The sequence below is a fragment of the Choloepus didactylus genome, chromosome 7, assembly GCF_015220235.1.
Source record: "Choloepus didactylus isolate mChoDid1 chromosome 7, mChoDid1.pri, whole genome shotgun sequence".
In the NCBI taxonomy this organism is placed as follows: Eukaryota; Metazoa; Chordata; class Mammalia; order Pilosa; family Megalonychidae; genus Choloepus; species Choloepus didactylus.
The window spans coordinates 56,058,154-56,130,242 of NC_051313.1; positions in this window are offsets into that span (position 1 = coordinate 56,058,154).

Sequence of the window (72,089 nt, forward strand, 5' to 3'; positions counted from 1 at the left end):
AATTGTTGCTATATTTACCTCTCTGTGTTCTATTTCTCTATTTCTGAGCATCTCAACTGAAATATGTCATTTGTCTGACTATGTATTTATAGCAAGTCAACAGAAGTAGTTTTCAAAGAAATCAACAAAAAATCTTAAGATTCAAAGAACTGATAGACTTCTGTTTCCATTCAGAGTTAGAGAGCTGGAAAGAGTGATACTCCCACACTTGCAATGTAAAAAAAGCCAGACACACAGTAAACTCATAATCTTTCCTGAGTCTATTAGAATTCTGAGACTGCACTGTAATGAACTGACCTGAAATCTAAGGAGAGATCGGGAGAGAAAAGGTCAGGAGCACCAGCTGTCTGGGCAAGGTGTGGCCGGACCCTAGCAGGAGGAGTGTGGGTGCTAGGCCGTTGTTGGAAGCCAGTTGAGTGTGCACGTGAGCCAGGTGAAGCCTCTGGGGCCACAAATATACCAGGAGTCTGCATCCTATTTCAGGCTTTCTCTTCACAAACTCTGCTGGATACTCATAAAAAGACAGGGAGGATTTCAAGAGAGTTTCCCTCTTGGTACAGAACAGGGGGAAGGTAACGGCAGCAGCCTTTAGGGCCTATGGGGTGGGGTGGGAATGGAAACAGGGTATTCCCTCACCCCTGTCTACCAAACAAAACTTTAATCTGTAGGGAGAAGGACAGCAAGTACTGTTGTCATTAGGGCACTGGTGAAAACCCATTGCAGGTGAAGTAAAAGAGCAGGGAAAAACTATATTTGGGGAAGGTCAGTAATAGGTGCTGGGCTCCAAACTATAAAGAGAGGCAAGAGCCCTGAGAAGACAACACCCAGAGATTGGTGTCTACCCAAGATTGAGGTAGAACAACAAAGAACACATCTTCCACCACCAGGCTGACAAGCATAGAGGACCTCACAAGAGAGCAAGAGACAGACCCTCTCTGAGACACAATGCAAAGGAAAGACCTAAAGCTGAGGATGGAGCAAACATCAGGGGGAGAAAAATGCCCTCTGGAAAACTAGCCTCTACCCTAAACTAGCCTCTACCCCATTTATTTAAAGGAGTTTGAAGACTGTGGTGCAATAAGGGTAATCACAGCAACACAATATTCTCAGCCCAGCCCACCAGGGTTGAATTAGAATAACCCAAATCCTTACACTAAAGACCTCGCCGAAAAGCATGCCCATTTCCAGGTATTAAACTACATACCTCAGTCTTTACTATTCCAGACAAGATATCCAGCTTTCAACAAAAAATTATGAGGCACAAAAGAAGACAGGATAACCACAGCATACTCCCAAGAGACAAAACAATCATGATGGTGATGTTGGAACTGTATGCAAGGAATTTAAAATAATCATGGTTAATATGTCAAGAACTCTAAAGAAACAGTGGAGAGCATGCAAGATCAAATGGGCAGTTTTGGCACAGAAATGGAAACTATATGAAAGAATCAAATGGAAATGCTAGAAATGAAAAACATGGTAACAGAGATAAAGAATGCCCTCGGTGCGCTCATGTGTTGATGCGACACAGCTAAAGGAAGAATTGATGAACTTCAAGATAGGCCATAGGAATTACCCAAACTGAAATACAAGAGTGAGTTGACATCCGCTTTAGAAGGAAGTCCCACCCCCTGCTGTCCCCCCCACCCCGCCTCTGGAGAATCCATCACTGATTAGTTGACTTTCAAACATGAGGCTACCACTGATTTGTTGGCTTTCAGGGATACATTCACTCAAATGAATAGTCATTGATTGATTAAACAGATTCAACAACAGTTCTTACGTTTATTTATCACTGTGACTACTAAAATGTATGGAGTTTTTTTAATAAATCTCAATTCTGTGTATGATTCTAATTACTGACTTGGTGTATGTTTAAATAAAAACTGAACACACAAACCTGTTAAAAAGGATTTTTTTCCAAGTTTGTCATAGTTAGTGTTCATGTTAAGCTATACTTGTGATTCCTGAAAATGTCAATGTTTTTGAGACATTAAGATAAACTTAAGTGACTTCTATTATAAGATCAGATTTTTATATTTTGTAACTATGGGACAAATATGCTGGGGTTATTCAGCCTCAGCCTCAGAATATCAAAGCCTCTTTAATATCAATATATCAATAAAATACTGTTTAGGACTACCCCCACCCCCACACCACTCTATATCACAGACAGGCAAAAACACCAATTTCTGCAGTATTATTCCAAATTTACAGAATAATTTCTATTATAAATGTTAAAAATTAAATCAACATGAGAAGAAACAGTCAATGACATCTGATGCATTACTGCAATGCAGCTTAGTGTGTGGGTTTTTAATTTTGAAAATATTGTAGGAGTGAGTTGTGGGAACAGTAAAACCATCTATTGCAGCTAACTCATCTCCAGATAGTGTCTGCTTATGCTATTACTTTTGTCAGAAACTGTGTAATTGACAATAATTTGCTGGCTAATCTAATTAAGCTATAAACAAATGGTGCAAGAAATTGTGAAGAATTCTGGATACAACCCTGGGTCTTTCTTGATGAATATAACTAATGGTATGAGGCCCATTGTTCTGAGTCATTATTTTAACCATTGGATGGTGAAGAGAGAACTGAAAAATCATTTTTGCAGTAGTTACATGTTTAAATTCTCAAACAGCCTATTAGGGATTTGAAATAAGAACACATTTAAGATGCGATGACAAACAGGAGTGTGTTAGGTAGCTGGCAAACTACCAATGAACCTAGAACAGTGTCCTCAGGCAGTATGTGCCCTGCCTTTGGACTTTCATGACTCCCAGGTGTTCCTACCTTTCTCTACTTGCGGGCTCACACCAGTCTTCTCTCTGAGACCAAATAGGTCCCAGGCTGGGTGGAAATAAGAGAGGTCTGCCTTAGAAACCAGTTTTCTTGGCAGTAAGCCTCATTTTTCTGCTTCATGCTTTAAATGACCATATTTTTAAAATTCAATTTTATTGAGCTATATTAGCATACCACACAATCATCCAAAGTGTACAATCAATTGTTCACAGTACCATCATATAGTTGTGCATTCATCACCCCAATCTATTTTTGAACATTTTCCTTGTACCAGAAAAAGTGATAACAAGAATAAAAAATAAAAGGAAAGATGAACACCTGTGCTGGTTTGAATGTATTATGTACCCCGGAAAAAGCCATATTCTTTGATGCAAACTTGTGGGGCAGACATATTAGTGGGGATTAAGTTGGAACAATTGGATTAGGTTGTTTGCATGCAAATGTGCCCCAGCCAACTTTAGGTGATAACTCTGATGAGATAATTCCATGGAGGCGTGGCCCCCACCCATTCAGGGTGGGCCTTGATCAGTGGAGCCATATAAATGAGCTGACAAACAGAAGGAACTCAGTGCAGCTGATAGTGAAATTTTGAAGAGGAGCTACAGCCAAGTGGGACACTTTGAAGAAAGCACAGGAGCTGCAGATGAGAGACAGTTTGAAGACAGCTGTTGAAAGCAGACTCTTGCTCCGGAGAAGCTGAGAGAGGACATTATCCCAAGTGCAACTAAGAGTGACATTTTTGAGGAACTGCAGCCTAGAGAGGAGCATCCTGGGAGAAAGCCATTTTGAAACCAGAACTTGGGAGCAGACACCAGCCACATGCCTTCCCAGCTAACAGAGGTTTTCCAGACAGCATTGGCCATCCTCCAGTGAAGGTACCCAATTGCTGATGTGTTACCTTGGACACTTTATGGCCTTATGACTGTAACTGTGCAACCAAATAAACCCCTTTTTATAAAAGCCAATCCATCTCTGGTGTTTTGCATTCTGGCAGCATTAACAAACTAGAACAACAAGCAAATCACCCCCCCCCCTTCCACCCTATTTTTCATTTAGTTTCTCTTCCCCATTTTTCTACTCATCCACCCATACACTGGATAAAGGGAGTGTGATCCACAAGGCTTTCACAATCACACTGTCACTCCTTGTAAGCTACATTGTTATACAGTCATCTTCAAGAGTCAAGGCTACTGGGTTGCAGTTTGATAGTTTCAGGTATTTACTTCTAGCTATTCCAATGCATTAAAACCTAAAAAGGGTTATCTCTATAGTGCATAAGAATGCCTACCAGAGTGACCTCTCGACTCCATTTGAAATCTCTCAGCCACTGAAATTTTATTTTGTTTCATTTCACATCCCCTTTTTGGTCAAGAAGATGTTCTCAATCCCATGATGTCAGGTCCAGATTCATCCCCAGGAGTCATATCCTGCATTGCCAGGGAGATTTACACCCCTGCGAGTCAGATCCCATATAGGGGGGAGGGCAGTGATTTCACCTTTCAAGTTGGCTTAGCTAGAGAGAGAGGGCCACATCTGAGCAACAAAGAGGCACTCAGGGGGAGACTCTTAGGCACAATTACAAGCAGGTTTAGCCTCTCCTTTGCAGTAACAAATTTCATAAGGGCAAGTCCTGTGATAGAGGGCCCAGCACATCAACTCGCCAGTCCTCAATGTTTGTGAGACCATCAACAACAATCCGTGTGAGGAAGTCCAACAGTTCTGCATTTTCCCCCAGCTCCTCAGGGGGCCCTGCATATATACTGCATATATGTTTTTATTCTCTGTCTAAATTACTTTGGGATGTGTAAATGATCATATTTTAAAGCAAATTTATGTCTAACAATAACAAGTATATTTGAGGGAACTACAAATATTTTAAATGTTTTTTATGTATTTTAAATACTTCAGAAAGCCTTGGATTCTTGATCATTGTATCCGCGATTTTTACTCCAATATCTGTAGATATCTCTTTCTAGCCCCTTCCAACCTCACCCCCTCCCCACTTTGGTTCCGCCACTCATTCATAATCTATTTATTTAATCAATCATTCAACAAGTATTTGTTATAGATATACTCTATCTGCCAAAGTTCTAGGCACCTTGGGGTTTGCAATATACTTGACAAACTCCTCTATTTTGTTTTTTCCAGGACTGCTAAACATTTCTCCTTCTCAAGCCAATTTGCATATGCTTTTGTTAACAGTTTAATTATTTGTTTGCAATTATCTGTATGTAAACTCCACCAGAGCAAATATTCTATCATGTTAATCTAGTTGGTGCCCAGCACAGCCTCTAGCATAAATCAGAGGTTTCCAATAAATATTTGTAGAATAAAATCTTCAATGGCAAGACATATTTCATATCCACCTTCATTTCTCTAAGATCTGCTATATGGCATTCTTAGTAAATGTTGAATGGATAAAAGAATTAATGCCTACAAACTTCTTATTTTTCAATCCAAAAATTTTTTTATTTTTTTTTAACCTTTGCTCTGACCATCTGTCTGAGTTTCTGCCTCCTAGTTCTTTAGTATCATACTTCTTTCTGATACACTTGCCTGACTTTATAAACTTAACATTTGGATTTAGCCTACCAGATCGGCCTATATAATCCTACCTCAATTTTGTGTCTCCAACCATCAGCCCCTCCTTTAGTAACCTTGCAATTCCTCTCCTAACTATTCCCATATCAAGCCCTTTCTGTTCTGACTTAACTTACTGCTGTCCAAGTACTGGCCTATTAGCTTCTGTTAATCCTGTGCTTAGTCCTCTGGGCTCAGGAGGTATGTCCTGCCGTGAATCCTGCTACTGGTGACCGAGTTTAAATAAGGACACATCATTAAAAAACTATGATATGAAATTTTGAGTCTCGTTAGTTCTACAACCTGATTGTACTCAATATTTTCCTCTAAATCCTTTTATTCCATTTGCCTCAATTGGAATGTCTATCTTTCCTATTAAAATTCTGTGGATAAAAGGGACCATACCATAAACATCTTTTTCTTTTCTATTTTTTCACTACCATCTTAGCATCTAGCTCAATTTATTATCCAAATAGTTGCACGATATATAGGTAAAATCAAAACCAAGTGATAAAATCAAGAAATGAAACAATAAAATAAAATAAGGATACTGTGAGCCATTTATTGTATACTTTGGATGGATTGTATGGTGTGTGACTGTATCTCAATAAAATTGCGTTTAAAAAATAAAGTAAAAAATGAACTAGGGAAAATTTTGGAAATGGTTAAATATTTATTATGTAACTTAACCACTATCAAGGACATGAATTATTTAGAAATCTGTGTTTTTAGTAGGCTCTAGTATATTAAGTCAAGCTCGGGATATGAAATCAGGCCCATGTGAACCTTCCAAAACATCTATGTCTTTCAAATTGATGAAACTATCAATTTTAAATTTTGAAACACAACTTCAGCCAGGATGAAATTATCTAAAGACCCTTAGCTATTATTGATATCCAGAGACATATAAAACTGACATTTCAATGTAGTAAAAGCATATTATTTTATATTTGTAAACGTATTGATAATTCCATAACCACCGTCACATTCATTTTCTCATTTAATTCTCACCATAGTACTGTGAGGCAAGTACATTTTCTCCGTTTTTAGGTATGAAGCTTTAAGATGTTGAAGTGACTTGCCCAAAAGAAGAACTCAGGTCTTCTGATATTAGGTTTTTTACTTTTTCAAAATAAATACTTCATCCCCTATTTTGAATTACTGTTATATTTGATTGGCTAACCTTTGGGGTTGTTCAATTTAGTAGAACTTTATTTTTCACTGGTAGGTGAAAGTCTTATACTTATTTACATTTTAATTTGAATCTACTTGGTTCTTGGGTTATTAAATAATTAAAACTTACTTTCTACAGTAAGTTTCTGAATTATTTTAAACTCACAATGAAAATTCTATGGAGAGAATAGCCTATCAAAATAGAGTGTTAGAGCTGGGAATGCCTTAGAGTCCTACTAGGCCATAGCATGGGAAAGTGACTTGCTCAGGACATTCCATTAATCAAGGGCCAAGATTTGGAACTGCAAGTTACTTACCATCAGACACACTTTCTACATGGTGCTAGAAGTCATGGAAACATAAATAAGTCCTAACAAGTCTTAAATACATCTTAAAAGTTTACTGTCTCCCCAAGTCACACAGTGCCCCAGATTATCTCTGCCAGCAGATGTCAGCACCACATGCACTTACTGAAATTTTTTTATCAACCTAAGAGACTAAATAGAAGTATGAGTAAAATTTATGAGGTGCATCTGTTTCATTTACAATGCATACAGTCAACTTTGATGTGGATTTTCTAATTATGAATTTCCATCATATATTTATGTTCAAAATGTTAAGTATTTCATGACTTGTCTAATGTGTATACTCTACCATTGTACCTTAACTCTTATTACGTAAAGGCATATGCTTATAAAGAAGAAAATGAATGAAAAGAAATAAAATGATCAATATTGCATGTGTTCAGTAAGCTTGTGGGGTAATTGGTATGTTATATCTCTAGTTAAGAAAAGAAACATCACAAAAAAATCTGCCAAAATCTTTCAACTTCATACTGCAATTGACCTTTAAAATAGTGCTTAATCTACAAATATTTTTCTTATTCATAAAAAGAAAATTACAAGTCACAATTTCACTGATTCATGTATGTTAAGGATTGGGCTAAATGAAAGAATATGCATGAAGTAAGTAATTTTAACATAAGAAAGGCTTCATAAGGAAAGAAAATCCCCAAATTACATTTCTTCATGTGCCAAACTGATACATAATTTTACACCTGAAAGTAAATTTAGAAAATATTCTAGTTCATCCTCATTGTAGATCAGGAAATAAAGGCTCATAAAGATTAAAGGACTTTGTTTCCAAAGTCCCATATCATGGTAGTTGCAGAAGGTAAAGTTTAGCATTTTTATCTCCTAAGTGTCTACCTGACACCTTCCCGGTGCACTAAAAAGACATAAAGCCCATATACTACATGTGAAATGAGTCACCCTATGTTAGAGTAAAAGTTGTCACCCATTTACTTATGTTAAGTCAAGTACTCTTAAAATCGAATACTAATTGTGCCTTATTAAAAGTTATTTAATTGTAAGCTATAATGCCTATAATTTTAATAATTATACTATAGATTCTTTATGATATTTAAATAAATAAAATTGTATAGAGATAAGTGAAAGCGATGGTTTCATTAGGCAATCCAGTCAGCCAATCAATGATTCTTTAAGTGTCTTTTGAATATTGCAGTAGATGTGTAAAAAGACACAAAGCCATAAATCTTTACAGAAATTTATGATTTAGATGGGAAGATAGGAAAGATTTATGGAAAGTTCACTAGCTATACAGAGCTTATAAATGCCCAATGAATATAATTTATTTTAAAGTACAAGACACAGTGATAAAGATTTGCCAGATCAAATTTGGGAAGGAAGGTGTAGTAAGTTGAACAGTACTTCCCTCCCCCCAACCCCAAATTCATGTCCATCTGGAATATCAGAATATGGCTTGATTTGGAAACAGGATCTTTTCAGATGTAATTAAGGTAAGGATTAAGATGAGATCATACTAGATTAGAGTGGTCCCTAAATCCAATGAGAATGTCTTTATAAGAGATAGAAAAGGACACACACAAACACACAGGGAAGAAGGCCATGTAAATACGGAGGCAGAGATTGGAGTTATGATATTACAAGCCAGGGAAGACCTGGAGCCACCAGCAGTAAGATGAGGCAAGGAAGAAGAATATCCTGGAGTCTTCAGGGTGACGATGGCCCTGCTAATAACTTGATTTCAGATTTCTGGCTTCTCGAAGTTTCAAGCCATTCAGTTTAGTAATTCGTTACAGCAGCTCTAGGCAACTCATACAGAAGAGGGAACTTTGGTTAAGATTAAAGGGAGGCAAAGCACCTCAGGGAGTGAGGACAATTGAAGAGGGTAGACACATGGATCGGGAAGCAATGGAGAAAACCAACCTGAATGTTTAAGTCTGAGATGTGCATTTTGGGGTAAATAAAAATCAACATATGTGCATACCTTAAATTTTTTTGTTGTGTTTCTTACATTATTCAAAGGCTAGTGGGCTCTTTTTGGGGTAGGTTTCAATGGCAATCATGGGCATATTAAATTAATTGCCTGATGTCATAAACCATTAAAATTTTTATACCCTACAAACTTCCTGCATGCTGGAAGACAGTTTAGTCCAAAAAAATAAATACAAAATTTCAAAAGTCCCATACATGTAGGAAACACACAAATGCAAGCAAGAGAGGTATTGATCACTAACCTTTGTGAAGAAGACCTGTGAGATAATAGATAATGTACTTGTGGCTGCCAACAGAGTTAATTCTGTGTAAATACCATATGTGAGGAAATTAAAAACCTTTCACATCCTGTAGAAGAAACTTATACTATGTGATACCTACCTTTTGGTACAATCTTAAAAGTTTAGAATTCTATGTTTCAAAGAGATGATATTTGCTTTGTTGATTTTAAGGATAAATTTGGATTTTTAACTGACTTCATTTTTTTCCTTAGCATTGCTATACTCTTTATAAGAAGAATCTTTTGAAGATTTGATAAACAAGTTGATGTAAATTTTTAATGAAACTTTTGAAAAATTCCATGGAAGAGCAACAAGACATTCTGAGAGACATAAAGAAATATTTCTTTTCCTAAAAACATCACTAGATTCAGAAATAAATTAAATTGAATTCCTTAAACTTAGGTATTTACCTAAACTTTCAAAGGGAAATCATTGAAACTAAATAGACTAGTATGTGTGTGGGTGTCTTTCTATATGTGGGTGTAACTGGAAAGCATTTTAAAAAACACTTTGCATACATGATTCCAAAAAATGTAACACTTTCCATAATTACTAAGAACTAAGTACATGAAAGAAAGAAATTCTTCAGGAGTTAAGAAAGTAAGTGAATATCTGATGGTCAATTTTCTGACATAAAAAGAAATAAGTGCAAATTTCATATGGAAATCTAATTGCATTTAAATCATTCTTCTCATTTGTAAATCAACCTTTCATAAATTAAAGACAAATAATGGAATAGAATACATACTCTTATAGCAATACAAATTCTTGGTATGAAATATATAAGTTCCCAACAGTTTTGAATGCATGACAAATGTTTTCTAGTGTACATAGCTACAGGAAGTTTCTGATGATTTCGTTACTTGAAAGAAAAATTTGTGATTTTTTTTAAGAAATAGACTATATTCAAAAGAAGCCTTGAAAAATAAATGATCATCAGGTGACAAATGAAAAGCGATTGAAACAATGTTAAGGGACAGGAAATTCAGAAGAAATATAATTTATAACCAACTGTGGCTCACAATTCTACCACATAAATTAATAACTGAATTGTAAGTAAATAGTAAGGAGGTAGAACTGAAAGAGGGTGCAGGGTAAAAAAAGAAAGGGGTACTCTTAACTGAGAGGACAAAACTATTCCATGAGAAGGACAGCTATCAGGGAATCAAAATGCATGCCTATTCTGTTTAATGCAGGATGTCATGCCATTCTAGTTATCTCAACTAATCAGTAAGTTTATTCAAGTGACCAGTGCATCAATTAATTTACTATTCAACTGTATTGCATGGGGATTTGGTTTTGTAGACACAGTATTATTCAAGCTATTATAAAGGCATGTGCAGTTTTACTTGGTAATAAAAATAGAGGTGCATTGTAAAAATGTACCAATTTATAAGATAAAAATCCAATAAGTTGTTTGTTCTGTGGAATACAGGGAGTAATTGTTGGACTTAGTCATTTTTAGAGAGAAATTATCAGGAAAAAAAGAGGAGAAAATGAGGAGTTTTGTATTTCTCCCCTTTTCCTCAATATTCCTCTGTTTTAGCTATGTGTTTTCCTTCTTTTTATTATTCTATCCTTTTTGCTATTTTCCCATTGATTCTACACCACACACCTGACAACACATTCTATGGACTCCACATTTTATATAGAAAGAAAATTTTGTGTGTTTGCAGAAATTTTTCAAGATTAACAAATGTTTTTCTTAAAGCATACAGTCAATCTTCATAAACCACAAAATGGACATTCATTATCCCAAAAATTTAATTCTAATTTTTTCCCTGGAATCTAGAAAGTCTAAGTATTGTTTTCCTTCAATTAAATGTTGCTACTTTTCACACTGGTGTATCCATTAGCCTGCAGTTCTGATTACCATGGTGAAAGACCTTAACCTTCATTACACTAAAACCTATGCTATGTAAAAGAATACAGAATACCACAGAATTTCTGATTCTGAGAGAAGATGGTATAGATGAACTTTACATTGATCCTCCACACTAAATATAAGTAATTATACAGACAGTAAATAAGCAGACAATGATTAAGGGCCTCTGAAATTTAGAAAGCAGGGGAACTGAACTAGCAGAGATCTCAGGACTTGAGAAACAGCTGTCTGTAGCCGAGTTTCCTGGGTTTTCTTTTCATTTCCATTATATCCTGAGCTGGGCACCAGAGAGGCCTGCAACCCAGCAAGCAACATAGACATAAAAAGAAAAAAAGAAAAGCCAGCTTCTTTTGACCAAAGGTTGGGGAAGTGATGCCCCAAAGAGACTTAGGAGCAGCTACAGGCTCTGTCCCAGGATTGGGGCACAGACTCACAGTCTGATCCACCCACAGCAGGGAGGGAGCTGGCCCAATCCTTGCTCTACACTCAGGACACCATTTGGCAGATCCACCTGAAGTGACAATAGCAAAATTTTCATAGGCTGTCCCAGTCCCTGCTCTACAACTGGGGCACCAGTTTTAATTTATTCACAAGGGCAGCATCAGTGGGTCCAGAGTCTCCTCGCCCTCTACCCTATGGTGTAAGAAGACCCAGGCCCAGTGTGGCTTCTGTCATGGCAAGAGGCAGCTCAGCTATAAAAGGCACACCAGAGAAACACCTTCCACCCCTGGAAGCAGCAACATCAGGGATTGAGTGGGAGCCCCAGTAGCACCAGAAGAACAAAACAAATCAGAATAGCATTACAAGGGCTCACAAAAGTAAGTTTTCACTGGCATAGCTCAGGAAACTAGACTAGAAACTACATGCTAAACCCAATCAAGGTGATTGCCTGCTAAAATAGAAGATTTAAATATGATCATGTGTCACCTAACCCTATAACAAAAGGTCCAGTATACAAATGAAAATCACTCATTATACCAGGAAAATCACAATTAGAATGAGTAAAGATAGTCAACTGATGCCCATACTGAGATGAATCAGATGTTGGAATTGCCTTACAGGGATTTTAAAGCAGCTCTTATAAAAATGCTTCAACAAAAAATAATGAATTCTCTTGAAACACAGGAAAAATATTTTGAAACACAGAAAACAGAGAAGTTATAAGAACAAAACAAAATGGAATTTATATAACTTAAAAATAAGATTGCTGCAATAAAATCTCACTAGGAAGATTCAATAGTGGAGTGGAAATTACAAAGGATATCATTAGAAAACTTGAAGATAAATAGCATTTCCTCAGTCTTAACAACAGAGAGAAAATAAACTGAAAAGAAAAAGAACAGAGCCTCAAGAAGTTTTGAGACAAAAAAAAATTTCTAATATGTTTATCATTGGAGTCCCAGAAGACAGGAGATAAAATGTGGGGCTGTAAAAAGCATTAGAAGAAATAATGGCTGAATATTTGGCAAATTTGTTGAAAGCCTAAACCTACAGGTTCAAGAAGTTGAATAAATCACAAAGAGGATAAACCCAAAGAAATCCACACCAAGTCACCATAATTAAACTTTTGAAAACTTTTTCTTTGAAAGAAAGACAAAATCAGCCAGAGAAAAATGAATGAGGAAGAGAGGGAGCAGATGGAAAACAAATACTAAAATGGCAAACTTAAGCCCTAACATATCAATAATTATTTTAAATATAAATGGTCTCACTATACCAATTTAATGTATATTAGTAAAGCAGATAAAAAGCATGAACAAACTGTATGCTATCTACAAATAGCTAACTTCAAGCAAAAAAAAATAGGTTAAACATAAAAGAATGTAAAGAGATACAACAGGTAAGCATCAATAAACAAACAAACAAAACAAAACCCAGAAGGGGCTGCAATAATATCAAATAAAGTAAAGAAAAGTAAATTACTAGGGACAATGAAAGACATTACATAATCATAAAGGGTTAGTCCATCAAGAAGATATAGCAGTCCTAAATCTACATGCACCAAACAATGTTGCTCCAAAATATAGAAAGCACAAACTGATAGAACTGAAAGGAAAAACAGACAAATCTACAATTACAGTGGAGGTCTTTAACACCCTGCTTTCAGCAATTGATTGGGTTACTAGTTAAAAATCAGCAATGGTATAGAATAACTGAACAATACTATCAACTAACAAGTCTAACTGACATTTATAGAATACTCCAACCAACAACACAGAATACAGATCTTTTCAAGCACCCATGGAACATTTACTGGAATATACCCTATTCTGGGTCATAAAATGAACCTTAATAAATTTAAAAGAATTTAAATCATACAGCATATGTTGTTTGACTATAAGGGAATTAAACCAGAACTAATCAGAGAGACAGCAGGAAAATCTCCAGATACTTAAAATTGAAAAAACAGCCAGAGAAAAGTGATACATTACCAATTCAAATGACAGCAGATTTCCTATCTAAAACAATGGAGGCTATGGGTAGTGGCACACTTCTAAATAAACCCTGAGTCAAAGTGGAAGTCTTAAAGGAAATTAAAGAATATGACCATGGAAGAGTAAAGAATAATCATCTTAACTGTGAAGAATTTTTAAAATAATCTATAATATACTTGACTAAGGGAGTCTTCTCTGTATACAAGAATTGATTTTATTCTAAGATTACAGTAAACACTTACTTTCAAGATCCCCTTTTATTCATATAATTAATTATCCTTTCTCTCATTCAGATATGTATGTTTTAAAGATTTAAATGTATTTATAAACTTAATACATTTAATGGGGCACTATAGATTTGAGAAGAAAGAAAATATTTCCTTCTTTTAATGGCAACCAATTCCTATAATAATTTATAGCTTCCATTGATTAAAGGCCTATTATATCCTATATATGTATCATCTTTAATTGCCATAAAATATCTCACTGGCCAAAACTATTATCCATTGCTTTATTAATATCAATATTACTATCATTGATCTGTGATAGGTGGTGTGTCCAGCATTACATAGCTTCAAAATCACACAACTTAGACTAGAACTCAGGTTTTTTGTTTTTCTTTTTACTCAAAATTCCAAAAGTGTTCCATATAGTCCATTAGGTCCTGTGCCTGTGACTTAGTTACTAGCAAATTCCAGAGCAATCATCAATTGAACCCTCAACCCCTCATTGTTCTGTCTTTCCTAATCTGATACAATTTCCCAAACCCTGTGATCTTGCAAATCTACATGGTTATACCTTTCTCCTTGTTCAGTGATTACAAAGCTTCTCTGTGTCCTCAAATAATTTTCTGAATGTTTCTTTGATGCCTTGTAGTTATGAAAAAAAATGTTTTGATCCATTCCTGTGGGTATGATCCTATTGTAAATAGGATCTACTGACCTATAAATAGGACCTTTTGATGAGGTAACTTCAGTTAAGGTGTGGCCCAACAGAATCAGGGTGAGTTTTAATTCTATCACTGGACGCCTTATACGGAAGGTCACAGGGAGAGAAGACATGAGGAGTAGACAGAAGCTGTAAGTTAATGGAACCCAGAAGAGAAAGGAGAAGATGACACCATGTGCATTGCCATGTGACAGAAAAGCCAAGGACCATAGATTGCTGGCAGCCAGCCCTAGAATGTTATGGTCTTTGGGGAGGATGCATCACCTTACTGATACCTCCATTTTGGACTTCTAGCCTCAAAACACGATGAGTCAATAAATTCCTGTTGTTAAGTCAATCCACTGTATGGCTTTTTTTTTTTTTTTAAGCAGCTAAGGAACTAAAAGTTTCCTTCACAGCTTTGACATACAAATTTGTCTATCTCAGAGGACACCACATCTCTTGAAGACACTTTAAACAGTTCTATTTTCCTCTAATATTCCATATATCTCAACACCAGGAAGTTGGGGTGATCATACTTTCTTCCTCAGCATTGCAGTTGCCAGATGCTGGATGTTTTTCTCTTTTACCCATAGCTCCTTTGACACTTACAGCATCCAGTTATAGCACCCTCTCCTCATCCTTGTTGCTTTCATCTGGGGACCTCCTAGTATTTCATTCATTAAAGAGTTTAACTACAGGTCTCTTACCCATTTTCTATATTCATTCTCAATGACCTAAATGTCTATATTATTGAAAAATCCAACAAAAGTACCTTTATTCTTTTGCCTGCCTCATCCCCAATAGCTTTTTTTTTTTACCCTACATCAGCTAATCATTCCTACTGTCAGGTCCCTGGTCCTTGTCATTATTATATTTTAATCAACTTTGAAATCCCAATTTCAAATGCCCGATTATTTCACCAATCCTTCTAGTTCACTTGCTTATGTGGCACAACTGACAGAACTCTTTCACTAATCAAACCTCCAATCCATCATCCACACTATTCTTACATTGTTCATTGACTTCCTTGTTTCACTTCCTACTTGTCGAATATAATTCCCATGGTGCATAATAAAACACCCTCAACTTTCTTGCTCCTTTTCTCTCCCCGATACTGACCTAAAAACACCTCAACTCTAGATGAACCTTACCATCCACGTCTTCATAACTGCACCTGAGCAATCAAACATGGCTGAGAAGATCACCTAAAAAGGCTCACTCAGTTTCCCTTTGAGTATATGATGACAGATCTGAAAAGATCTAAATACTGGCCAAAAAGCTCTTTCATATTTTTCAATTGGAGATGATTATTTCATAATTTTCCTTACTCCAGAGCCTCCTTCACTGTTTATTTATCCTCACTTTCAGCTAATGGTTTTGCCTTATAGTTTAGTGAGAAAGTGGAAGTCAGATGCAAATTCTCTAACCTTTCTACTGCCAAAGAACAAATCTAATACACTTGCACCCTCTGTCTCATTATTCCTTCTAACACAATGGAGGATGTGTCTGTCAGAAGTGAAATTCTTCATCCGAGCTCTAGAGCCAGTCCTTTCTCCCTTTCTCAAGGACTTCACTCCAAATTATAACCTTCCTCTCTCCCAGCATCAATTTTCCTTCCTTGTTGAACCAGTTCCATCAGTATACAGTATTTAGCATCTCCTGCCAAGAAAACGAAAACCTCTTGCCTCTATAGCCCCATCCACATCTCCATTCATGGACTTTCTACAATTTTATTTTTCCATTCATCTTTACAGTTAAATTCTTTAAAAATTATACATCTGTTGTCTCTACTTCATTATTCACTCACTTTGTGTTTGTTTTTCTGTATTTCCATTTGTTTCTCACTGCTGGCTTGAAATTTATGCACTCTTTTGTTCTTTCAATTAGACACAAGATCTTAAAATCATACCTGGACAATAGGCTCCAGAACACTTTAACTTTCATCACCCTTCTCTTAACCTACATGCTGTCATTGTCTCATATTTTACTTCTATCATTTTTTATACTCACAAACTATTGCTGTTTTTATTATTATAATGGAAAGTGCTACACTCTATTGATGAACATTTGCAATTGATTTCCTCACCATTTCTTCTCATATTCCAGACCATTTGGGTGACTAATTTTTCTTACTACTTAAATATAGCTTTTAGAAGTTCCTTTAATTAGTTGCATCCCTAACATTTTTGTGGCCTGTGGCAAGAGTACAAACTAAGGCCCATATACTAAATGTCTAAATATTAAAAAGTTATTCATTAAGTTAGAAACTTTCTACTAAAACTTTTAAACAAATATAACTGTTAAAAAAATCTACATTTTATTTATTACGAGGATTTACTTATCCTAAATTGATTAAAAAACACCTTCAAAATGCCCAGATAAGATTCAAACAGAATTTCCAGATGCCTTGAGATTCGACACTAAAGCACAATGGCACAAAAAGAGCTGGCCTCTGGCTACAACCCTTCACTTCCTGCTCCAGCTGAATACTACAACATGAGACACTGTATGCACACAAATGGACATGGTAGATGGCATGTCCAAGTGCCATCCACATCACCTGCTACACAAACCTAGTGTGTGCTTACCAGCAGATCAGTTCATTAAGAGGACAGATCCAGGGAAGATGCTCACACAGGCCCTGGAAATGGGGTAAGGATTTTTTTCACTGGAGATTGTGGAGCCCAGGAATCCAGTGTGTGACCTAGAATATGTACTACTTGTTCCTCTGACCACATGGAATCCTCATGTCTTGTTTCTGTGACAACCCTGTGGTGCCATACATACTCCAGAACTTCCCATGGAGTCAGCCTGATGTTAGACCTCAGCTGAAACCACATCTTTAATTGGCTTTTCCCCTTTCCCTGTGCTGCTATGATAATTTTCTTACAGGTTTCTCCTCAAAGCACTATCTCAATAATTTACTTGCACAATTCCATCTCTGACTCTGCTTCTAGGCAAACCAACCTAAGACATCTTCCAAGTTCAGCTTTAATATAACTTTTCAAGAATGCTTTTCAAAACTCCCATATTAAATTAGGCCCTATTTTTCTATGTTCTGAAAGGTTTTTATGCTTTTCCTCTATAGTATTTATCATAATTATACTAAAATAATTCTGCCTGCTAAAGTTAGTTTAATGTCATTCTTCCCTGCTGGACTTTAAGTTCCAAAACGGCAGATCCATAGCTGTTTGTTCCTTATATCTGTCACATCTGGCACAGATCTTGATAGTATACTTTTTATGTGAAATTTGATGGAATAAACACATTTGAATAAAAAATCCCTAGTTCTACTAATCTTTGTCTTGCAAACAGCGATTTGCTCTCATAGCATGATGATTCTGGTCAACCAGTCTGAAAATTCCCCAAATCTAGTGTGGGTCAAGAAATAGAGTGGTTGGGAAGAAGAGGATAGAAGAGGGGAGAAAAAAGGTCATCAGAGGTATGTGGGGTGAGGGCATCAAGTTATGGAAAGGAGGAAACTGTAAGTTCACTGAAGTCTAGGAACAAATCTATTTTGTTTTGTTTTTGCCTTTGAAATTCCCAGTTCCTTAGTGCTGTGCCTTGCCAAAATCAAGTGTTTAATTTGTATTTTTTCAACGATTAAAGGAATGAAGAAGCAGATATTCTACTGTACATAGCAGAGTTTTAAATTCATTAATTATAGCAAAAGTACCACACAAATGCAAATTGTTAATAACAGGAAAAAGTTTGTGTGTGTAAGGGGATATATGGGAACTCTGTATAACATTCTTCATGATTTTTCTGTAAATCTACAACTTCTCTAATGAGAAAAAATTAAATTTAGGTGAATTCAGAGCAAACTAAGATATATCAAAGCTTTTCCCCCTGTATCTGATTCATGATTAGTCAATTTAGGATTTCCCCTATCACATTTCTAGGGTTGTCTCTCAGCTCTGAGGGATACTTAGCAGGAGTTGGCTCATCTTTGGTTCTCAGTTGTCTATGCCATATCTGCTAAGATGTCTCCTAACCTGTATGTCTTTGTGCACTGACATCTATTTACCCCGTCTGCCTCTGGGTGGATGCCTGTTTCCAATCAGGTGTACGCTCAGAAGACTAAATACTTAGTAATCATCCTGCCTAGAATATGAGTCTTTCTCAGATTTTCTAACCTTCTCTGTGACCCTCTGGAGATTGCAGAATGCTTGAAAATATGTTCCTGCATTATGCTGATGTAGTGATTTGGGAAAGCTATTTCAGGCCCACTCTGAAATAGCCATCATGTTTTCTCTGTTGCATTCCTAGTGTGCCATTATGCAAAGGGATTCTAGGAAACCCAGATTCTCCATAAGAAGCAAAGTGCAAGTCCCCTCTGCTCTCTTACATCAAAACATGCCTGAAGGAAGCTGGAGGATAAAACCTGGGACTGTATAACATAGTGAAGCCTAGAGTGAATGATGACAGTGGTTATTGTAGAAATATAAGAAAGTTCTTACATGAGCTAGAATAAATATGCGTCACTATTACAAGGTGTTAATAATAGGGTGGTATATGGGAAAAAATACAATTAATGCAAACTAACATTACAGTAAATTGTAATATTCTTTCCTTAAATGTCAATAATAAAGGAATATAAAGAGTATGGGATTTTTTTTTCCAGAAGAAATGAGAATGTCCTTATGTTGATTGTGATGGTAAATGCATAACTATATGATTATACCAAGAGCCATTGATTGCACACTTAGGATGTACTGTTTGGTGTAGGAACAAAACTGTTTTAAAAAGTAATTAAAAACAACAACTACAAAACATGTCTCATGGTTCTACAGTCCCTTCCTGGAGCTCAGCTTCGAGGAGTCAGGGATTAGGACCCCTTCTAAGAGGTCACAACCACATCCTACTTATTGAGCTGTGCTCTTACTTTCCCTTGATCCCATCTTCCCTTCCATATGGAGCCTTTGCCTGGTTTGATGCAGGAATATACTGACTCTTCATCTGTTCTCCCCAGATTTATTAATTTGCAGCATGTAAGTGATCCTTCATCACTTAGGATTAAGAAACAAATGAGCAGAGGCAAAGACAAAGAACGCCTTCTCTATTTCTGCGGTTTAAATAACCCCTAAGTATTGTCTCTGCCTTGAGTTCACAAGTCTTATTTGTAAACTTAAAAATTAACTATGGCCTCACTTCTTTTCCCCAATATCTCTGATGACTTATTTTCTCTGAGGCCATGAGGTTAAACTGACAAAGCCTCGTGGGCTAGAGCAAAAGCCCAAAGGTAAAAGAAAGTTCAGAAAGGGCAAGGTTCCATTTAATCACTCTGACGTCCACTATACTTATCATTAAAGAACTAGGTATACAACTGAAGTAGGGAATTTCTTGTAGATAATACTATTCTGTTTCAATTCTATGAGAAATTATATATTTTTTGTTAAGGATGGCTTACATATTTTGAACTTTCATTAATATGTAACAGAAATTACCAACATTTTAATTATTTGTTGGTTTTGAAAAATTAAACATCAGGCCTCTAACAAAGCTAGATAAATAAAATATTAATGCATAACAAATGAGAAGGTAAGCACATTTATAAAACTTAAATTTTCCATTTTTAGGACATATGAACTAGGTACCTTTTATTACCATTTTATAAATGAAGAAGTTGGGGGTCACAGAGGTTGTGTGACTTGCTCAAGTTCACAAAACAACCTTAGGCTTGCAACTCCAAGATTAGTTTACTTCACAAAATACTAAACCTCTTCTTAATGGCTTTATAGCAGACTCCAGTGTTTTAGTCAAAGCAAATATATTGTCAGAGTGATGAAGTAATAAATAAGCTACCTGTGAAAGAATTATCATACCTCCATGCATGAAGTCAAGTTCAAACTTTTTTGTTCTGATTTTGCAGGACCAGCCCAGAGTCAGAAGACCCAGAAATTACTGATCCAGACTCTCAAAGGGAGTCTTGTATCTATTCTTAAAATAAATTTAATAATTTGTATTGAATCTTTTGGCTATGTCCCAACTTAGACAACTAAATGGGATTGAGTTTTAGGCCACTAGGGACGATTTGCGGTGATAAAGTAGTACCTTATAGGTGGTTGCTCTGTGGCCATAAAGAACTGTTAACATTTTCTAAAATACATAAGACATATTTTAGTCAGATAGGCAAAACTTGTTACGTGAGGTCAGTAAACAAAGGCATGCTTTTTAAGAAAAGATTTAACTTTCTGGGAGTATATAATCAATTATTCAAAGGAAAAAAAAACCACAATAAAAACCATGCTGCTTGCCACCTGTTTAAATGTTCATGACCATACAAGTGTCCTTCTGGAATTTTCTGCATTCACTGTCAGCTTACCTAAATCCTCAAGGATATGTGACAATTTCATCTGTCCTTTAAACAGTGGTTCTCAACTGGGGGTGATTTTGAGCCGGGGACATTTGCCTAGAGACTGCTAAATGCCTTCCAAAGGAACAAAACCACTTCAGGTTGAGAACTCTAGGGCCAAAAGGACCTCCCTAAAAGCATTTGGTCAGTGTTACTATTTCCAGTCCTATCTACAGCCTGGAAAGGAAAACTATTAATTGCCTTGACAGTTAAATACAAATGACTACCATTTAAGTTAGATGTCCAAATGTGTAGCCCTTTTTAATTGCCATTTAAAATTAGCAGAATATTCCCTGGCTAGGTTATAGGGAGGGAAACAAGGTAGATTGTTTTTCTTTGAGTCTGTGATACTTTCACTGTCTAAACTATACTACAAAAGAAAGCAGAAAATTTTTGAAGACATTAACTCTTTTACCACCTCTGCTGAGTGTCCATAATGTTGCATGGGTGCCTTGTCTCAGCATTAATAAAAATGACAAGTGGAAAGAGAAAACAGAATTGGAATGTCTAGCTCTCTAATAGAAAGAATATTTTTTCACTAAAGACATAAAAGATAAAATTGATTTTCAACATCTATAAATGGTGTTTTTCTCCAGTTCATAAAGTACTGATTTTTCACAATTTACCACATGTTCAAAAGATTATGATTTTAGGAAACTTTGCAGTCTCCTTTGGGAAAGGGTGATTTGATTTGTGCAAGGCTTTTTAAAATTATTACTATTTCCTGAGTGTAAGTGCTACAAATCAAATTGTTTGGAAGCCTCTCTCCATCTCTGTCTTTTGAATTAACAGTGTTATGATTTATTAAATATAAACAGGTAAGTCTGACTCTATCTTTTAAAATATCCTGCCTCCTTGCTTTTACTCTTAAACCAAAAGACCAGATATTTACAAGTCTGTGTTTTATAAATATTTTATATAAGGTGATTGGGAAAAAAAAAGTCTTACTTGACTGTTTTATAAATGTAGAAAGATAATAAATATAATCTTTACCACCACTCACCAATGTAATTCAGAGACCTTACAAATATGCAAACCTCATTTATTTTTTCCTTTTCTGTGCTCTGTGTGAAATACCCTCCAGGCACAAATACAATCAAACAACATTAGTTCAAAATGTACAGTTTGCTTAAAAGAAACACCGGCAACAAAAATTAAACCCTAACAAGTGGAATAATATAGCAGAACATAACAATTATAACTTCGCCAGCCCAGGAAGTATACTGTTAAAACAACAGCAATAGAAATGTATTTAGTTGGGTAAATAGCACTTTGAGACCATGCAACATACGGACAGCAAGAAGCCGAAATGCTTGGAAAACAGACCCACTTATTATCCTTAATACTTTCTCCTGAGGTCATCCTTGACCAGTACAAATCACCTCCTTTTATGATATTTAATTTCAAGTGTTCTAAATCCTCCAAGAAATTCAGATCTGTTTGTCTGTGTCTGAAAGAATGTCAAACTCTGAAAACTCCAGGCACTGTGTGTATTTGGATCTCTGGTTTACCCTGAGTCACCATCTCTTCCCTTCACCCTGCAGGATATATTCAGGAATAGCCACTTGTGTAAATCAGTATAAAATTCTCTACCCACCCACAACCACCAAATTTAATTTCTTTTTATAATCAAGACTATACATATAACTCAGAGACCAATTGGTAGGACCCAGTCTCTATGATTCTTTGGACTCACATCATTTTACAGACACTAGATAGGACCTTGCTTTCCACTTACTGCTATGTAACACACATTTGTAAAGACGTAGAGCTCCTAGTTTCATGTCTGCAGTTTTAAAACATACTTCACTGACATCTCCAACATTTTTACTCTTGCCAACCTGTATTAGAAGTGCAGAGAAGTGATGCTGGTCAGAGAAAGTGGGAAACGCAACAAGACTAGACTGTGGAAAGGACAGGAAGGAGGGATGCAGTGTCCAAGCGGTGCTATGGGGAAGCTCAGCTGTGCTGCGAGGTGACCATGGCAACAAGGGAACGAGATGATGAGAGAACAAATGTGGGCTCCTTCGCCTTTTATCAGAGCACTTGATTGCTTTCAGAGTTGAGACAGCCAAACCCTGTATTATTTTTTCTCCCCCTAGGAAGGTGAAATGACGGTTTTGGCAGGAACACAAAGAATACTCAGAAAGCAGGTAATAAAGTGCAGTGCTCTGTATGATAACCTACTAGATTTCTTCTTGTCTTGGATATTTTATTCAACCTAATAAATAAATAATAATATAAAATAATATAATATAATAATATAAAATAATAAAACAATATTTCATTTACCATCAGTATGAACATTGAAGGCATTTAAGCAGTACAAAGTTCATCTGAAGCAACACCAGGTGTTTGCATCTGAGTTAGCACATTTGCTGGCATGATTTGAAGCAATCCTGCTCAGCTGTTTCAGGAAATGGCAGGTCCATTCCTTATTAATTTCTTCATCATCCTAACTGCCTCACTGGTTACCCCATTCTTTGGAGTACTTGGGAAAGGCAGATAAAAGATCTGACATACGTTCCACTGAGAGAAAATGCATCTCGGGCAACACTGATTTGGTTAAGAACAATCTCTTTTTTTAACAAGGCAAGTGCTTAGTATAGAAGCAAAATTTTGAGATGTTTTAGTGTTAATAATTGTTGATAAGTGATTATATATATGTATATATATATTCTCCAATACATTTCTTCTTGTCAACCTCTATCAGAAGTGCAGAAAACTGACGCTAGTCAGAGAAAGTAGGAAACACAACAAACTAGACTGTGGAAAGTACAGGAAGGAGAGATGCAGGGTCCAAGTGGTGCTATGGGAAAGCTCAGCTGTGCTGTGAGGTGACCATGGCAACAAGGGAACCGAGATGATGAGAGAACAAATATTATATATATATCTATATATATATATATGTGTATATATATATATATCTGGATATATATATCTGTATATATATCCTTAAGAATATTGCAGAGAGTACATGGTCAAATAAATACACATTTAAAGACAATAGGTTCTGAGCTCTCATCACTATTTTCATTTATTTTTGGTAAGAGGAGATAATTTTTCTTCTGTGGTGATTGATACAATGATACTACCACTGTTGTGATTATTTTTAAAATGTCAGATATTGTCACAGGCTTACTGACATGACAAGGAGAACTTGCAAAAAAATGTTGCAATGGCAACTAAGTTATTAAATATGTTATTTTGTTAGCTTGCAAATGACCTTAGGTCTTCTGTATCTTAGAACTGATACTTGTTAATAAGTTACCGTCTAACTTTTGTAAACTGTTTATGAAATGATACTCATAACTGACTTTAAGATTTCAGAAATGGTGCTAAATATTATTGAGTTATATTCTGATTTTTTAATCATCTCCTATCTCCTCTGTCCACATCATATTTTGCCTTGATTCTTCCATATCATATTTTCCATTAATTTCCAAGATACCTCTGGAGGTATTGTTTGTGACAGAAATTAAAGGAGATGCTGGGTAAAAAATGAACTCAAAGAAATTTTGTTGTATGCAGAAGTTTCTGCCTCTGAAGATGGATATCTGATGTCAGTTATATATCCCTAATCTCCTTTTAAAGAAGAGTTTTCATTCCTCCTAAAATGTAAGTGTCACATGTGGGTGCTAGCCAAGATTTCCAACCTGACTTCTATTCTGTTCTGGTTTCAAACATGATTATATAGTACTAGGTGATTATGTAGCATCTTTCTTCTAAGTAATTCAAGTATTCTCACTTCTTTTACTGCCTTTGAAGTTAAAAACTGCTATATACTATTTCCGTGTCACAGATGGAGAAACTCAGACAAAATGATAAAGTGCTTTCTCTTCATCATTGTGATGGTCTAGGATCAAGACTTGTTTTAAATTGCACTCTTTTCCTTCGATTAATCAACTCATCTGTTAAGAGAGCAAATAGAGATGGGCATGGGCAGTAAGGCCAGAAGAGTGGATACAATAGATTGGATGTTGTTTCTGTTTCCCAGACTGCTTAAAGCAAATACCATTGAAATGGTTAGGCTTAAACAATGGAAATGTGTTCACTTACAGTTCGAGTCTTGGAAAATATCGAAATCAAAGTGCTACTTTCTTCCCAAAGACTGGCTGCCAGCAATCCTGTACACCTCTGTCACATGGAAAGGCACATGGTAGTGTCCGCTGGTCTCTTCCTTTACTTCCAGATTTCATTGATTTCAGCTTCTTGCCTCGATGGCTTTCTCTATTTGTCTTGCTTCCCTTTAGAAATGACTCCAATAATAGGATTAAGACCCATCCTGAATTAGGTGGGTCACTCTTTAACTGAAGTAACCTCATAAAAAGGTCTTACTTACAATGGGCTCACAACCCCTGGAATGGATTAACTTTAAGGACATGTTTTTCTGGGGTACATACAGCTCTAAACCACCACAGATGCTATTCTAATAGGCCTTTCTGGACTGGAGGTTTACATAGAACCCGTCCCTGATTTAATGAATGTTCCTACTCCAAAGTGATAATTTAGCTCTACGTTTTAGGAAATCAATGCACCACTGCCACTGTGTACCTACATTCTAGGCCTTCAAAAATCTTGACTGTATTTCCACCTTTAAAAGTTCTGTGTGGAAACTGGTAATATTGGTTTCCTCCATGGAGGGGAACTAGATGAGAGGGAGAATTTCTACTTCATATCATACCTTTTGAATCTTGAACCTGTGAATGTATTACCCATTTAAATAAATCAATAGGAGTAAAATTTAAAAAAAAGCAACCATATTTTGGCTAGGAACTTTTTATAGCTTTCCATAAAATGAAGTTCTGTTCTGAATCACTAAAAAGAAACTCAAAATTTGGGATCTTGGCTCCCTAAGTTAATTTTCCTTTTAGATCCTATTTTCTAGTCTTGAATTTCACTGAGAGAGATACATGTAGAGAAAAGTTCTATGGAAATGGCAACTGAGAGCTTTGGGGACAGGTTGGAGGTTTCTGTAAAACTCCATCCTCATCAGTGGCACTCCGCATGTTCTCTACCTCCTTCATTTCCTCTAGTCCCCTGAATTGTTGCCCCCACCATCTTTTAAAAATGCTATGAGGGAGGCTCACTACTGGTAGTAGAGACTTAGCTTGTGAGAACCCAGCTCAGGTCAATGAGAACATTCAGGCAAAAAAGACTTTCCCACATAGATTAAAAGACAGAGGCCTCATAGAAACAGGGCCAAAAAAAATGACAGAGGAAAGGAGGGAACCAAAGGAGAAAGAGAGTTTTGGATACCCATACAAGGCAAACTCCGCAGTACCTGAAAAATTACTTGTGGGCATGAGTTAATGTACTGTGCCCCACTGTCTACATTCAGACTACTTTTTCATCACTAAGAATTGCACTGGCTCATGCCAAGTCCTACTGCTCTTGTGGGGTGGAATGGTGGGATTTTGCTTCTTTTTCATTAACAGTCTTGTTTTTTTTTTTTTTTAAATAAGGTGTTGCTATAAAGAATAGGATTTCATGTCTCTAGTCTAATAAGTAAAATATGTGTCAGAAACCTATGTGCAGGGTTTTTATTTACATGTGTTAAATCTTTAAACTTAGATTAGACTTTCAATTTGAAATAAATTTCAAGTCCCAATTCTAACCAGAACTCTTCTTGATTTTGATTGGCAAGAGCCACAACTTCATTAGGAGACAACAAAAAATTCTGCTCCTGATATGTTTTTGTTTTGTTTTGTTTTGTTTTGCAAATTTCTTTATAAAGGGAAGTGTTTTCCCCACTTTTACTGCCTGGGGAACCATCTGCCAAGGTGTAAACAGATTCACATTGTACATTGACTGCTGCTTAGTATGTGAGCAGAAAGTTAATATCTATTTTGTTTTTATTGCAAATACAATTGATCTTATAAAATTGCTTAATTGTTTTTTGTTTATCTAAAAATTTTGTCACATTATTGGCACCTTGCATTTCTTTCCTTCTAATTACAGAAATGAATGAAATCAATAATAACCATATGTGTGGGGCTGGTTAAACACTACTTAAAATAGCAAGATTATATTGAAGTATTATTATTTGTGTTTCTTGATGTCCATACCATGAAAACATCCTATAGCACATTTTTTTATTTTTTGGTCATAGAATTCTACACATACAGTGCACAAGCTGACACATGGGAAGTGTTAGAATTAAAAAGAAATGCTAACAATGAAACTCTAGCACATAAGAAATATTGTTGTAATTTCCCTTTAGGACTCATTGACATTATGCTTAGAGAGAAGAAAGCAATTTGGTCCAGAGTATAAATTATTTAGTGAACAAAACAGATGAATTTAATGGTTGTAGAAATTTTTACATTTTTTATTAGTATAAATTCTTAGCCCACAGAGAGTTTTATTTTTCTCTCTTTCCACCCACCTCTCTCCCAATTTATTTAAAGTTATTTATTAGCTCCACCATTCTAGAAAAAGTTGACCAGAGCAGGACAACAAGGTATTTGAAATAATTTCCTCTCAATGCTTAACAGAAAAATTGGCAAAGGGGCAGTCATTTTTTCCCAGTGGTTAATGATGTTCTTTGATAGAAGCTTTTATGAAGATAATGATCTTTTCCTATGACTGTCACCAAAAAATAAATAATTCCTCAAACTCTTAAAATAAAGAAGGGTTGTTTCTAAAATGCTCAAACAACTTCTGATTAAAGGTGGCTGAGTAAAAACACTCTTAGCTCTCCATTTCCGTGAAACCTACTGACAAGAATAAAAAAGGAGAAAATCTTTCTCTTCAATGAAAGAAGAATTCAGCTACAGCTTCAAACCAAGCTCTGAAAGCACACTGTAAAATATGGTATTGTTTGGAGTGAACATAGGAAGGATGCAAAGGGCCAAAAGACATCCAGTAGCATCTAAGTTTTCCTAAGAGCACATGAAGCAAAGAGTTCCTGGGCCTGGTCATAAACTAAGCAGTGAATGTTGTGGTGGAGGAGAACTTTAAAGAGACCGCTGGAGGCTATAAAACATAGCTATGGTGAAATAGAGTGAAAATTAGTCCCTGCCAGAGCCTGTGACTTAAATGATACATGGATATTTTGAATTCAGAAAACCTGGGGAGTTATGCATCTAGGTAAAGTAAACAACAAGTTTAAGAGAGGGTATTCCAGGAAACTAACCTAAATCAAAGTCCTAGATTTCCCCTAGCTAATCCCCCAACTCCCCACATTGGTCTTCAGTCAATAGCTGTAGCCATTCAATGACTGCAATTATGGCCGTGGACTTAAACTGTTCCCAGCAAAGGACCATCTTGAACGAAGGAAGAAGAACATACATATATGACAAAGGATTTACACAAGGCAGTAGGTGAAGAATGTGAAAATACTTTTCTAATTTTCAAAGTTTATACTTCACATAATCTATTTTTTTAAGGTCACATGAATGATACAATGGTTTAAAGAAGGAATTATGAGAGGCTGATGTCCCCAAAGGAGTGAAAGTTTCCCAGAATTTTTGCTTGTAAAAAAGGCCTCCTGAACACTGGGCAACAAAGGGCATATGGTAAAAGCAGAATATTCATCTTGAAAGTAGATTGGGCATCAGAACATTCAAAGTCTCTTTCATAATGATGCTTGTAATAAAAATAATCTCATTGGAATAAATAATTCCAGTGAATGACTGGGATGCATAGAGATTATCTGTTTTCCAAAAAAAATGGCAAAATTCATGAAGCCTTAAATTTAAGAGCTAAAATATCTAAAGATATACAAACATATGTGTATTTTCCTTAGTCAAAAGGCAGACATACTAAAATTTATGGTGTACTTTTCTTGTGTATTACCAAAATTCATCTGTTAATAGTAATGCCATTATTAAACTCACAGTGCAAAACTCTTTATAAAATAATTCCAGTTATTATACATAACCTGTATATTTGTAAAAATGTAGCTAATGTTTGCCTTCTCATTATATTTTCAAATAAAATTGGAGGAAAATTGCTAAATATATATTTTATCAAGGCAACATCAGCTAACTACAAACCTGGGATTATAAATGGAATCCACATTTTACAAGATTAAAATTTAGCCAACTGTGCACACTGGATAATAAAATATGCATCAAAAATCTTTTCAAGACTAATAGATTGCTTTATTCATCGTCCTAAGTAAAATAACTGGCTTAAAATATTGACAGCACATACATAATAAATGATATTTATTTCACTCACTATACTATCAAAATATATTCAAGTTTAGAGACTCAATTTTGTTTTTGATTAGGGTAAACAGGTGGACATAAAGAGAAGTATGTATTTCTTTAAGTAAAGCTTCAAAATATTATTTGTTATTTTTTTCTAAACTATTAATTTAAATAAAATAGTCACAAAGGAAGTACACAGATGAACTTGGATTAAAGATCTTAAAAGATAAATAGAATGTGAAAATCTTCATCAAGTAAAAGGAAAAGGAGTAGTAGTTTCAACAATTCTGAAGGGTCTAGGATTTTACCTTACTTGGAAGCTCAAAAATAAACCTGCCACAGTTTCAAGGATGCTGGCAAAAGACATGAAATACCTGGGTCAGAGACAAAGGAGTTTATTCTCACAGCCCTAGCAGTACACAGAGTATTATCTTTTCATGCAGCAGTCTCAGAAACCTCAATTTCCACAAACAGGGACTAAAAGAGAGCCACGTGACATCTGCACATGCAGTGTACTGCATTACAGGAGAAAAAATCTGACCCTAGGGAACATGAATCTTTTGTAATGTGCAATAAATATGCCTTGCTCTTGCTCCAGAGGGAAATAATATCTCTACCTTCCTGCGCTATAAGCCAAACCTGCCCTTTACCCTGGAGATAAACACTATCTCTATCTTCCAAATTTGTTTCCTGTACAAACATCTCTGAAAGAATAGTTTGGAATGAAGGGCAGCTGGTGTCTCACTGATAAAGATATGCAGAAGAGCAAGATACCCATGGGAAAATGAACCCTAATAATTAGCCACCACTTGTTTCTACACATCTTGGCTTCTGATGAATTTTCTCATGCGTGTATCACTCTGTCAGCCACTCTGGTAAATCTGATTAATAGGGATAAATCTGACTGAATTTGTTAAATTTGTCACTTAGAATTTGTCGCTAGTGGAACCCACATCTGTCAAGGACTCAGGTTGGCAGTTCTTCCAACATGGCTTCTTGACCAACTGGTAAACCTCAGGGTTCCCAGTTCATTGTGAATAATTATGTCTAGGCTTTGTTTTTAGAGGGGCTGACAGGGTATCTATGTCACCAGCAGGCTGTGTTCATCTGTGCCATGGAATGACTGAACAAATGTTATAGGAAATGGGGACAGAGAAGACATCCAGGTGCTTTGCATGGGAGGTGCAGAAACTGGGACCATCTATCAATTTATGGTAGACTTTTCAGTAAGGTTAAGAGGAATGAAAATCAAATTTAGGTAGACTTGTTTGGCAGTGAATGGGATATCCAACAGTTTATTTTAAGATCCTATAACAGTTTGGGAGAGTAACACCAGGGCATCTCCTTCATAAGGAAAATTAAAAGGGACAATTCTGAAAGATGAAGAACTTGAGTGTTCTTCCCTCTCTCCTAGGTGCCAGGGCCATTGTTGCCCCTCCACTGCCCCAATATGGCGGTAGGTACAGCCTTTCAGTAGATATAATTTCACCCTTTTTTGCCATTATCCCGTGCTTGCACCCAGATCTTTTGACTGGAAAGGTTGTGTGCAAGAGAGACAAAGGTACTTTCATAAAACTTACAGAAATTCATAATTTTCCCCTCTTTGGCCTTCTTGAACCATGTAGGGGGAACTCGATTCACAAAATCAAGAGGTCTTTATCTGTATGTTTTAGGATCATGTCAGTTCAACAAGACAGCCCAGGTCATTGAACCAGAATTAACTTTGCTTTTTCTAGGCCCCCATTTGGAGGGTGTTTCAGTTTGCTAAAGCTGCTGGAATGCAGTATACTGGAACTGGGTTGGCTTTCATAATGGGAATTTATTAGTTTACAGATTTACAGTTCTAAGGACATGAAAGTGTCCAAATTAAGGCATCAAGAGGAAGATACTTTATCTGAGGAAAGACAGCTGGCATTTTGGGTCTCTCTGTCAGATAATCTCTTGGCTTCCGGTTTCAAATGGCTCTCTCAGTTCCTGTGGGTCCTCCTTGCTTCTCCCGGGGGAAACTCTGGATTACATATCTTAGCATCTCTCTACCTTCTCTGCCTCTTATCCTCTCATAGAGGACTCCAGCAAGGAGATTAAGACACACTTTGAGTGGGCAGGGTCACATCTCCATGGAAACAGCCTAATAAAAAGGTCCCACCCACAATAGGTCTGCCCCCACAAGGTTGGATTAAAAAAACATACACTTTTCTCCGGTACACAATAGATTCAAGCCAACACAGAAGGTTACCAAAATGTCTGGCCTGAGGTTGCTATTAAGGGAAAGAAAAAGGAATCATGCTAGGAATCATCAGGGCAGAATCTCTAATTTTCAAAATAGGCTTTTATAAGTCCCCCACCTCTTTCATGCTGCTCATTTTCCAGGAAGGGGCTAAGAGGAGATAATTCCTTCTTGGGGGCAGCCACATTTAGTGACAAACTGCTTTACAAGGATATGTGGACCAGGAAGAGTTAGGGAGGTAGAGTAATCTTTCAGAGTTAATTTTTTATTAGGATATTATAACTGTGAATGATATCAAATGTTTGTGCATTGTAGGGAGCATGTAAGATCCATCTGATACCTTGACTATCAACCAATGATGGAGTAGTTTTTGCAATACAAGCCATACTATTTTCAGAATGTAAATTGTTTGGAAGGACAGAAACATGACACAGATTAATTTCAAGGGCCACAAATGTGTGACCGTTGTCAGCTGACCAGACTAGAACAGTGAGACCATAATTTGAAAAAGTGTCAACAACCCTGAAAAGATTGATAGGAGTCAAACGTCTAAAGTATCCATTCTTACAGGAGCAGATAGAGACTGCATAGCATGCAGCATGTCCTCCCTTACATGAGACTGACAGGTATACATTGGAAGACTCACAGAGGTGCGTAAGTGGGAGCCTCTGAACAAGAAACATGGGTTTCTTCATGCTCAGTCTATGAGGATGGATATGTCACCATGTTACTGTGTGACCATACAATTTGGTGGATATATTTGCTCACATTCCCATGGATTTCACTCAAGCCTTTCCTCTTTCAGATGAGAAAGTCATATCTGATAGCACCCCATCCTCCTAGAGAAAACTGTCAACAATGTTTAGAGTCTGAGATTTAAGTCTACTTGCAAGCTAACTACTAGTCCTGCTTCAGTTTCATAGTTATTAGCAGAAGGAGGTGAAGGGAAAAGAGAAATAAGAGGATGAAAGGAGAAGAGGTAAACGAGGAATGGAGGAGGGGGAAGAGAGCTGTTAAATAAATTAAGACATTTTTTTATAAATTGACAAGTTCAGAAAGGAATGGAAGAAAGAAAGAGAAACACAAGTCATTTAACAGCAACAAAAAATACAAAAAGTATAATATATATAAACACATACAAATGTTGTATGATCTCACTGATATGAACTGATCATAATATGTACACTCATAGACATAAAATATAGAATATAAAAGTTACCAGAATATAGAATGAGGCTCAAGAACGGGGAGCAGTTGCTTAATATGTGCAGCATGTTTAACTAGGTTGAACTTAAACATTTGGAAATGGACAGAGGTGACAGTGGCATGTTATTGTGAGAATAATTAACAGTGCTGAAGGGTGTGTGAATGTGGTGGAAAGGGAAAGTGTCGAGTATTGTATGTCACCAGAAGGAAAGTTGGATGCTTCAACATGGGAATGCATAACACAGTAAATCTTGTGGTGGACAGTGTCCATGATTAACTATACAAATATTAAAATGTTCTTTTATGAACTAAAGCAAATGTATGACACTATTAGAAGGAGTTAATAACAGAGGGGTATATGGGAAAAATATACTTATTGCAAACTATGGACTATAGTTAACAGCAATATTTTAATACTCTTTCATCAACAGTAACAAATGTACCACACCAATACTATGAGTCAATAATATGGTGGGGTAAGGGATATGGGAGGATTTGGCTTTTCTTTTTTATTTTTATTTTTTTTCTGGAATAATGAAAATGTTCTAAAATTGATCTTGAGGGTGTATGTGATGATACTGTGAGCCAGTGATTGTACACTTCAGATGGTTTCCACGGTGTGTGAATATATTTCAATAGAATTGCATTTAAAAAAACTATCTGAAGGTGAACATTGTACAAACATGTGTAAAGTATGACAGTTCATCTCTTAACTTCTAGACTTTAAATTATTCTGCTGTAAGGAACAGTTTTCTAGGAGAACAATAAAACCCAAGTGATGGTGGAGGGCACAAGAAACTATTTAAAGAATAATAATAATAAATATAAACACAGATAATCGTAGCAGATCCTAAAGTTTCCATGCCCATGCCCTCTTCGAGCACCCTTCAAGCAAACAAGTCCCACACCAGCCAACAGCTTTGTGTTTCTCTGCCTGAAGTGGTAACCCATTCAATGGCTGTTGGAGACTCTTGATCCCTCACACAGAGCAGGCCAAGATGATAGAGTTAAAACCTCAGGAATAACTTCAACCAAAATGTGACAGAACTTGGTGAATTAATATACTAGTTTGTTCATTCCTCAGGAGGAATATTCTGTGACATGTTCCCTGCAGACTTTCAGAGTCCCCAGCTGGAATGAATTCCAAGCTTATTAACACTTTATCGACTTTCCTCTTCTTCCTGTCTCACTTTTTCACTCTGTCATAATGCTTTCTCAAACCATATCCCCATTAGTATCCTCATATAATCTGCTTTGGGCAGAATTCAGAGCAAGTAAAGGGCATTGTTAATGTGCTTGTAGAAATCACACAAAACAAACTATGTGTGTGTAAATGTGAATGAAATCATATCCTAGGATAAAATATATCCTATTTCTAACATGCCATCTGTTTTCTTGTTTGGAGAACTATCTGATACAAATTTTTATTCCCCTTCCCCTTCACCACCTTTCTATATAAGACAAGATTTCTGGAAGAGTTTCACCAAAGTTTGATAGTTATTTTTGGTTATTTAGAATTTGTTGATGTTGGTAAGTTTGATTTTTCTAAGCTTCAGCACTGTACACTATTGCTTTAATTATTTAAAATATGCATGCACATTATTAAAAATTATTTTAAATTAAAAGCATATAAATAAAGCCTAAACTAGTCACAATTATTAAATATGGTGTCTATGAACTTATGCATACTTACCTTTTGTGCTACTAGTCTCTGGACTATCGATGGCAATTTTTGAAAAATATATACATAAAAAGCCAGTAAGGAAATTGGTATTACTGATTATCTGCTACCAGTCAGGTGTTTCTATACATTATCTCATTTGATACTTACAATATATAAGTAAGGATATAATTTTTAGTCAGAATAGTCCAAATATATCCTGAAATCTTAGTGACATAGCACAATAAAGGTTTATTTCTCTATAAGACAATACAGGGATCTGGGCTACTACCATCCTGTGATTCATCCATCTTAAACATGCCTTCCAGGGAACCTCAGCAGGGAAAAAGAGAATGTGAAGTTAGCACTAGGTATTCAATCATTTGGTCCAAATGAAATCACCTGTTCCTGCCTAACTCCCACAGGACTTGGAGGCGTAGTTTTGAATACTCTGGAAGGAGAATAGAACCAGGTATCACAGGACATTAGCAAATTTAACCACATTTTATAGCTTATGAAACAAAAATGTGTAAACTAACTGATTTATGCAAAGGCACAGTGTTGAACAGGACCTTGAACCCAGCTGTTTAAATCAGTCAAATCTGACAGATGTGTTGGAATGCCCATCCCACTTTCTACTAGCTGAGTATCTTTGGACAAGATTCCAAGATTCTTATTTATATTCTAATGTTCCAAATATTAATTGTGATTATGATAATATCTACCTTTAGGTCATCCCAATAAATATTAGGCACTGTTTTACCACCCAGCCACTAGCATGGGGCAGAGCTTCCTTTTTAATTACGGGGTTATAATGCTAGAATTGTAGAACTCGAGGGGTACAGATAGATAATCTAATTCAATCCTCTTATTATTTTATAGGTGAATAAAATGAGTACAAAGAGCTTAGGTGAGTCATGTACAGGGACAAGGCAAGATGGTGACTAAGCTAGAAGTTGAATCTATGTGAGTCAGTGTGAGTTTAGACAGTAAAATGGTTTCCCAATGAATTTTACAAACATTTATCAAAGTCAGTATTATCTAGTTGAGTTTGGTGGATTTGAAGGGGAATGTACTCCAGAAAAATGTGTTCTTAAATTTAATCCATTTCTGTAAGTGTGAACTCGTAAATAGGATCTTTTGATGAGGCTACTTCAGTTAGGTGTGACCTACCTCATTCAGGATTGGTCTTAATCCTATTACTGGAGACCTTTATAAATGGAAGCAAGAGAAAGGGAGAATGCAGCGGAAGCAAGAGGCTGAAATCAATGAAACCCAGAAGAGAAGGGACAGATCAGCAGATGTCACCGTGTGCCTTACCTTGTGGCGGAGGAGTCGAGGATGTCCGGACGCCAGTCTATGGGAAGAAAGCATTGCCTTGATGACGCCTTGATTTGGATATTTCCTGGACTCTAACCATGAGCAAATGAATTCCCATTGTTTAAGCCAATTCATTTTATGGTATTGTTTTGAGCAGCCTGGGAAACTAAAACATTGAGATATTAAATCCTAGAAGGCAGAAAATTTATAAAAGAAATAAACTTTTAGTTTAATTCTAGCCTAAACATATTAAAGTAAAATTTACACTAAAAGATGATTTAAAAATTAATTTGGCCTAAAATTTTCATAAATTTAACAATTTGGTTAGATAAAACAAACAAAAACTATCTTCATTTATATATTATTATTTTTGGAAAAAAGTGTGTTAGTCTTAATTTTTCAATGCCTTTTTTTCTCTAATTCCCAATTCCAGAATATATTTAACCACCATTTGCTTTCTATCCTCTATGTCTAGGCTATGTGTTGTGAACAGAAACCTGATCCTGATGGAGCTTTCTGAAAGCTTATAATGCACCATAATGGCAAAAATCCATTTCTAAGAAAAGCCCCTCTAATAAATGGATCTCAAAGTAATTCAATATTTACAATAAATGCTCATTATTCTAGTATATAAGGTATACTGGTTATGTTTTACATAAGAAAGGAAACGAAAATAAAGCCAGGCATATATTCTCTTCTCCATTCTGTATCTATTCAACAATTCTTGATCTTCTATTAGTGTTTCCCAGTGTTGAGATTAATCATTAAAGAAATAATTCCAAGATCTGTGCATTGGATTTAAAAATATAAAACACTATTGCAAAGATGTTTTGTTAATTTAATTTAAAATTTAGATTTTTACTCTATTTCTATCTTTGGTACATCATTAAAGGAGACTTCTGCCTATTTGAATCACAGACTTTTTGAATATTTTATAAACTGAGCATGAGTTATCACAATGCAGAGACTTAAGCCATTGTTTCAGCCTGACCTTTGAGTAGGAATATAGGCTTTGAGGTCAGATGGGCCTGAATTGAATATAATTCCAATGCTTCCAGTTGTGTGGCCCTAGGCAAATAATTCACCTGTGAACCTCTGTTTCCTTGTGTGTAAAATGAAGACCTTGCAGAGTGATTCTTAATATTAAATGAAATATTATGTATCAAGTTCTCAACATAATATCACAGTTAATAAATACTATACATTTGATGACTATTATTCTAATTGTAGCTTTACGACCTCTATCCCACACTCTCTACCTCCCATTGGCTGTTGCATAGAAATCAAAAAAGCAATTGTAGGACCTGCTCTAAACAAGAATTTACCATGGAATTACATTTAAATCCAATGATTCCTCATTAGGAATGACTCAAGATCAGTTTGGTTGTGGGTTAGGCCCTGATTTTTATTCCTTGTTTTATTTTCCTAAGCTGCTTGAGCAAACACCGTGAAATGAGTCAGGTTAAACAACTGGAATTTATTAGTTTTTGGTTTTGAGGCTAAAAGAAACTCCAAATCAAGGCATCAATAAGGTGATGTCTTCTCCCTGGATTGTGACGCTCTGAGGCTGTTGCTGGCGATTCTTGGTCCTTGGCTCCTCTGTCATATTGCAATGCACATGGCAGCCTCTTCTGGCCTCTCCATTCTCTTCCAGGTTTTCTTGATTTCAGCTTCTTACTTCCTGTGCCTTTCTTTTTTTTCTGTCTGAATTTCATTCAGCTTAAAATGGACTCCAGTAATAGAATTAAGACTCGTCCTTACTGAGTTTGGCCATAGCTGAAATGAAGTAACCTCAAAAAATGTCCTACTTTCAATGGGTTCACGTCCACAGGAATGGATTAAATTTAAGAATGTGTTTTTCTGGGGTACATACAGCTTTAAACCACCAAAGTCACCAAAATTTATATTCAACTCATATCTGATTTTGCTTACATCCCTGTGCTCCTGAAAGATGGAAATATTATTCAGGATATCCTTTGCAAATAAACGTGATAGGAAAAATAAAAAAGAAGGCAGATGGTAGGTATGGTTTTTTGGGCCTAAAATGTCAAGTAATGATTCTAGTCCTGACTTCTGTCATTCCTTCCTCCCTCAGGTCACCAGTACCACCATATTTCTGTGTAATTCTCACTCTCAGGAATACCATTCCGGCAATAGTCAATCAAATTTTAATCATTTTAAAAGGTCCCCATTGGATCCTTCTGCAAGTATTGATGTACATTTAATTTCTTTTTTTCTGAACTAAATCTTGTATGATTCTATTTTAGTTCAATTCAATTGGACCTTAGTGAAATAATTTATCCTACATTCTCAAATAGAAAAAAAATGTTCAACAAGACTTTACTCACATCTTTTGGAAGCCTATCAGATGCAGGTGAGAGTGGGGGATAAAATGATGATCCATTTTGTGGGTGTAACATGAACAAAGAACCAAAGGTAAGAAATACCAGAATGCTTTGGGGTGAATACAAATACTTCAATATGTTTGAAGAAGGGTTCAAAAGAGAGGTGAGGCACATGTTGAGATTGGAGAGGTAAGCATGAACCATGAGCACATCTATAAGACAAACATACTGGCATTGAGCCACCAAAGGGTTTTACAGTAGGGGGAAAGCATTACTTAGATTTAAATTCTGGTAAGATTTCCCTAACTACAGTGAGGAGAGTAAAATGGAGAGGTAAAATTTGAGGAAGTGTTATGCGAGGCAAATCATGGGAGGAAGGAAGAGACACAAACTGATATAGTATAACTTTACAGAAGAAAATTTCTTGAATTACAAAACCACAAACATTTATCATTAATCATACAATAGTTGAAAGTAAAGCAGTCTGTCCAGCAGACAGAGAAAAGGAAAAGAAAACCTCACCAAACCAAGGAAAACCCCCACATCTGATACTGCTGTCTGGGGAAGTCCCGAGTTTTCAGCCAATCAGAGTCCCAGTTGGCACACGGTCCCAGGCAGAGCTCCTGGGTGAGACCTCCAGCTTTTCCTGGGACTCAGGCCAGTATTTATGGCAATTTGTCCAGGAGTAGAAGTGCTTTGCTGCATGTCTCAAGGAAGGGCTAATTTCTTAGGGAGATCACAGGACTTCCTTATCTTAGTTTCACCAGCACGTTTAACAGGGGTGGGTGTCTACCCCCCCGGCAGAGGTACAAGTGATCTGTTAACTATTACTGAAACTTCCAGGCACTCTGTTAAGCTTCAGCAACTTCCTTTGTTATATGTATCTTTGGTCCTCACTCCCTTGTAGACAGACTAGCACCTGCTAACACGAAGGGCAGCAAATTGCTTATGGTTCATGTTAGTTTGATCCACACATTACACCTTCTACAATTTCTAACACAGGAAGATAAATTGGTTAGAGAAACTGTGACATTAATCAAGACACAGAATGATCTTATCCTCCCTTTTTGACTCTTATCATTCAAGCCTTAGCTTAAATGTTACTTGCTCAGAGAGATCCTAGTTATAAAGGCTTACCCACTGCCAGTTTACTCTTTATCTTCAACTAGCTTGACTTTATTTACAGCACCTATCAATACGTAGTAATTTTGCATTCTTATTTTACTTTTATGTAGACTTCGAGAGAACAGGACATGTTTGTAAAATTTTCTGCTGTATAAACAGGGGATAGAAAGAATTAATCAGTGTATATCAAGTATGGAAGTACCAAATATGATAGTGCAGGGAGTACAGGGGAGATAGGAAGACATTAGAAGTAAAGCATTGATGGTTGGACTCTATTTTTTTCCTCCAACTTCAGAGATGCTTAAGAAAAGGTTGAGACTCTTATTCAACTGAAGGAATGCATCCAGTGAAGGTAAAAATCAAAGCTTATTGAGGTTGCTGTGCACTGATTATTGATTCAAGGATGCCTCTTACATGCTGTGTCTGCTTGAGAAGATTCCTTTAATTTATGGCCCATAGTTGAAATAAAGAATGAAAAAGAGACATGTATACCTCCTGTGCTAAGTGACTAGCATGATATATAAGCTAAGGGAACATAAACCCTGAAGCTTCCCTGTGATGATTTAACCCCCACTCATGTCAATTTGTGTTCTTTGTGATCAGTGTCCTGTGCAGTGATTAGGACAAGGAAAACTACCTCTCATTATCTGAGGCTTCTGTGATGTTGTCATTGTACACATTGCTGCTTTGAAAATAACACCAAATAAATGTGATGCTGAATTTACTTCTCAGCTTGATTTACAATCCAAACCTGAAATCCCACTCTGGTGGCCTTGCAGATAAAAACAGATAAAAGAGACATTAAATAAAATGTAAGGTGATTTATTTCAATATATATGTATGCTTTTAAATATGGTCACCTCTTCCCACTAACTATACAACCACACCTTGGCCAAAACACACACATCTTCATGTGGGTCATTGTAATAGTCTCCTAACTGGTCTCCCGTCTGCACCTCCCTTGAACCCTTCAACTATTCTCAAGTAAGCAGTCAAATCATGCCATTCTTTAACTCAAAACACTCCTGAGGTTTATCTCACCTAGACTAAAAGCCAAAAATCCTTCATCATGATCTACGATACTCTAATGTCCTTGCTTCTCATTCATGTTTTACTCCCTTTCCCTCCTAATTCCTGCCATCCTGACCTCTTCACTGCTTCTCCAAAAAATCAGGTACTTATTAGCATTTCAAGATTCTGGGTTACGGATGAGTAAAAGAGACAAAATTACCTATTCTCAACAATCTTATGTTTTATGGGGCTAGATGGGTGGATGAAAGGATGGATGGATGGCTGGAGGGACAGATTAAGGAATGGATGGAGAGAGGGAAGGATGGTGTTCCAGTTTGCTAATGCTGCCAGGATGCAAAATACTAGGAATGGATTGACTTTTATAAAGGGGGTTTATTTGGTTACACAGTTACAGTTTTAAGGCCATAAAGTGTCCAAGGTAACACATCAACAATCAAGTACCTTCAATGGAGGATGACCAGTGGTGTCCAGAAAACCTCTGTTAGCTGGGAAGGCATGTGGCTGGCATCTGCTTGCTCCCAGGTTGCATTTCAAAATGGTGTTCTCCAAAATGTCTGTATGAGCTTCCAACTGCCATCTTCAAAATGTCTGTCTCAGCTACTCTCTCAGCTTTTGTGCATTCTTCAAAATGTCCCCCTTGGCTGTAGCAAGCTCACTCCTTCTGTCTGAGCTTATATAGTGCTCTAGTAAACTAATCAAGGCCCATGCTGAATGGGCAGGGCCACACCTCCATGGAAATCATCCAATCAGAATTATCACCCATAGCTGGGTAGGGCACATCTCCATGGAAACACTCAATCAAAGAATTACAATCTAATCAACATAACACATCTACCCACACAAGATTGCATCAAAGATAATGGCATTTTTGGGGGACATAATACATTCAAACCAGCACAGATGGGTAGTCAACTATTCAGTGGATAAACAGAACTTAAACTTTTGAAGGTAGATAAGTAACATTATGTATAGAGGAGAAAATATAAGAATTGTTACACAGAAGTATACTAGATATGTGTATGAAAACTGAAGTATTCCTCTTGGATTCCAGAATAATGAGGTGCTGGGAGATGGATCTGGAAAGTTAGAGTGCTATTATATCAGGAAAAAGCTTCCTTAAGTGTTTGAAATAGATTTTTTTGGCAGAGGACTGACACATTCACAAATTGATTTATTAAACAAATAATTATTGAACACCAACTTTGTCTAGCACTTTCTTAAATGCCATGAATATACTTGTGAGCAAAACAGATATTGTCACTACATTCATTGGTTGGTAGTAATTAGAATATAAATGGGGAAAAATGAAACATGTATGAGGTTTGTCTTAGAACTGAGCCATCTAAAAGTGCCTTTCATCTATGATTTCTAATTTTGAATTATGGGGAAACAACAGAATAAATACAGTTTTTCTTTCATCTTTGTTTGCCTGAGCTACCATCAAAAATATCACAAACTGGTTTTAATTTAAATAACAGGAATTTATTGGCTAACAGTTTTGAGGCTAGAAGAAGTCCAAAATCAAGTTGCCAGCAAGGTGATGGTTTCTGCCTAAAGTATGTAGACTTCTATCGATAGCTGCTAGCAATCCCTAGGGTTCTTTGCTTGATCCCTGCCTCCCATCGCATGGAAATGTCCTCTCCTTTCTGGATTCTGTGACTTCCATGTTCTTAAGATCTCCAGCAATTCAGATTAAGCCCCACCCTCATTCAGTTGGGTCGCACTATAATTGAAAATAACATCTTTAAGGGATAAGATTTACAATGATTTCAGACCCACAGGGATGTGAATTAAGATTAAGAACATGTGTTTGCTGGGGTACATAATTCTACCTACCATATCTTCCATATTATATCAATACTTGGAAGGGGTTAGCATGTCCCTTATTGTTTACTATTTCTATTCATGCATTTATTCATTCAACATACCTTTGTTGAATGCCTATTAAATGGGGGTCACTGTGCTTGAGGCACTAAAATGAAGCACTGTCTGATCTATAGACATGAAAACCAACAACTACAACACCATAGCTACAGGACTAAGAAAGACGTATATGTGAGGTGCTATGAGAGAAACCATAGACGATAGTTAGCTAAACAAATTTGGAAAACTGAGAAAGCTTCATGGAAAGGTGACGTGTGCTCAGCTCACATGAAGGGTGAAATAAAGCAATCTACCAATTGTGTAGTGTGTGTCTCTGTGTATATAGATAGAAATAGAGATATAGATCTATATCTATGATGATCTATCATTTAAAGCATAGTGGGATTTATGACCCAGGAGAGATGAGTATACAGATGAGTTTTACACTGACTGAGAGTTGACAGTTCAGGAGGCTGCAGCATTTGTAGTAAAAATTAAAGGATGGGTAGTATTTTGATATACAGAGATATGGGAAAGGGACCACATATGGAGGGGGTGGAAGGATATTCTAGAAACTGATTAATCAAAGGTGCAAAAGTAAGTAAAAGCAGAATATGTTGACAATAAAGCAAATCCAGGTGTTGTGGGACTAAAACACAATTTACAGCCACCTTAAAGAAATACAATACAAACTGGAAAATAAAAATTAGATACAAAGTTCAATATTTATTTAGAATGAAAGATGAAATCTTGTCAAATTACTGGAATCTTGGCGATCCATGACTCTTCTGAGAACTCTATAGACAATTTACCAGATATGTTTGCAGAGAAATCCCTCCTGATTACAACCTTATTTCCTGGTCCTCACACAGAACTCTCTACAACTCCCAGCAACTTCTAGCAATCAAGGTGGTGTGTAAGTGAGGAGTCCTGGCACATCAAGTTCATTATGCTCATGGTAATTTTGACTGATTAGGAACAGTAAGGTGTATGTATAGAGAAGCAAGGAGGTGGAAAGCAGGAAGTATAGGGAAAGAGGGGTTATGTAGGATAAAACTGAAATGGGGGAAATGGGGTCAGTCATGGGATGCTTTAAAAGCAATCTAAGCTCTTTGGGCTCTATTCATTGAGGGAATCTACAAGGGGACTTGAATTGAATTTAATTTGAAGAACTAATTCCTGCATATCCATGCTTATTTTCTTATAATAGAAAGCACACAGAAATTGATTTTCAAGGATACATCATTTTTCCTGGAGTTAAACTAAAGTGGAGTATGTGTTTATATAGGAATTGATTTGACCTCCACACCAATCCAGTGTGTGCTATATATAGTGAGTTATGATAGGGTTTCAAAATCTACCTTTAGTTCTCATAAAATTGTATTTCTCATTTTCATGCCATTAAAAATCCAAAGGTACTCAGCCAAAAAACAGTTTTTATTACTCCCTTATCTTTCTTGAAAAGTGATTTTAATGACATACTTAGGAAAATAATGAGGCAAGCAAGAGAATTTTATGATGTGTTGGGGATTGAATCATGTCCACCACAGAAGACATGTTCAGGTCACAACCCCTGGTCTTATGAGTGTGAGCCCATTTGTAAATAGGAACTTTGAAGATGATATTAGATAGAGAATGCCCAAAACGAATGAGTGCCTGTATTGACCCAATATGGGCAAAGTCCTTATAAGCAAAGGAAATTAGAAAGAGAACCCACAAAGGGAGCAGCCCGAAGCAGGAAGTCAACAGAACTGGGAAAAGAGAGAAGATGCCTCCATGTGCACTGCCACGTGATGGAAAAGCCAAGGAAACCCAAAGATTGCCAGCCAGCCAGAAGATACCGACCCTGGGAGGAAGGAAGACTCCAGCCTTTGGAACTGTGAGACAATAAATTCATGTTGCTAACTCAACCCGTTGTATGGTACTTGTTTTAGCAGCTAGGAAGCTAAAACAAAATGCTACTTTGATGGAGACAATGCCTCCATCACTAAGCTTCCATTTATAAGAGCAGATATACTGAGTAACGAAAGAAAAATGACAAATTGCCAGGAATCATTTTCTTAATTAGAAACAAGAGTAGAATTTCATATTTGGGGGGAATGAAAAATATAGCTAAAGCTAAGCAAGCCCTGTTTTGTGTCTTCCTTCACCTGCCGCATCCCACATATGCCCTATAGAGAGTAAATCATATAAGCCCCTTTGGAATGATATTCAAAACGCTTATGTAGCTTGGAAATTATTCTTCCAGTTGGCCCCATAGTGGACAATCATGGTAGAGTTAGCTGCTGCCAAGTCTGTGCTTGCATACTCTATAAATCTAGCACCACTCCATATAAGGGGAGTGGAATGTTTCAACAAGGATACTGAGATGATTTCTTGTTTTCACTTCCAGCATCAGTTTTGAATAAACTCATTGGATAGGAAAAAGGTGCCTTGTTTTCCCCCTATGCCTCAGCCCATCTTAGGAACCACATCTTCCCCTTGTGTCCACATTTGTCTCTATTCCTCCCATATGGGGATTCCCTAGTACCCCATGTTATATGCCTTTATTCTCAGAGTGTGGTATTCACATCCCTATATTGAGTCACCAGAAGAATTTGTTAAAATGCAGGTTCTCTGGGCCCTGGGGTCCACACTGGGGTCTAGGAATCCACATTTTTCACAAGCTCCCAAGATGGTTCACTAAAGTGTCCAGCTGGAATTCAGAAGATGCTCATCAGACCTCACAAAAATGCCTCATTTTAAAAACTATATAAAATAAGATTGATTTATAAGATGATTCCTATGACTCTTCTAACACTAATACTCTATAACACTGTTAGAATCTGATAAACTTTTTCTTCTTTAGCTCTTCCTAGTTTCCCTTTCTATATCATTCCCTACTTCAGTGGTTCTCAGGATGGGGTCCCAGGACCAGTACATCAGCATTATCTGGGAACTTAGAAGAAATATCAATTGTTAGACTGCACCCAGTTCTATTAAATCAGGAACTCTGGCAGTGGGTCATAGACCTCCAGATGATTCTGATGCATGCCAAAGTTTGAGAAACACTGCTCTAATCAGTTTCTTTCCTTCCCATTTTAGTTGTCTAGTGGTAGGAAATAATAGTATCTGTCAAATTAATTCACACTGGGTTGTTAGCAATATTTGTATTTCAGTAAAAGAGGAAGTGCTAAGCCCACTGAAATAAAGTACTAACAGGAAAATTTATGTTGTTATTAATATATCCTGGGAGCAAAGTATTTTGATGAGGTAAGCTGAGAGTGTCAAGCAATTATTCACTTTATACTCATTCTACACCTGAGGCCATACCATTTCCAGCATCTATTCCTGCTTAGATCCATCAAAACACACCTATCTTTTATTAGTCCCTCCTAGTTCTCTTCTCTATAGAAGAAAAACTAAAGAATGAAATAATCCATGCTGATGTGTGATTATTTTACTCACCATCAAGTAGCTTCAGGTTTCACTGGGGGCTTCCAGAGATGATCTCTTAATTCCACATGTTGGAAAATCTAAGTAACATGGTAGATGGGTGAAATAGAAAGAGAACCCCATGAAGCATTCTCTGTCTCATCATGACTCTATGATCTTTTATTTTTTCAAAGCAGAGTTTAGATTTGTACCTGGAATATTTATCTAAAAAAATATAAAAATAAAAAGGACCCTGATTTGTTGTCTTACCTTATTTGAAAAGAGTTAAATTTACTCTGAAATTTACAGGCATACATATTTCATCTCAATGTAAGGAAGACTTTTCTCAGAATTAAAGCTTCTGTCAACAGAACACAAGCAGCATAATGTAGGTATAAAAAGCACATGCTTTGGAAGGAAAGGTACCTGAGTTCATATCTTCTCATATCTCTTATCAGTTCTGTGATCTTGAACATGTCAGTAAATGCTCTAAGTCTCAGTTGTCTCAAAAATGATAATAATGTCTTCTTCATAGGGTTGTTGTGAAGACAGAGTGTGATAATTGAAAAGTATTTAGCAAGCATCTAGCACAAAATAAACATTGAGTAAATAGTAGCTGCTATTTTCATAGTTTCAAGCAGAGGCTAAACCTTTCAGAGATGTTATAGCAGGTAGAATGGAAAAATTTGTAAAGTCTATTCTACTCTATGAATCTTAGCGACTAGAAAACTATATGTATTTATGTATTCTTTAACTCTTACATGAAACCTTTTCAAAGCAAGTTATTAAATAGAAAGAGAAAAGATTAAAAAAAAAAAAAAGCCTTCCTGAAAGAAATTTTAAGATGCATTTTGGCTGACATTTTTTGGGGGGGTCCATAACATAAATCCCAAATTCTCTCTTTAATAGCATTTTTTTTTCCACTCTGGAACACTTCCACATTTAGATCATACTTTCTGCAATGACATTTCAATCTCTCAGAGCAGAACCTAGACCTGGGTGTGCATCCACTCCCACACACACAGTCTATCTTGGTTTCTTATGCCACATCCCTTGAAGATCAGGGAACACTACAGATTGACCTCAAGTGCTATGTGGTCTCTGGAGAAGAATGAATTTCTCATCTTTCTAGCCTGTTTCAATACAGTTTTCAAGGATATGGCTTTCTAGTTCCCCTGGGTCAGGTGATGGATAAAAGTTTTTATCAATCTGACAACTTGTTTCCTGCCATTATTCAAAGTATTTGACATCTAGAGGGTTTTACTTTGTACATCCTTTAAGTTTAAAAACCATCCAGGAAGAGTCAACAATATTCTAAAGTCTCTGTAAAGAAGAGTCTTCCTCTGGTGTCCCCAGAAAATGTGATTTTAAATGAGAATGAATGAGAAAAAGTATTTTCAAAGAGTGAGGAGAATAGTTTTCCTCTTCTCTCATAAACAAAGGATATATTTTCCAAATGAAGCCAAATCTAAGACTTCAATCAAATTTTAAACTATTCCAGTGTCTTTGATTATGGGTTCCATATTTTGCTTAATTAGTTTCTGTGGATTTTTTTGGCACAACTGATGCTACAATAGAGAGGAAAGCACCTTTCAAAAGTATACCCTTTATATTTATCATTTGTGACAATCTTTTGTGACTTCATTCCTTACAGGTAGACACACTGTTAATAATTTACTGATTTGACTATTGACTACATTTGCCCTTACAATGGGGTGAAGGCCCTTTGGAGATCTAGTATGCCAATAGAGTGGATTCCAGCTGGAGATTTATGGAGTTAATGATCCTGGGTCCACTAACAAATGACGTGGGCAGAGGCTGGTGACCACTCCGTGTCAGTGACTATGGAGGAAACAAATTTATGAAAATCAATGAACTTAATTCAGACTTAGGCTTCTGGAACCTGAAGTTTGGAATCTGCAGAACTTGGTTTAATATCCCACTCTGTTAAGGAAGACTGGAGTGATTACATGTTATGTTTCATATAATTATCTATCAGTATTCTAAACCCTTGTTTACATGAAATTCCAAGGGCAGTCTGAAGCCAGGGAAAGAAAACTGAACTTAAATCCAGAAATCCTGGGCACAAAAGTCCTCTATTTCCACGACTATAGACAATCTTTTAAGATCAGAAGCTATTACTTATATTGGGCTTTGTAGCAGTTACAGTTGTAAGAGAAATTTTATACATAGAATTCTTATGAAATAGGTACTTTTATCATATCAGTTTTACAAAAGATAAAGAAAATTTAAGTAACTTGTCCAAAGCCACACAGCATGTGTGAGGGGGAGCTGGGATTCGAGCTCAGGCAGTCTGGTTCCCAGGTTCATATTCTGAACAATTACAAATATAGTCTTAGGTTTTTTCTCAATTTATGTATTAATTAAGAAGATATTAACACCTTTGATGACAACAGACTAAGATTATTGTTGCTCTCAGACATAATGATGTGATATACAAATACTATTATGTATTAAACATAAAATAATAAATAGAATTATATAAAAGATGGTAGGGGAACTGCCATTTACTATTACTGTCTCAGATATTCTAAATACAATCATCCCAGCACCTCTGGGTTGATTAAACTCTGTAGTATCAATCCCATTTTACAGATGGAAAAATAAAGTTCAGACAGGTAAAGTGATTTGCCAAATAGTCCATAGTTAGGGAGTGGTAGGGCTGAATTCAACTCTACATCTTCCTGATCCCAGAATCCAAATTATTATATTCTATCGCATTGCCTTTAGTGCCATATATAACATTGCTATCCTTTAGAAATTAACAATTTTATTCATTGAAAGTGCATAATGTTCTGAAAAAAGTTATAGTAAATCTCTTACATATATTATTAGAAATGGATACATCCTAGTATTTCCTTCTTTAGTGAGTAGAATCTTCTGGAATAGTAGAGTGACTGCCTAATATGGAACATTAGAAAACATATAGCTTAATTCAACTGATAGCCTAAATTGATTTTTTGGCAATCGCTGAAGAGAATATGATGTATGCTTGAAATGTCTTCTCCCTAAGTAGGCTGTTGATTTCTGCAATTGTAAATATTGGTTGGATAGAAAAACCTTTATAGGCTGCATTAAGTCATCTTGAAAGTCTCTATATTGTCAATGCCCCTTGCACAAAAGACTGCTGTCTTTGTAATAGTGAATGAGTGTAGCTGAAGACTCTAGCATAGGGAGAGAAGAGAAAAAACAGACTTGCTACCGAATCCAGATCCAATTTTGAGACTTAAAACAACTGTAGTCTGGTTCTTCATAAAGCCATAGTTTTAAACCATGTTGAAAGGCTTAGGGACAATGGATATTTGATAGGCATATGCATTATATAAATTACATCTTTATTGGGTCAGTAGGAGTCATATGGGTAGTTTAACACAGCCTGGCTCATTTGACACCATCAAATAACCCACTTGACCCAAAAGCCCTCAAATCAAGTCTTAAATCAGAAGACCATTTTAAAAGCACAGATACCTAGAAGAAGAAGACTCTGGAATCTGTTCTATCTCTTGTTAACATGGATGATTTCACCAGATTAATTATAACAAATGGAACTTGGACTGGAGTAGAGATAATAGAATAAAACTAGTCAGAGTGGACAAAATCAATATTTCAGATAAATAACTTACAAAGACTTGGCAGTAGCTAGCAATGAAGCCCAGGAACATCAGGTTAGGTTATCATAAAATGAGTTTAAAATGACATTAGAATTGCGATATACAAATACCCCAGGACTTGCCATTCTTTCCCATAGAGTTCCTAAAAGCAAAATGCCATTTTACTATTAGTGAACTTCTTTTGGCCTTGAATCATCTGTAATTCTCTAATGAACTGTATAGAGAAAATGCAGACAATCCCTAAACCAGACAATCCCCAATAGGCCAAAACCAAAGAAGGCTGAAGGATCTATTCTTCTTACATTCACCCAAATAAAACCCAGCTTTAAACTCCAATTTGAAATAAGACCAAATTGTATATACTTGTTAGCATAAGGAAAAAAGTAAGTTTGTCCCAATGCCAGAGGTAGAGCTTGTCTGGTCTGGTAGCACTGGCCTTAGACTTTCTCATGTTCTCCTGAAAGGCCTTCCTTAGCTGTGTAGGAGAAGAGAGCATGTAAAAAAAAATGCCATCCTGACTTATACCTTCCTCTTAAACAGTGGCCCATTACACTATTTTGAACTCGAAAAGCTCATATTAACATCCTCCTACTTGTAAATGAAATTAGGGCTGGGATCTGCTAGAAGTAGGGAGCCTAGAAGAATCTTGAATTTCTCCTAAACCGCACCCTACCCCTGATTTTTATTAACCCCAGAGGTTTAATAGCAAAGCTCATGATCAATGTAGGGTGTGAGAATACCATTTGGTAAAGTTTTTGATAAAATACCATTTATCACAGTTTATCAGTGAAATCTGGTCACACCTTCTCCAAAACTTGCCATTACAATTCTTTCACAGACCAATTAGTTGGGATGTTTATTGCCACAAAATCCCTTTGATACTACTTCTAGTGTTCTAAAATAGTACAGGAAAGAACACTAAGTTTATTTGAGGTTCACCTTAAGAATAAACCAAAGACGCCACCCTGAATCTCACTTTGAAATTTTCTGTTATCCAACTAAGCTTGCAAAACAGGATTACCCAACATATAACATCATAGCTTAAAAATACTCTTATGCCAACCATGTAAATATAACAGCAGTGTGTTACTTGTTAACATATATATAACTTCCTGCAATTTGAAATTACTCCCTTTATTTTCCCAAGAAAAACTGAAGTCAGAAAAATGTCCCTCCTCCTTTACTTCTTATTCTACCCAGTACCAGTCAAATGAGTTTTATCTGCAGCAGTAACCTTAGTCAGCTGTTACTGAAATGAGTAGAACCCCTTCTATATTTCCTAAACTGGAGTCCTCCACTACCAAATTGTTAATGGACCCAGAATTTCCAAAAATCCACATGATCAATAAAACCAGTAGATATCCAAATACTAATCCTACATCAATAAAATTTAGAAAACACAAGCATTGTCAAGCCATCAGAGCAGTTTAAACTCAAGGCACTGATTTCACTCTGCAATGTTATTTCTCAATCAAAAGTAATATTCCCTGAACCCAATGATATAGACATATTGATTTCCTAGCCAAAACTCATAGCTTTATGGGTAAAAGAAAATAGAAAGAAAAGAAAATTTATTATAGAGAAGAAAAAAAGTTCCTTAGTTTTGATCTCTAGATCATATTAATTGATGCCAGTGGCCAGCAACCCACAATTTCAGTTAATTATGACAATGTGCTTCCTATATCCTGTAGGAAGCAACTTTCATATATAAAAAGAATTTCTCTGTCAAAGATTGCCACCCGAAACAACCCTGGCTTCTTGCATATCTAGACTTTAATACAGCAGGCTTTTTGGACTTTAGTCTTTATTCTATTAACTCCCAGCCCTACAGTATATTCAACCATCCTTTTAGTTTCCATTTCTTGCCCCCACAGGGATTTGAGTGGGGCTCTCTCTGTGTGAGGAAGCTGAGCACAGGCTCTGGTCTGAGACTTCCTTGGAAATACACTGTGTGACCTGGACAAATTATAAAAACTTTCTAAACTTCAGTTCCCTTATCTCTTGAAAGTACATAATATGGTACTCTGCTTCAAATGGTTTTGTTAAGGATTAAATGAGATAAGGTAACATATTTAGCCCAGTGCCTGGCATGTGGCTCAGAAAAATATATGTTGCAGAATAACATGAATGTCTTGTGAGCAGGACATGTTTTCAATAGGTGCCACTCCAAACAAATCTACTGACCTTAAGTTTCCCTCTTGTGCTTCTTGATCCTCATCTTGATCCTGAGGTGCTGGGGTCCTCAGTGGACAAGCATCAATAAAAGGAATGGGTAGGAGGGATAACATGGGTGCCAAAAGCCTAGAAAAAGAGATGGGGTGAATTTAGGAATTATGGAGACACCGAATATATAGCACAATAATGGGGCATCCACAAGTACTGTGTCATAAGCTTATACATGATGCAAAAATTTCCTTTCATGGAATTTTCACACAATTGCATACTCTACCCCAATATTTGGCATTTGATTACACACTGTTGGGTTAGTGTTTCCATTTTTGTATGTTTTGCTTACCTAATAAAATTGGAAGTCATTCAAAATCAATATCCTAGCCTCCTAACTTCTTTTATAATTTGTACCTTCTCTGTCTAGTAAAGCGCAAGGCACTTAGTACACTTTCTTATTGATTAACTAAGGGAGAAATCAGATATGATAGTGTTGTGGCTTTCTGAACCATGAAGATGCATGTGAACCTTGTGGAAAGAGGCTGGAAAAAAAGAGTTATAATATAGGAAATGGTAAATTCCATGAAAAATTTAAGTATAGCTGTGAATTTAGAATGATCCTAACTTTTATCATTCTTTTTTCCTACTTCCAATCTAGTCTAGGTTATTCTTTAGATACTGTTATGGTGTCATAATTTTATCTAAATAAAATCTTCAAGAAATGATTGGACATGGAATGTACTCCATCAAAAAGATCAACAAGGGTGTGCTTAAGGCAATGCTTATGAAATGTGTATCTATTAGATTACATTGTACCCACAGGGTAAACTGCTTCTTGGTTATGCAAGTATATTGTAATGTTGAACAGTTCAAAATTATTTTACTGGCGACTGTAATTTAGAGTACTTATGAGTGATACTTACTCCTTATTGTGAGAACTCTACTATTTTGATATTGTCTCTCTGCCCTTAATCACACAAAAGTGGAAAAATTGTTGTTTGTACGGTAAAGTTAGTACTCAAAATTTCAGTTTCATTTCAGTTAAGCTGTACTTTTTTAAAAGATTCTTCAGTTCATGGTTAAAGTCTCAACTGACCTAGAAATTGTGTTTAACTATTTTGATAACCATGCACAAATACTTATTAATGGGAGAAAGGTAATTATTAGAAAGGTTTCAGAAAGAAGAAAAGCTTTTAACTTAAAATCTTGTTGACTATAGAAGCAATTTAATATGGGCTAGTAGGGTTTAAAAACATTTCCTGTCAGTGTTATTTAATCCTTATTTTATTAAAGTGCTGTTTTGCTGATAGCTTATAAACTAGAGTTATTTCTTTAATTAATATAAAATATGTTTATTAAATCCTATCATAAAATATCAGTTAAAACAATTATAATGATATCTGAGTTTTACTAAAATTCTGCTGCCATGCGTTGTGATAAGGACTTTGTAGTATTTGTTTCATTTATTCATGCATAAAATATGTAATACTACTGAAACATTGATAAAACTGGATGTGGAAATATTGGAGGACAGAATGGACAGAGAAGTCTTTGTATATATTAATATGGAGGAAAGATGCAACAGGATAGGAAGAGATTTTTTTGATTAGCCCAGAAGAAGAAAATCAACAGCTAAATGTCCAATAAGTTAAATAAGTGCCTCTCCCTGCATGGGGTCTGGGGAAGGGGCCTGGGGATGTTCAGTGTGTGTGTGGCTTGGCAAGAGAATGACTCTTAGGCTTCCAGGAAAGTGGAGGTACAGGTGGGTTGCTTCAATGGTCATGGCTCAAATAATGAAAAGGAGGATGAAGATCTATCAAAAAGAGAAATGGTTATTGAACCAGAGATGGAGCTAAGATGGTTGTCCCAGCTGCCTCTGAGACTCTGCACACCTATGGTGTCTGGGGAAAGATGAGACACTGTACAAAAAGCAAGTACTCACCACGTACCATTCACCAGGCCAGAGAAAGGAATAAGTGTTAGTGGTTGCAGATGAGGTAAGTACACTTTGCAGACTGTTACCCAGGAGTCCTCAATATTTAGCAGTCTACACATTTAGTGTTTAATATGTATATGCAAACTTTAATTTGTCAATTACATTTCTTAATATTGCATTGTCATAAGAGTGTTTATACCATATTCCAGATATTCCTGGTTGTGCTGAGAAAATAAAGCATACCTCTCTGCAAAAGTACATGGAGCTATTGCAGGGAAAAAAAAAATAAAAATAAACAGAGGGACACAAGTGCTGGACAGAACTTGGAGAGAGAGATGTATGTATTCACTATTGGTGGGGAAGTAGAATGATGTAGCCTATCTGGAGGACAGTACAGTAGTCCCACAGGAAGCTAGGTATGGGGGTTCAAGGTCCTGCAACCTCAGTATGGGGTATATACTTGGAAGATTGGAGAGCCAGGGCACAAATGGACATTTATGTACCATTATATATGGCGGCAGTATTCACTATTTGCAATAGATGGAGGTAGCCTAGGAGTACATTGACTGATGAACAGAATGGTGAACTGTAGTGTATGCATACAATAGAATACTGAGTAGCTAAAAGAAGAAATGAAGCTATGAGACATGCAACTAGGTGAATGGATCTTGAGTACAATATTTTGAGTGAAGCACACCAGAAACAAGAGGACAAACATTATAATGCCTCATTAATATGAACTAACTATAATGTGTAAACTCTGAGAACTGAATCTTAGAGCACAGCTTATGAGGCAAATGCTTATTGTAATGGTCCCTAGATTGTAAGCTCTTGCAGCAGCCACATGTAATCCTGAGTTGTACTGGTTATCTTTAAATCCTGAGATGCTGAGCTCCTTGCGTATAACCTGGTTGGTCTCTGGAACTTTGGGTAACTGTGTGACACATGAGACTCATAGCTAGAACTTGGCTACTATAAATGTCAGCATTATCCCATACAGTAACTGTGAAAGGGCTGAAAAAGAATTCAGACTTTAATTAGAGATATGAATGAAGAGGATCTGGTTAGGACTAAGGCAAATCAGGCCCAAGGGTAAAGGACAATACTGACTGGGTTTTAAATCTGCAATTTATATGTGAGACAAAGGAAGGAGGGGTTTATCTGGTGCAGAATATATATTTTCTGTTGCACATTAGATATTTTAACTTGTAGGCTTGTATGATCAGTTTGTTTGAACACCATAGGTACATGGAGCTTTGAATGGGAAGTGGGATTTGATGAGTTTGTACAGGCTGGGATGAAATCTCGACACATCCCAGAGTGATATGGGCAGAGTGTGTAAGTGTATTTGTGCACCACTGCCCCCCCCCCACCCAGGAACTGGGGAGAAATGCAGAAGTGTTGGACTTTCCCACCTGGGCTATTGCTGATTTTCCTGCAGACATTGAGGACCACCAATTTAATGGGCTGAGACCTCAATCAAGGGGCTTTCCCCTATGATCTAGTTGCTGCAAGGGTGAGGCTAAGCCCACTTATAACTGTGCCTAGGAGTCCCCCTCAGAGAGACTTTTTGTTGCTCAGATATGGCCCCCTCTCTCACTAAGCCCACTCAGCAGGTGAACTCACTGCCCTCCCTCCTACATGGGACAAGACTCCTAGGGATTTGAATCCCCCTAGCAATGCAGGAAATGACTCCTGGAGATGAGCCTGGACCCAGCACTGTGGGATTGAGAGGATCTTCTTGACCAAGAGGGGGAAGAGAGATGAAACAAAATAAGGTTCCAGTGGCTAAGAGATTTCAAATGGAGTCAAGAGGTCTCTCTAGAGGGTATTCTTATGCACTATGTAGAAATCACTTTTTAGCCTTTAGTGTGTTAGAATGGCTAGAGGGAAATACCTGAAGCTGTCAGACTGCAACCCAGTGACCTTGACACTTGAAGACAATTCTATAACTATGTAAATTGCATAGAGTGTCTGTATGACTGTGAAAACCTTGTGGCTTGCACTCCCTTTGTCCAGCTTATAGACAGATGAATGGAAAAAGGGGGAAAAAAAATTAGATGAAGAATAGGGTGGGATGGAGGGGATGGAAAAATTTAGGTGTTCTTTTTTGCTTTTATTTTTATTTTGGATTAAGGAAAATGTTCAAAAATTGATTCTGGTAATGAATGCACAACTGTATGATGGTGCTGTGAATAACTGATAGTACACTGTGGATGACTGTAGGGTGTGTGAACATATCTCAGTTAAACTGTATTTAAAAAAAAGTAAATGAACAATGGAGGGAGAAGGGGAATGGGATATTTTGGATGTTCTTTTTTAATTTTTATTTTTATTTTATTTTCTGGAGTAATGAAAATGTTCAAAGTTTGATTGTGGTGATGAAAGCACAACTATATGATGATACTGTGAACAACTGATTGTACACTTTGAATGATTGCATGTTACGTGATTATATCTCAATAAAATTGCATTAAAAAAAGTACATGGAGCTAATTATCAGGGGAGATTCATTAAAAATTGCCCAGATTAAGATGCTATATATGCAATATAACATATTTTTAGGGGATGTTTGTATATTATCCACTTGTAAATAAATACTTAACACTAAAAGATTAAAACAAAAATCTTCCTAACTCTCTTTCTGTAACTTTTAGTTCATACTTTTAAAATTATCAGTTTTCTGTCTTCTAGATATATATTTATTGTCCTTTATAATGACCGTCCTGAAAACATAGAAAAACATAGAAAAATCCAAATTTATTATTAAATGGCCTCAGTTGGACTTCATCTAATAAATATATATTTAAGAGGTATTCTAAACACCTTATAATGGTTTTTTAATGTTATCTTAACTGAAATTGTTGAAATGTATAACAAAATATATGATTTTATGAGATCAACTGTAATCTCAGATCTTTTTACAATAGAAATGACAAATATCAAAAAAAAATCTTTTACTTAAAAAGTAGTTTAGAAAGCTAATAGAGAGAATTTCATTTCCAGAAAAGTGGAATAGATATATACTTCCCTATTACTCCTGCCACAAACTGTTAAAATCTCTTGAAATTATATATAAAACAAGCATAAGAAGACTGTAAAAGATGGAGAAAGGAAAGCAGACAGATTAAGGATGTTGGAACTGAGAAACCAATGACATGATGGTGAGTTCTTTTGTTTTCTTTTGGCCTCGTATATCCCAGATTGAGTTCTAGAGAAGCCAGCAACTGAGAAACACCAACAAGCACAGATGAAAAAAGCCCCAAGAAAACTCGACTCTCTGTAACCAGAGAACAAGAAAAGGTGCAGCCTGGCAAGGCTGAAAAAATTTTAAACAATGACTGCTCTATTCTAGTAAAACACGACAGAAAAAACTGTGGCCCCACTCCTACCCCTACCAACAAAGATTGAGTGGGGAGCCTAGACTTGATCCTCACTAGTGTGTAACAAGTTACCCAACCCACCCCATCCCACCAGCCAGCGTGGTGGCAGAGAAGCAAGTGAGGAGCCAGGATTTTTATCAACACAGGGCAGTAAAGAGTTCCTCCACCCTCCCTGCTGTGTCAATGGAGATCACATGGGAAACCTGGAAATAAAGAGATGCCCCTCCCTTTCCCTGCTAGGTGGCATCAGAGAGGATAAATAGAAAGTCAGTACTTTCACCAATGCCTAGCAGTAAAGCAACAACCCCACCCCCTATGGCAGTGGAAGTCACATGGGGAAGAGTAGCAGTAACAGGAACCACAGCCAGGGTTGTATCAGTGGAGACCTAATGAGGATTTTGAACTCCTGTCCACACTCAGCTGTAACAAAGAGCCACATAGGTCAATGGGGGTTAAGTAAGGCACTTGGACTTTCAATCCCACATGTCAGTGCTGAGGTAGTATACACCATTTCCCCACAGAAGTAGTGTCAGAATAGGTGTACTGAAATAAAAGATCTAAACGAGATCCAGAACCTCATAATGTAAGGCCCAAAATATACAGATTTCAACTGGAAGCCATTCATCATGCCAAGAACCAGTACAATCTCAACATGAATGAGAAAAGACAATCCAAAGATATCAACACTGTGCTGGTTTGAAACCCTACCCCAGGAAAAGGTCATATTCTTTTCATCCAGTCTCATGGATGCAGACTTACTGTGGGTGGGAACTTTTGATTAGGTTGTTTCAATGGAGATGTGACTGATCCAACTGGTGGGAATTTTTTTTTTAATTCAGTTTTATTAGGATTGTTCATGTACCATAAAATCATCCAAAGCATAAAATAAATTGTTCACAGTACCATAATATACTTGTGAATTCATCACCACAATTTTTTTTCAATTTTTAGAACATTTCATTACTCTAGAAAAGAAATAAGAATAAAAAAGAAATCCCAATCCTCCCATACCCCTAACCACTCCCTCCATTATTGACTCATAGTATTGGTATAGTACAATTGTTATTATTGATGTTAAAGTACTACTAACTGTAGTACACAGTTTGCAATAGGTATATTTTTACCTATATACCCCTCTATTATTCACTTCTAGTTATAGACTCATGTATTTGTTCTAGATCATGAACGAGATTCCTAATATTTGTACAGTTAATCACAGACATTGTCCATCACAAGATTCACTGTTTTATACATTCCCATATTTAAACCTTCAACTTTCCTTCTGGTGACATAAATGTCTCTAAACTTCCCCTTTCCACCACATTCACACACCATTCAGCACTGTAAGTTCTCACAATAACATGTAACCATCACCTCTGTCCATTTGCAAACACCTAAGTCCAAACTAGTTAAACATTCTGCTCATAATAAGCAATGACTCCCCATTCTTTAGCCTGTGTTCTATAACCAGGTAACCTATATTTCATGTTTATGAGTTTACATTTTATAATTCATTCATATCAGTGAGATGATATACTATTTGTCCTTTTGTGTCTGACCTATTTCACTCATTATAATGCTCTCAAGATTTCTTCATCAACCTGTTTTTATAAGATGGTTTTCTTCACACACCATACATTCCATCCTAAGAAAACAATGAATTGTTCCCTATATAATTACAAATTTATGCATTCTCCACCATCACCACTATCTATAAAAGGACATTTCCATTTCTTCCACAAAGAAAGAGGAAGAGTCAAAGAAGGTAGAGACAAAAGAAAAAGAAAAAGAAAGAAAAAATATGACAGCTACAAAGCAACAAAAGAAAAGATAGAATTAAAATAAAGATAGAATTAAAATAAAGTACAATAAAAGAATCAGACAGCATCACCAAAGTCAAGAGTCATATACCCCTTCTTTTAATGTAACAAAGGCAATATACCAAAGCTACTTATATTGCCTTTGTTACATTAAAGGGAGCCTAATACAATGTTTCTGTTAACTATAGTCTCTAGTTTGCATTGATTGTACTTTTTCCCCAATACCATCCCATTGTAAACACCTGGCAAGATTGACATTCATTTGTTCTCCCTCGTGGAAAAACATATTTTCACATCTTACCACAATTGTTGAGCACTCTAGGTGTCACTAAGTTATACAGTCCCAGTCTTTATTTTCCCTCTTTCCTTCTGGTGTCCCACATGCTCCCAACCTTCCTCTTTCAACCATACTCACAGTCATCTTTGTTCAGTGTACTTACACTGTTGTGCTACCATAACCCAAAACTGTGTTCCAAACCTCTCACTCTTGTCTTTTCCTTTCTGTCTGTAGTGTTCCCTTTAGTATTTCCTGTAGAGCTGGTAACTTGTTAACAAATTCTCTCATTTTCTCTTTGTCAGAGAATATTTTAAACTCTCCCTCATATTTGAGGGACAGTTTTGCTGGATATAGGATTCTTGGCTGGTGGCCTTTCTCATTCAGTATCTTAAATATATCATACCACTGAATTCTTGCCTCCATGGTTTTTATGGAGAAATCAGCACATAGTCTTATCAAGCTTCCCTTTTTGTGATGGATCACTTTTCTCTTGCTGCTTTCAGGATTCTCTGTCTTTCATGTTTGATAATCTGATTATTAAGTGTCTTAGTGTAGGTCTATTCAGATCTGTTCTGTTTGTGGTACGCTCTGTCTCTTGGATCTGTAATTTTATGTTTTTCACAAGAGATGGGAAATTTTCAGTGATTATTTCTTCTATTATTGCTTCTGCCCCTTTTTCTTTCTCTTCTCCTTCTGGGACGCAAATGACATGTACATTCAAGTGTTTCATGTTGCCATTCAATTCCCTGAGGCATTGCTCATATTTTTCCATTCTTTTTCCTATCTCTTCTTTTCTGTGTAGGCTTTCAGGTGCCTTGTTCTCCAGCTCCTGAATGTTTTCTTCTGCCTCTTGAGATCTGTTGTTGTATGTCTCCATTATGTTTTTCTTCCCTTGTGTTGTGCCTTTCATTTCCATAGATTCTGCCAGTGGTTTTTTCAAACTTTTGATTTCTACCTTATGTCTGCCCAGTGTTTTCTTTATATCTTCATCTCTTCCCTAAACTTGTTGACTTGGTTTTTGAATTGATTTAGCATATTTGTTTGAAAATCTTTAAGTGTTTCATTAAAGTGAAACAATAGCTCAACTGTATCTCAGTTGAGGTGTAAGTTTGTTCCTTTCACCAGGCCATATCTTTGTTTTTCTTTGTGTGATTTGTTGTTTCCTTTTGTTTAGGCATCTGGTTCCCTTGGTGACCCCAATCAGATTTTCCCAGACCAGAATGGGCTCAGGTCTCAGAATGGGGCTATATTCCATGTCAGGTTTCCCTAATAGTGCGTCTTAGAAGATTGCAGACTTTCCTGTGAGGCTTCTAGCCATTGTGCTTTTCCTAACCCACCCAGCAGGTGAGGCCTGTCAGCGTGTCACTCCCTACTTGTGTAAAGAGGTGTGATCCCTTTAATTTTCAGCATAAATTATTTCTATTTTGAATTTTCTCCCAGAACCTGGGGTCTGAATTCTGATGGGAAGGCAGGCACTACAGCTGGACTCCACCTCCTTCCTCCTAGGGAAGATACACCTCTTAGGGAGTTATCTTCTGCACTTGAATTATTCCTCTGTCTCTCTGACTCTGTTACTTCCACCCCTGTCTGGATCAGAGTGCTGTGAACTGAAAATGGCTGAGGCTTTCTCCATTGAGCCACTCAGGTTGAGAGAAAGAAAGAGGGAAAGAAAGCCCCTTTTCAGAGCTAGTCCACAGATCCCCAGCTTTGCCCATTAGCCAGAGATAGCACCCAGTCTTCTAGGCTCCCTTTCCCAGGGCACAGGCACTTTCTGGCTCTCTCAGGTCAGCTGTCTTTAAAAGTCTCTGTATTTTTATTTTATTTTGGCAGCTCCACCTCCTCTCCATTGGGAGTAACCTCAGGGTAGCTTACTATTTGTTAGGGGTTTGTCTATGTTTGTAGCTTGTATTCAGCAGTCCACATTTGTTAATTAAAACCCCAGTTGGAGCTAGGTTGAGCTATATTCGCTTACTCCAGGAAGGAGGCTTTTTCCCATAGCGGGGTCTTGAAGCTCAGCCTGCTGTTGGGGGACGGGGCTCCCAGTGCAGTTCTGCAGTTTTTACTTACTTCTTTTATGCTGTGATCTCAGCCTTTCCACCCCTTCCAGGTTGGTGTATGAGATGTGAACAGTCACAGTTGTCCCTCAGCAATTGTTCCAGATTATTTACTAGTTGTTCCTGGTTGTTTATTAGTTGCTCTAGGGGACTCACTACATTCCACGGCACTCTATGCTGCCATCTTGCTCCTCCTCCCTGGTGAGAGCTTTTGACTGGATTATTTCTATGGATGTGTGACCTCACCCATTCAGGGTGGGTTGTAATTAGATCACTGGAGTCCTAAAGAGAGCTGAGAGCCCACACAGACTCAGACACTTGGAGATGCTGGGAGATGCAGACTGAAGGTTGTATGGAGATGCTAAGTTAAGAGATGAAGCCTAGAATTTGCCCCAGAGAAGCTAAGAGAGGACCCTGAGATGCTTAGAGAGAAATGCCCTGGGAAAACAAGCAAGGATGCACAGAGGCTAAGAGAGAGAAGCTAAGAGAGACAGAAGCTCAGAGACATTTTGGAGAAAGCCATTTTGAAATCAGAACCCAGGAGCAAAGGATCAGCAGATACCAGCCAAGGTGACAGAGGTCTTTTAGACACCATCAGCTTTTCTTCAGTGAGGTATCCTCTTGTTGATGCCTTCATTTTGGAACTTTTATGGCCTCAGAACTATAAATTTATAACCTAATAAATCCCCTCCATAAAAGCCAATCCATTTCTGATATTTTTCATAATGGCAGCTTTAGCAAACCAGAACATACACCTAGATGACATAGGTGTTAACTCTCTGGCAAGAATTTTAAAACAGTCATCATAAAAATGCCTCAGTAAGCAAACAGAAACTTGTTAGAGACAAACAAAAAACTAGAAAGTCTCATCAAAGAAAGAAGATATAAAAAAGAGTCAAGTGGAAATTAAAAAAAAAAAATAGACTAACCAAAATGAAAACTCACTGGATGGACTTAACAGCAAAATAGAGAAGACAGAGGAAAGAATCAGTGAACTTGATAGAATAGAAATTACCCAATCTGACCAATAGAGAGAAAATAGATTGAAAGAACTTGGGGGACATGTGGAAATATAATAAAAGTTCTTGTATTTTTATCATCAAAGTCCTAAAAGAAGAGGAAATTGAATTTGTTATTTAAGAACTACCAAAAAAGAAATCTTCAGGACCAGATGGTTTTGCTGGAGAATTTTACTAGAAGTTTAAAGAATTAACAACAATGCAACACACCTCTTCCAGGAAACAGAAGAGGAGAGAACACTTACAAACTCATTTTATGAAGCTGGTATTACCCTGATAACAAACCACAGAAAGACAGTATTAAAAAAAAAACAAAAAACACACAACTACAGATCAATATCCTTCATGAATGTAGATACAGCATTCCTTAACAAAATATTAGAAAATCGAATTCTACAATAAATAAACTATGAACCATATCAAAGTGAAGTTTATTCCACAGATGCAAGACTGATTTGAAAATCAATCAATATAACTTACCATATTAACAGGCTCAAGAAGCATAACCAAATGATCATATAAATTAATGCAAAAAAAAAAAAAAGCATTTGACAAAATTCAACATCCTCCATGGTGCATTCTCTCAGAAAACTAGGAATACAGGAAAATTTCCTCAGTTTGAAAAAGAATATCTACAAAACATCTACAGCTAACATCATACTTAATAGTAAAAGACACTTTCTCCCTAAGATTGGAAACAAAGCAAAGATATCCACTTTCACTGCTCTTATTTGATATAGTGTTGGAAGTTCTCACCAATGCAATAAAGCAAGAAAAGGAAATAAATGGCATATAGATCAGAAAGGAAGAAATAAAACTCCTTACTTGCCAATGACATGATGGTCTATGTAGAAAATCCCAAGGAATCTACAAAACTGCTGGTCACAGAAGCACTGTGAGTACAGTATGGTCACAGGATATAGGATAAACATACAAAACTTAATATTTTTTCTATATGACAGCAATAAACATGTAATACAAATTAAAAATACAATAGCATTTACAATCACTCAAAATGAAATACGTATAAACTTTTTTTTAACTTTATTTTGGAATAAATTCAAACTTATAAGAACAGTTGGAAAAACAATACATACCCCATACACAGAACTCCAGCATACCTTGACCCCCCCCTCCCCTGATACCTGATCCACCAACTTTAACATCCTGTCACACCATTTCTTTCTTTCCCTCCCTCCCTCCTTCTCTCCTATCATCCATCATGTATTGCTCTGTCTTCTGAACATATGAGAGCAAGATGCACACATCCTTGAACAAACAGTATAATTCACATATACATTTCCCATGAAAAAGAACATTCTTTTATGCAATCCCATTAAGCACAGCTAAGAAATTCGAGAAATTCAACATTGATACAAAGCTTACATTCTGTATTTCCTTTTTTTTCCCCTTATGTCCCAACTGTGTCCCTTTGAGCCTCCTCTCCTCCATCCTCAGATCTCATCCAGGATCATCATTGGCATTTAATTGTCATTATCTAGGCTGTCTTTTTTTTTTTTTTCAATTGTGGAAACATATATACAACCTAAATCTTCCCATTTAAACCCCTCCCTAGCATTCCATTAGTGGGATTAATCACATTTAGAATGTTGCAATGTCATCACCTTCCACCATTCATTACTAGAAATTTCCCTTCATCCCAAACAGAAACCTTACACTCATTTCTTAACTCCCCATTGCCCCTTTCCCCACTTCTCATAACCCATACTCTACTTTTCATCTCTATGGTCATATTCTCTGATACTTTCTTTGTGTTTACTGTGGGGCTTAAATTTAACCTCTTAAATTTATAACAATCTTGTTTTTTCTTTGATACCAACTTAATTTCAATAGGACATGTAAATTATGTTCCTATACTCCTCCATTCCCCCACCTTTATGTAGTTCTTGTCAAAAATTACATATTTTACATTGAGTCCAAAACCACTGATTTATCATTACAGTTTATGTATTTTAGATCCTGTGAGAAATAAATAGTGGAGGTACAAATCAAAAATACAGTAGTATTGGTATTTATACTTACCATGTGATCTTTACTAGGAATCTTTATTTCTTCATGTGGTTTCAGTCAATTGTTTAGTGTCCCTTCCTTTCAGCCTGTACAATGCCCTTTAGCATTTCTTATAGGACTGATCTAATGGTTATGAAGTCCCTCAGCTTTGATTATCTGGGAATGTTTTCGTCTCCCCCTCATTTTTAACCTCCAGGTGTTTGTGAATTTTCTAAGTCCCTGATGGTTATTGACTTCTATTTGTATTCCATTGTGGTCAGAGAATGTGCTTTGAATAAATTCATTTTTTAAAAAAAATTTTTGAGGCTTGTTTTATGTCCCAGCCTTTGGTCTATTCTGGAGAAAGATCCATGATCACTAGAGAAGAATGTGTGTCCTGGTGATTTGGGATGTAATGTTCTATATATGTCTGTTAAATTTCTCTATATCTCTCTCTCCTTTCTTTGTTCTTCTGTTGGTAGGGCTCCTTTTATTCTCTGAAGTAGGGCAGGACTTTTATTAGCATCATCTCTCAGCATTTGTCTGTGAAAAATTTAAGCTCTCCTCAAATTTGAAGGACAGTTTTGCTGGATAAAGTATTCTTGGTTGGAAATTTTTGTCTCTCAGAATTTTAAATATGTCATGCCACTGCCTTCTTACCTCCATGGTGGCCGCTAAGTAGTCACTACTTAGTCTTATGTTGTTTCCTTTGTATGTGGTGAATTGCTTTTCTCTTGCTGCTTTCAGAACTTGCTCAGAATATGTCTTGGAGTGGGTTTATTTGGATTTATTCTATTTGGAGTTTGCTAGGCATTTATGCTTTGTGTATTTATATTGTGTAGAAGGTTTGGGAAGTTTTCCCCAACAATTTCTTTGAATACTCTTCCTAGACCTTTACCCTTCTCTTCCCCTTCTGGGACATCAATGAGTCTTAAATTTGGATGTTTTATTTTCCCTATCATATCCCTAATATCCATTTTGATTTTTTCAATTTTTTCTTTTGTTCTTTCATTTTCTGTTCTGTGGTCCTCGAGGATGCTGAGTCATTTTTCAACTTCCTCTAATCTTGTACTATGAGTATCCAGAAACTTTTTCATTTGGCCAACAGTTTCTTTTATTTCCATAAGATCTTGTATTTTTTTATTGACTCTTGCAATTTCTTCTTTATGCTCTTCTAGGGTCTTCTTCATGTCCTTTATATCCTGTGCCATGCTCTTCTTCATGTCTTTTATATCCTGTGCCATGCTCTCATTGTTTGTCTTTAGTTCTTTGATTAACTGCATCAAGTACTGTGTCTCTTCTGATCTTTTGATCTGGGTATTTGGGTTTGGGTTCTCCGTATTGTCTGGTTTTATCATATGCTTTAAAATTTTCTTTTGTTTTTGGCCTCTTGGCATTTGCTTTACTTGGTAGGGTTCTTTCAGGACATGAAAAATACCAATCTCTAATTTGTCAGGTGGTGTACACTTTCTATAACTAACCAGCAGATGGCATCTGTGAGTCACCTATTCCCCTCAAGTTAGTTCTCCCCAACTTTGTCTTTGTGGTGTTTGGGAATCTGATTCTTGTGGGGTTCAATTGGTGCACTAAGTTTGGGTGTGTTGGTGCTGTACGTCCTGAATGTGGGGCATGTATCTGAGTGGTTAGGAAGGCAGGACAGCTTTAATAATCAAACCTCCCAGGTGTTCCCTGAGATTTAAGGCTGTTGCAAGGGTCTAAGACTTCATTTCAGTTTTGCCACAGATTGTCTCTGCTGCTGACCCACAAGTCCTTGGTATTGACGTAGGGTCCCTGGGCTTTCTGAGTGGGTCCCCCTTCTCAGCCATGCTCTTCCAGGGCCTCTGCTTGGGGAAGGCTGAGCCTTGTCACAAGTGCACACTGGCCCTCCAGGGGCACTCTGGGACACTGGGCTATGCAGGGGCATTCCCAGCCTCCTATGAAGATGGCTGAATGGGACAAGTTAATTTCCCTCTTTTTGGACAACTCTGCCTCCCAGCTCTGGGACAATTAGCTGTGGGTGCACTAAAGGCCACTGTCCACAGCTGATACTGTGGCCTGTGCACAGTGCTACAGGAAACACTCCCCATCACACTGGGACACTTGGCACGGCTCTGGGCTATGGGTCTGGCCCCAGGCAGAAGCGTCCCCAGCCCGCTGGAAGATAGCTGCAAGGGGTGTGGTTTCTTTCTCCTTTTGGCTCCCCTCTGCTCCCCTAGCCCCAAGACAATCAGCAGCGGGTGAGGGAAGGGCTATCCTTCATGCCAGACACCAAGACGGCACAGCCCACTCCTGCCTTGCTTCACTGCGCTGTTCTCTCCTCCGAATTCTCAGACACTGCTGGGTTTTTTTTTCCAAAAAGAACTAGTCCATCTGCAAATGCCACCCCACGGTTTCCCCATACTGCAGCGTGGCCGCCGAACTTTCAGCCAGCTCACTCACTCATTTTAGAATGCAGACTCCTGGTTTCACCAAATGCACGTTCCCTGTGGATTTAGCAGACCTTGTCCAGCTGGTGCATCGCTGGAACTGGTGTTCTGGGTCACTTTCTGGCTTTTATCTAGTATTTTTCATGGAGATCTTTTTTTTCCCTGTCTCACCTAGCTGCCATCTTAGGATCTCTCCTTATGTATAAATTTAATAAAACATATACAGGGCTTGTACATTGAAAACTATAAAATGCTGATGAAAGAAATCAAAGATGATGGATTTGGTGTTTCATCAAAGTAAAGATGTCATTTTTCACTAAACTTATATCCAAATTAATGTAATTTTTATCAAAATCCCTAAAGTTTTCTTAGTATATAGAGACAATATTTTTCCAAAATGTATATGGAAAGGCAAAGGAACTAGAATAGCTAAACATTTAGAAATTGAAGAATAAAGTGAGAGGAATCACTCTGTCCAATTTCATGTCTTGTTATATAGCTACTGTAATTAAGATTGTGTGGTATTGACAGAGGGATAAACATATAGATTAATGAAATCGAATAGATAACCCAGAAATAGCCCCACATAATTATCGACAGCAGATTTTGACAAAGGTGCAATTATAGACTTTTCAACAAATAGTGCTGAAACAATTGGATATTCATGGGTAAAAAGAATGCACAACTTTGACCTAAACTTCATACCTTACATACAAGTTAACACAAAATACAGTGTAGACTTAAATGTAAAATATAATCTATAAAACTCATAGAAAAAAATGTAGGCAAAAATCATTGGGACTTCAGGTTTGCTGAAGAGTTCTTAGACATGATAGCAAAAGCACAATCCATAAAAGAAAAAATTGATAAACTTGACTTCATTAAGATAAAAATCTTTTGTTCTATCGAAGCCCTTGTTAAGTGGATTAAATAAAAAAGCAAGCTACAAACTGGAAGGAAATATTTGCAAACCACATGTCTGACAAAGAACTTGTATCTAGAAGAAAGAACTCTCAAAACCCAACTGTTAAAATAATCTGATTAGAAAATGGGCAAAACATAGGAAGAAACATTTCACCAAAGAGGATATAAGAATATTGCAATTAAGCACATGAAAAGACATTCAACATTCTCAGGCATTAGGGAAATTAAGAGCACAATGGGATATCAATATATGCCTGTTAGAATAGCTAAAATAAAAATATAGCAACAGTATCAACAGCTGGTGAGGAGGGGTAGAAACCGGATCCTAAATATATAATTGCCATATCATCCATTCCTAGGCATGATTGCCAGAGAAATGAATACATATGTCCAGACAAAAATTCATACTCAAATGGTCATAGCAGTTTTATCTGTAATAACCAAAAGCTGGAAACAACCAAAATATCCCTCAACATGTGAATGGTTAAACAAATTGCATTACATCTATACAATAAAATACTACTCAGCAATAAAAAGGAACAAATTTTGGATACAAGCTACAACTTGAATGAATCTTGAGAGAATTATGCATAGTGTTAAAAGCCAATCCCAAGAGGTTGCATATTATATGAATCCATTTATATGACATTCTTGAAATGACAAAATTATAGACATGAGTAACTGGTTAGTGGTTGCTCGGGGTTAGGGATGATGGGAGGGGATTGTGACCACAGAGGCAGGATGGGGAGATTTTTGTGGTGATGGAATAACTCTGTCTTGATTGTGGTGGTGGTGATGCAAATCTACACATGTGATATAATGGCATACATGTATACTCATGCATTCTACCAAAGTCTTTATTTGCAGTCTTTTCCTCTATTCTGCTATGAAACCAGTATTCTTGCCCAACAACCCTGTGCTATTCAACACTCTGCTTTTGTTTGGGGCCTGCAACATTCCCTCCACCTAGAGTTTCCCCTTCCTTCCTCTTCTCTTTCCATTTTCCTGCCAATCATAGCTCACATTTATTGCACATTCACTAGTACCAGCAAATACACTAAAACTTTTACTGTGATTTTCAATTTTTAATGCTCACAATAAACCTTTCAAAGAGGTACTATTATTGAGCCCACTGTACAAATGGAAACTGACAATTTAACCAATCTATGTTTTAACAGAGTGGATAAATCGTCTCAGTTCAGGCACTCAGTACAGTATTAGTGAAACTGGGAAAAAAGTCAAAATCCACTTATTAGCAGAATGAATGTAAAGTCTTCAGTGGAATACCTAAGGAAAGTCATTAAGGTGGATTCTGAGATTATAGTAATAATATTTATTTTTAAAATGATTTAAATTTTACAAAGAGCTTTCATATTGACCTCTATCCTGTTTCATTTTTACATTTTTGGGTTTTTACTTCTTAAGCAGAACCTTAAGTTAGGCCAAAAATCAAAAGGAGGGGGGAAGTGATGGAAATAAGGAGACACCGTTTAAAACTTGGTAACACTCAGATTTTAACACAAAGCTTGAAATAATATGATTATTATAGTATTACTCCTTGGTTGTAATAAAAATAATAAAATAAATTTTTAAAATACTGAAAAGAATTTCAATAGAATGTTGATTTCCTTAATGAAAATACAGAAATCCTGATAGTTTAAATATTTGAAACTTTAAATCATAAGTTTACTGGACTATGATAAACACCATCACCCCCTTCTCACACACAAGCACATACATAGGGCCTGCCTAATTCAAGGCTGAGTTTGTTGTTATTAAATATTTTCCATGTTTTGTTTAGTTTTAGCCTTCTACCAGTTGACTAGAACAGACTTTCACAAGATTTAAGAGGTTTTTGTTTGCTGAACAAATGCTTTATATTCGCTGTTGGGAAATAGGTTAAGCCTACTGTGTCAATTAGCTTAATTGATGAGAACTTTAATTGGTCCTAGGGTGTGTTAATTTTCTGTGGTGAACCTATTGAGAGAACCACTTACAGAAACTCACATTTGGGAAAGCTTTCAAATGTATTTGACTTAATCTGAGATCAGGTTACCATATTTTTACACATATTAAATGCCCCAAATCCTTACATCACCATCTTTGATGTTGAGATAATATTTTGCTCCCTTTTCCTGCAGTTTCCTTCATCTGCCTCCCACTCAGACACAAGGGAAGAGATTTGGCCTGAACACTCCAAGCGGTAAAATTGAGACCAGTAGCTTGAAAATTATTATTTATTATGAGGAATAACATTTTTAAGGTTGTCCCAAGATGACAGCATGTGTAGTTTGGGGTGGGATATGAATAATATGTGTGCTTGTTTATGTGTGCATGCATGCACCTAAGCAGATCCTTTACACAAACAATCACGTTATCCTAGCAGACCTATACATTATTTTGTCCCATCTTACAAATGCAACAGGAGGTTAAATACATTATTCCAGTCACACAGCAGAAACAGGATTTAATCTAACTTCAAAAATTGTGCTCTATTTTTTTTGAACTTGTTTTTATTGAGATTGTTCACAAACCATACCATTATCCAAAGATCCAAATTGTACACTCAATTGCCCATGGACCATCATACAGCTGTGCATCCATTACCACAATGTTTTTTTCAATTTTTAGAATGTTTTCATTACTCCAGAAAAGAAATAAAGACAAGAAATGGAAACTCAAATCCTCCCATACCCCTAATCATTCCCCCTCCATTATTGATTCATAGTATTGGTATAGGACATCTGTTACAGTTGATGAAAGAAAGTTAAAATACTACTAACTGTAGTATATAGTTTGCAATAGGTATATATTTTTTCCTATATGCCCCTCTATTATTAACTCCTGGTTATAGTGTCATACATTTGCTCTAGTTCATGGGAGGTATTTCTAATATTTGTACAATTAATCACAGACTTTGTGCACCACAGGATTCACTGTTTTATACATTCCCGTCTTTTAACATCCAACTTTCCTTCTGGTGACATGCGTGACTCTGAGCTTACCCTTTCCACCACATTCACACATCATTCAGCACTGTTAGTCATTCTCACAACATGCTATCATCTCCTCTGTCCATTTCCAAACATTTAAGTTCACCCTAGTTGAACATTCTGCTAATAATAAGCAACTGCTCCCCATTCTTTAGCCTCATTCTATACATTGGTAACTTATATTTCATAGCTATGATTTTACATATTATAATTAGCTCATATCAGTGAGACCCTGCAATATTTGTCCTTATGTGTCTGTCTTATTTCACTCAATATGGTGCCCTCAAGTTTTCCTCATCAACTCTTTTTTTAAGAAAGTTTTGTTCACATACCATACATTCCATCCTAAGTAAAAATCTATGGTTCCCTGTATAATTATGCATTTGTGTATTCACCACCATCACCACTATCTATATAAGGACATCTCCATTTCTTCCACAAAGCAGGAGGAAGAGTCAAAGAAGGTAGAGAGAGTAAAGAAGAAAAAAGAGAAAAAACAAAACAAAACATGACAGCTAGGAAGTGACAAAAACAAAGATAGCATTAAACCAAAGTAGAATAAAGAGTTAGACAACATCACCAATGCCAAGATTCCCATACCCCTCCTCTATGTCCCCCTGCCCATATGCATTTAGCTATGGTATATTGCCTTTGTTACATTAAAGGAAGCATAATACAATTTTTCTGTTAATTATAGTCTGTAGTTTGCATTGATTGTATTTTCCCCCAATCCCACCCTATTTTTAACACCTTGCAATGTTGACATTCATTTTCCCTCATGTAAAAACATATTTGTAACTTTTATCACAATCATTGAGCACCCTAGGTTTCACTGAGGTATACAGTCCCAGTCTTTATCTTTCCTCTTTCCTTCTGGTGTCCCACATGCTCCTAACCTTCCTCTTTCAACCAAACTCACAGCCATCTTTGTTCAGTGTACAAACAGTGCTGTGCTACTATCTCCCAAAATTGTGTTCCAAATCTCTCACTCCTGTCTTTTCCTTTCTGTCTGTAGTACTCCCTTTATTGTTTCCTGTAGTGCAGGTATCTTGTTCACAAACTGTCATTGTCTGTTTGTCGGAGAATATTTTAAGCTCTTCCTCATATTTGAAGGACAGTTTTACTGGATATAGGATTCTTGGTTGGTAGTTTTTCTCTTTCATTATCTTAAATACATCACATCATTTCCTTCTTGCCTCCATAGTTTCTATTGAGAAATTGTCACATAGTCTTATCAAGCTTCCTTTGTATGTGATGGATTGCTTTTCTCTTGCTGCTTTCAGGATTCTCTCTTTGTCTTTGATGTTTGATAATCTGATTATTAAGTGTCTTGGCATAGGCCTATTCAGAGCTATTCTGTTTGTGGTACGATGCATTTCTTGGATCTGTAATTTTGTCTTTCATAAAAGATGGGATGTTTTCTTTGATTATTTCCTCTATTATTGCTTCTGTCCCTTTTCCCTTCTTTTTTCCTTCTGGGACACCTATGACACACACATTCCTGTTTTTCATGTTGTCATTCAATTCCCAGAGACATTGCTCATATTTTCCATTCTTTTCTCTATCTGTTCTTCTGTGTGTAGGCTTTCAGGTGTCTTGTTCTCCAGTTCCTGAGTGTTTTCTTCTGCCTCTTGAGGTCTGCTGTTGTATGTCTCTATTGTGTCTTTCATCTCTGGTGTTGTGCCTTTCATTTCCATAGATTGTGCCAGTTGTTTTTTGAACTTTCAATTTCTTCCTTATGTAAGCCCAGTGTTTTCATTATACAATTCATCTCTTTTGCCATATGTTCCCTAATCTTTTTGAATTGATTTAGCTTCAATTGTTTTAATTCCTGTATCTCAGTTGAAGTATAAGTTTGTTCCTTTGACTGGGCCATAACTATTTTTTTTTTAGTGTAGGTTGTAGTTTTCTGTTTTCTAGGCATTTGGTTTCCTTGGTTACCCCAATCAGGTTTTCCCACACCAGAACAGGCTCAGTTCCAAAAAGGAGACAATAGTATCAGGTCTTAGAAGATTGATATAACCTGGGCTTTTCTGCCCAGCAGGTAGTGACTGTCAGGCTATCACTCCAGACTGGTGTTAGGAGGTGTAGCCTGTGGCTGTTTTCCCCAGGCTCTCAGGTCCAGTTCTGAATGGAAGATGGGAAGTAGAGCTTGGCAACACCTTTTTCCTCTTAGGGAAGATACACCCTCCGGGCAGATATCATTTGCATTCAAATAGTTGCTTTGACTCTGGTTTTTCCCCCCTTTTCTGGGTCAGAGAGCTGGGAACTGAAAATGGCTGACACTTTCTCCACTGAGCCGAAAAAGGGACAGAAATCCCCCCTTCAGGGCCAAT